Here is a 72,089-nt window from a genome sequence, read left to right as displayed (position 1 = left end):
CTGGCCCCACAGTTGTGCAGATATTTGTCCCAGGAGGCCACTTTTTTTTTTAACTGAAAAGACTATTTATTGTTACTAATGTTAGTAGTACATTAGTTGTGACATTTACACACATGCAAACAATGTATCCTGATCAACATCTTCCTCACTTATTCTCCTACCTGCTCTCTCAAAGCCATTTCAATGAGTACATTGTATTTTCATATGTGCAAGTAAACTTTATGAACAATATTCTTTGTTAGCTCTCTACTCTGGTTGCTGCTCACGACACAATCTGAGCCTGTTTTAAGAGTTCTTTTTAAAAAATGGATTTATATTTACAAGGCTTTTATCCTGTTTGGGTTCTCCAGTGCAAACTGAGTTTTCTTCCAGGTGAAAGACATTCCACATCTATTACATTCCTAACGTTTCTCACATGTGTGAATTCTCTTAGGTCTGCTAAAGTGTGAATTTTGGTTGAAAGACTTTCTATGTTTACAAGGTTTCTCACCTGTGTGAATTCTACTATCCATGCCAAGGTTTGTCCACATTCGTTGTACTCATAAGGTTTCTCTCCTGTGTGTTCTCTAATGAACATGAAGGTCTGTCCAACTTCTGGGTGAAAGAATTTCCTCATTTGTTACATTTAAACTTGCCGCTCTTTGCAGCAGCGTGGAAAATCTGAACTGTCTGGTCCGTCGTTCCTCCTCCAGGCTGGGAATCGGCTGAAATGATCCCAGGGTATCGCAGACACTGGAAATCTAGGCCAAACGGGTAATGATAATATGCTCCCATGAGCTCCGCATGCACCTTGGACACGCCATAGATGGTGCTGTGTCTCTGAATACAGAGGTCTGGGGTTGGGTTCCGGGGAGAGGTAGGTCCAAACGCCCCAATTGTACTAGGCACAAATAATCGTAGATTGTGTTCTGCTGCCACATCTAGAATGTTATGCAATCCAGTTATATTCACAGCCCTGGCCAGGGACACGTTGGCTTCTCCCACAGCGCTGAGCAAGGTGCTTCAGTGCAACAGCCAGGTGATGCGGTTGTTGACCACTATCTCATGGAGGTGCTTGTAGTTCAAGATGTTGGCGTAGACAAATGGGCCACTGTGGAAGACCTGAGCAGGGGATTTCTTTATGTCTGATAAAATCACATTGTCCTTCCCACATCGTCTCCTGAGGAGGTTGGCGATTCCCCACTCCCAGCTGGCCGAGACCCCCTGTAATCAAGATCCATGGAAGGTCCGCTTCAGAGAAAGAGGTGCAGTGGAAGCTGGCACCTGCTGGAATTTGCCAGGGGGAGATACCCAGAAACCAGGAAGGCAGGACAGTGCTCAGGCCTGGGCAGGCGGGGGGCAGACGCAACATCCTCAAGACCTGCATTTGCTCCTCAGATGACCTGTGGACACAGCCGCCCGGGACACGGGAGCCTGGGTGCAGAGGGGCGGGGGGAGGAGCCCGGGTGCGGGAGCCAGGGCGCAGAGCCGGGCCATGAGGTTTGTTTTCATGAGTTCCAGTCATAGGTTTGAACTTGAGGTGTTTTTCTAATGGCTACAACTCTATTACTTTCGGCTTACTGATGGTTAATTAGAGATAAGAGTCTCATGGACTTTCCTGCCCAGGCTAGTTTGCACCAGGATCCTCAGATTTCAAGCCTTTGTGTAGTACTCTCGGTTTCCCATGGGACACTTATCTCCTGGATTGAATAGATAGGCCATTACAAGGCAGAGGATCTGAACTGGAAAAAAAAGAGAGAGGAGAGAGGAGAGAGGCCTTTTTAGCCTTTTTTTTTCCATGTTATGGAAACAAGTGATATATCACAGTTGTAACTACTTTCAACGTCCTATGTGTATGTGTAGTTTCTATTATTGATAATGTTTTGTATCACCTTCCTATGTTTGTACCTACACTATCTCTGTAATCTTATCTGAGTATATTGGAAACCGTGTTTACTGGTATTGGAAGTAGGAAATTCAAAGGGAATACCAAATTCGAGAGACACAGGGTAAAAAAAGAGAAATAACTACAAAAGCAATACTTGCAAAACTCTTTGGTGTAAGTGAACTGAACAACTGGGGGGGGGGAGGGAAAGGGGGGGAGGGAGGGGGGCATGAGGGACAAGGCAACAAACAGTACAAGAAATGTATCCAATGCCCAATGTATGATACTGTAACCTCTCTGTACGTCAGTTTGATAATAAAAATTTGAGAAAAAAAAAAGAATAAACCTATGTAAACTGAAACTATTAAAGTTAAAACAAATATGCTTTAACTCTTTACATACCAATAACCATTTTGGGGGAGAACTGAAAATTTGTCACTTTCATGTTTAATGGATACTTTATTGCAACAATCTGAGACTATTTTATGACACAACTTTATTGAGATATGCTTTGTATAGTGTGTAATAAACCCCTTGAAAATGTACAACTCAATTTTTAGTATATCCACAAAACTGAGCAACTATCACCACCGCAATAAATCTCAGACCATTTTTATCACTTTTATAACAGTCCCTATTATAATAATTAGGTATTGTACCACATTTTCTCCAAACCCTTCTTTACAGACAAGTTTTTGTGAGAACTAATCTGTTTTCTGTCTCTAGATACATGAAAGCCTTGGCATTTCTTCTTTTAATAGGGCTTGAACTCAAGGTCTCATATATTCATTTGGCTTTTTCACTCAAGGCTGGTGCCATACAACTTGAGTGAGCCACACTTCCACTTCCAGCTTTTTGGTGGTTAACTAGAGATAAGAGTCTCACAGACTTTTCTGACCTAGCTAGCTTTGACCCCTGATCTTCAGTCTTGGCCTCCTGAGTAGCTAGAATTACAGGCCTGAGCCACTGGCACTTGGCTTTGTTGTTGTTGTTGTTGTTGTTTAACTGGTGCTGAGGACTGAAACCTGGGTCTTGCACTCTCCAAGTATTTTAAATGTACATGTTTGTAGTTGAGACATTGGTGAATCATGTCATTATCCCAAAAGCCAGCAGATCTAGGGAAATCAGAGGCTTCTGCACCCTTTGCTAGACTAACTCGCAATATTTGACTTTTTCAGTTTTATTATAGAGCAGATATACCCAGAACAAATTCTATACAGTGTTTTCATGTCCAAATCTATTTAAGCTGGGTATGGTGGTGCATGCCTGTAATACCAGTAATTTGGTAGGCCATGGGATCTTGAGTTGAGGCCTGACTGGTCAAAGTTAGTAAGATCCTATCTCAAAAACAAAAATTAGCCAGGCACTGCTGGCTCACACATGTAATCCTAGCTACTCAGGAGGCTGAGATTTGAAGATCATGGTTCAAAGCCAGCCCAGGAAGTCTGGAAGACTCTTTTCTTTTGGGGCTTGAACTCAGAGCCTAGGCACTGTCCCTGAGCTCTTTTACTCAAGGCTAGCACTCTTACCACTTGAGTCACAGTGCCATTTCTAGTTTTCTGGTGGTTAATTGGAAATGAGACTCTCACGGACTTCATGTCCAGGCTGGTTTAAAACAACAATCCTCAGAGCTCTGCATCCTGAGCAGCTAGAATTACAGTTGTGAGCCACCTGCACTCCGCCTGCTGTGAGACTTTTTTTTCTCCAAAGTAACCATCCAAACGCTGGAATTGGAGCTGTGGCTCAAATGCTAGCCCGGAGGTGGGGTGGGGGGGGGGAAACAACCTCAGGGACATCACCCAGGCCCTGAGTTCAAGCGCCAGGACTGGCACAAAAAAATTTACAACCTAGCCAGGCTCTAGTGGCTTATGCCTGTAATTCTAGCTACTCAGGAGGCTGAGATCTGAGCGTTGAAGTTTAAAGCCAGCCAGGACAAGTAAGTTCATGAGACTCTTACGTCTAATTAACCACAAGAAAACTGGAAGTAGAGCTGTGGCTCAAAGTTTTAGAGTGTTAGCCCTGAGCAGAAAAGCTCAGGGACAATAACCAGGCCCTGAGTTTAAGCCCCATGACTGACAAAAAATAAATTACAACCTAAATGACTGGAGACATAGCTCAACTGGTAGAGCACTCAACTAGCATGCATAAGTAAGGCCTTGGGTTCAAGAAAGGAGAAAGAGAAGGAAAAGTCTAGATGACAGTGTGGTCAAAGTGGGGAATAGGAGTGTGTAGTACACTGCTGTTTGCTCTGTGTGTAATATTAATGACAATCCAACTGCATATGTTTTGTTTGCTTTTCTGTATGTGCACTTTTCAGATGAATTTATCCAAGACAAATATTGACCTCACAAGTTCTATGTTTTTTGTTCTTTCTGTTGACTGAGCAAAGGAATTCTTCCTCAGTGGCTCTTTAGTGGTTATAAAGCAGGAGGACATGGGTGCTAAGCAAGGTAGTAAATTAGAATAACAGGCAGAAGGAACAACCAAAATAGGGGAAGGAAAAAATCCTGGCTGGCTATCTTCATCTGGTCTGCTCCTCAGCTCCCTTCCTTTTGTTAAGTTTGGCAATACTGGGTTTATACTTAGGGCCTTGCACTTCCTAGGCAGGTACTATAGTATTTAAGCCATGCTCCCAGATAGTTTTGCTTTTGTTTTTTTAGAGGGTCTTGCTGTTTGTCCAGAGTGGACTGGACTTTGATCTTACTATTTATGCATTCTGTGTAGCTGGGATGATGTGTACTCACTACTACACCCAGGTTTTTATTAGTTGAGATATGGTATGGTGAACACTTTTTCCCCCACGCTAGCCTGATCTCAGTGTCTCATGTAGCTAGGATTATAAGCATGAGCCTCTGCCTTTGGCCTGGAGAAGTGTGTGTGTGTGTGTGTGTGTGTGTGTGTGTGTGTGTGTGTGTGTGTGTCCATCTGTCTTTCTGTCTTTGTGCTAGTACTGGAGTTTGAACTCAGGGCCTTGGTACTTTTCTTCACAGTGCTTCACCACTTGAGTCACAGCTTTACTTATGGCTTTTAGTAGTTAATTGGAGACGAGAGTCTGTCACATTTGTCTGCCAGAGCTGGCTTTGAACTGTGATCTTCAGATCAAAGCATCCTAAGTAGTTAGGATTACAAATGTGAGCCACCAGCAATTGGTAGAATTTTTGTTGTTGTACTAGGGTTTGAATTCAGGGTCTACTGCTCACTAGTTCTGCATTCTGCTATTCCTATGAATATTTTTTTGAGATTGGTATCAGTATGTAGGCCAGGCTGTCCTTCAACGTGTGATCCTCCTGCCTCAATATCCCAATGCCAGGATCCCAAATATATGCTACCACATCTGGCTTCAATTGTGAATATTAGTGACTAACACTTAATTCATTGAAATGATCAAAATTATTATTATGTGCTAGTAGCTCACACCTGTAATCCTAGCTATTCAGGAGGTTGAGATCTAAGGATGGAAGCCAGCCTGGGCAGAAAAGTTCTTGTGAGACTCTTATTTCCAGTTAACCACTAAAAAACTGGAAGTGGAATTATGGAGCCATGGCTCAAGTGATAGAGCACTAGCCTTGAGCAAAAGAGCACAGGGACAGAGCTTAGGCCTTGATTATGAGCCCCATGACCAATAAAATAAATTATTACTTGAAAGATGATGGAAAAAGACACCAGCAGAGCAATGTGACAAAAATCACACAATTTAACTAATGATGAAATGGAACTTCAAGCCCAGATATTCTGACTTCAGTGTTTATGAGCTTATTCACTTCCTTCAGCTACTTTGGCTTTATTATTGTTATTATCACTATTATTATTAATTATAAAGATGATGTAAAGAGGGGTTACCATTTCATGTCAGGTAATGAGTGCATTTTTTGAGCCCATCAGCTCAAGGACAGCACTCTAGCACTTTGAGCCACAATGCACTTCTGGTTTTCTGGTGGTTAATCAGAGATAAAAGTCTCATGGAGGGCTGGGAATGTGGCTTAGTGGTACAGTGCTTGCCTAGTATACATGAAGCCCTGGGTTCAGTTCCTCAGTACCACATATACAGAAAAAGCCGGAAGTAGTGCTGTGACTCAACTGGTAGAGTGCTAGCCTTAAACAAAAAGAAGCCAGGGACAGTGTTCAGGCCCTGAATTCAAGCCCTAGAACTGGAAAAAAAAAAGTCTTATAGACTTTCCTGCCCTGACTGGCTTTGAACTGTGATCCTCAGTTCTCAGTCTCCTGAGTAGCTAGGATTATAGCCATGAGCCAGTAGCACCGGGTGAGTTCATTTCTTTTTGGACAGTACCCCTTCCCTCACTATCTGCTAATATTTCCCTACCATCCCCATATACCGGATTTGTAGTTCATTTTCAGCATAGTGTCTAGTGAGTACCACTGTTGCATTTGTTTAACCTTTGTCCCTCCATTTCTGTGCCCTCCTCCTTTTATTATAGTAAATTCAAAAAGTCAAGTGGAGCTAGGGTTTTTGGCTCAGTGGAAGAGTACTTTCCTAGCATGAATGAGAACTGACCTTGACACTCTGCACCACAAACTGTAGGTAAAATAGGTGGGATAAATTCTTGCATTCTGTAGGGCAATAGGGTATCTATAGTTCACAGTCTTTTTTTTTGCCAGTCCTGGGGCTTGAACTCAGGGCCTGAGCACTGTCCCTGGCTTCTTTGTGCTTAAGGCTAGCACTCTACCACTTGAGCCACAGCACCACTTCTGGCATTTCCTATATATGTGGTGCTGAGGAATCAAACCAAGGGCTTCATGTATGCGAGGCAAGCACTCTACCACTAGGCCATATTCCCAGCACCTTCAGAGTCATTTTTTAAAAATGATTTTAATAGAATATATTTGTTGTACAAGGTTGCATTGATACATTCATAGAATGCACCCCAATCACCCTCACCCCTTCCATTTCTCTTCCTCATCCCACTTCTCTTTCTTAAAACACTTACAACAAGGTTCATTTTTCTGGTTTTATAAAGGCATTTAAGGTCCTTTGATTGTATTCACCTTCATTCACCCTCTGTGCTGCCATTCCCACCAGAAATCTGTTCTACTCTTCTATCATTTGTTTTTGCCAATATATATTAAATGAAAAAAGGGGTTTCATTGCAGTAATTCACAAATGCTCTCTTTTCCCATATCCCACTCCTCTATTGTTCAATAGCTTTCAGCAAGTTTCCTTATGCTATCTTCATACTTAGACACCACATATTTCAATATTATTCATCTTCTCTTCTCTTTTCCCCCTCTAATTGACCCAAACAGTAGTTACAAATATTGTAGTTATATTTATATATGCGATTGCACATATAATATACACATATTCATGTTATATATAACATGGATATTACATATAATATATAAGGTGTGTGTATTATTTTAAATCTAGATTCCACAAATCTTTGATTTTCAAAATTTGGCTGTGAGTGTTTGACTTATGTACCTCAACATAATAATCTCCAGCTCCACCCATTTTCCTGCAAATGATATGATTTTATTTTTCTTCATTACTAAGCAAATATTCTGTGGTATATATGCATCATACTTTATGCATTCATCTGCTGTTGTACACGACACTGCAATAAATATAGGTAAGCAGATACCTTCCTTGTATATTGATTTACACTACTTTGCATAGATGCCTCAAATCATGAGGTAGAATCATAAAGTAAATCGATTTTAGTTTCTTGTGGAATCTCCATATTGATTTCCATGGTGATATAATGGTTGCACTAGTTTACATTCCCATAAATAGTGGATAAGAGACGTTTTCCCTGTGTCATCACCAGCATTTGTAATTGGTGTGTTTGTGTGTGTGTGTGTGTGTGTGTGTGTGTGTGTGTGTGTGTAATCCCCTGGAACTGAGGCTTGAACTCAAGATTTGGGCACTGTCCATTAGCATTTTATTTTTTTGGTCCTGGGGCTTAAACTCAGGGCTTGGACGCTATCCCTGAGCTTCTTTTGCTCAAGGCCAGCACTCTACCACTTGAGCCACAGCACTACTTCAGGCTTTTTCTGTTTATGCAGTACTGAGGACCAGAACCCAGGGCTTCATACGTGCTAGGCAAGCACTCTACCACTAAGCCACATTCCCAGCTCCTCACTTAGCATTTTTACTCAAGGGTTGTGCTTTACCACTTGAGCCACACTTCTAGTTGTGTGTGGTGGTTAATTGGAGAAAAGAGTCTCTCAGATTTGTCTGTCTGGACTGCTTTTGAACTGTGATCCTAGCATCTCAACCTCATGAATAGCTAGGGTTACAGATATATTCTTCATGATGACCATTCTGACAAGAATATCAATAGTTTTTCTTTTCTTATTTATTGTCAAAGTTATGTACAGAGAGGTTACAGTTTCATACGTTAGGCCTTGAATAGTTTTTATTTTCATTTATGGATAAGTATATTGAACATTTCACATATTCAGAAATACTTTTATGGTGAACTTGGGTGTGCCAACATGTATGTACCATTTTGTGATTATTTATTCCTCTTGACTCATTTTCCCTTTATAAACAAGAAATAACTTTTGTCTCTTCTTATAATTTTGTCTTATAATTTATTTTTTATAAGATACAAGTGTTGCTACTCCTGATTGCTCTTGGGGTCGATTTGCTTAGAGAAGATCACTTTCCATCCTTTCATGCTAAGCATGTCTTTGTGAGTGTGAGGTTTCCTTATAGACAATAAATGGTGGGTCTTATATTTTAATCAAACTTCCCTTCAAAGTCTTTTTACTAGAGAGCTGAGATCCGTAACTTTCAGTGCCAATATTGAAAAGTATATCTTATCCCTGTCATTTTGTTATTTTATGGTGTTTTTCTCCTATTCATCTTTTGTTACTTTACTCAGTTTGTAAGGTTTATTCTTTCCTGTTCTCATTTGTCTTCCTGTTCTATGTGTAATATTTCTTTAAGTATTTTCTGTAGTGCTGGTTTGTAGTCATGAATTACTTATAGTTTTAAATTCTACCTAAGTAATGAATGATAACTTTGCTGAATACAGTCATCTAAGTTGGCAATTATTAGCTTTCAGGGCTTGAATTAGATATGTTTATTCACACCTTTTATTTTGAGTTTGTATTCAGAAATTTGATGTTTTGGGTTTTTTTTTGGGGGGGGGGTTGCCAGTCCTGGGGCTTGAACTCAGAGCCTGAGCACTCTCCCTGGGTTCTTTTTGGTCAAGGCTAGCACTCTACCACTTGAGCCACAGCTCCACTTCCGGCCTTTTCTGTTTATGTGTTGCTGAGGAATCGAACCCAGGGCTTCATGCATACAAGGTGACCACGCTACCCCTAAGACATATTCCCAGCCCAGAAATTGGCTGTTATTCTTATGGGCTTGGTGTTCTATTTGTTTGTTTGTTGCTGGTACTGGGACGTGCTTGAACTCAGTGCAATAATCTCTCATTTGGCTTTTTCATTCAAAACTGACACTTTACCACTTGAGCCACACCTCTAGTTTTTGTCTTTTGATGATTAGCTGGATATTATAGTCTCATGGGCTTTTCTGAGCTGAGCTGGCTTTGAACTGCATTTCTCAGATCTCAGCCTGTTATGTAGCCAGGATTATAGGTGTGGGCCACTGGCACATAGCACTTTATATGTGGCTTGTCACTTCTCCTTGCAGATTTCAGTATTTTTACTTATCTTGTGTATTTAATGTTTTAACTATATGTCTGAGAGTGCTCAAGATGACACTGTTGGTGTTCCATTCTGCTAGTGTTCACACTGCCTATACAGTTCCCTACAGCTTAAACTTCTCTGCAGGGAACTATAAGACCTTCTTGCTCTCATCAACTAACTCTTGTGACTGTCACATACCCAGATTCTATATGTCCTAAATGTCCTTGAGGTATAGTTGTTCCTTGTGCTCCCCACCCCCAGAGTAACTGCGCCTCCAACAATAGGCACTATCTCAAGATGACGTCTTACTCTAGTACTCTATCTAGGTATGGGAAACCACACACAGAATCAATTTCTTCACCAAAGTTGTCTTTCCATACCAGAATAGTCACTGTCTCACAAATCCTTTTATGGGATTAAGGCTTGTGGGATGTCCGGGCTGATCCTGCAACTAAAGTTTATAGTCTATTGCCAGGGCTCTTTCGTTTACCCTGTAATGGAGTCCTCAGCTTCTTCCCCACCCCCCAGAGAGTCAAGAATGAGCTTGCAACTCATTGCTTTTTTTTTTTTTTTTTTTGCCAGTTCTGAGGTTTGAACTCAGGGCCTCGTCACTGTCCATGAGCTTCTTTTGCTCAAGGGTAGCACTCTATGTCTTGAGCAACAGCACTATTTCTGGCTTTTTCTGTTTATGTGGTACTGAGGAATGAAACCCAAGGCTTCATGCATGCAAGGCAAGCACTCTACCTCTAACCCACATTCCCAGCCCTTACTTACTGCTTTTCATCTGTGGGCTTGGTTTCTCTGTCCTTTCCTTGCCACTCTCTCCATCATGGTTCCTGATTCTCCCTTTCTCTTTCTCTCTTCAGCATCCAGTCTCATTTGTCTTACCATAAACTTCTCACTCATGGAGTCAAAATAATAGAGGATACTAATATATCATCCCCTGTCTCAGTGAAATTTGGCACAATAACCTTTTATGGTTTATAAAAAACAACTTGTTAGCCAGTTTTCTATTCCTGTACCAAAATACCTGAGGAAATTAATTATTTTTGTAATTTATTTATTAATTAAACACAAATTTTTTGACAAGGTGTTGTGCAAAAAGAGTACAGTTACATAGTAGGGCAGTGTGTACATTTCTTGTGATATCTTACACCCTGTTTTTCTTTCCCTTCCCTAGGTCAGGTAGACATATATACAATAGACAATGTATCAAGAACATATACAGTAGCCACATGGCCTACGCCCAAGAAAATTCGCCTAGGGCTTTTAATGTAATGTCGACATTAGACAATATGTCAACAGTAGTCTTATATGAACGTACATACATAGCTTTTGAGCTATTGTATTACACTGAGAGGTCAATTTTTGACCTTTATATGTTGAGTAGTTGTTTGGTTTTACTTACATAATGTTGGGTCGCTGACCCAATCCTGTGGGAAATACCACTTCACAAGCAGTTTTTGGTTTCATAGACCTGGTCTCTACTGTCTCTCTGTCACCCCATCTTAACAGTCATATATCAGGGAGATCATGCCCTTTTGTTTTCTGTGTTCTAGGCTTGTCTCGCTCAACATTATTTGTTCAAGTTCTGACCATTTCCCTGCGAATAACAATATTTCACCATTCCTAATCGCTATGTAGTATTCCATTGTGTATAGGTACCATATTTTTTGGATCCATTCATCTGTGGAGGGGCATCTGGTTTGTTTCCATATTTTGGCGATTGTGAATTGTGCCCCAATAAACATGGAAGTACAAATGTCTTTTTGATATCTTGGGGTTTGCTGTTACGGATAGATGCCTAGGAGTGGTATGGCTGGGTCATAGGGTAGGTCTATATTGAGCTTTTTGAGAAACCTCCATACTGTTCTCCAAAGTGGTTGTACTAATTTGCACTCCCACCAACAATGGAGAATGGTTCCTCTTTCCCCGCACCCCCTCCAGCATTTGTTGTTGCCTGAGTTCAGAGTATAGGCCATTCTAACTGGAGTGAGGTGGTATCTCAGGGTTGTTTTTATTTGCATTTCCTTTACGACAAGGGATGTTGAACATTTCCTCATATGTTTCTTTGCCATTTTTATCTCTTCTCTTGTGAAGTCTCTCTTGAGCTCCTTTGCCCATTTCCTAAATGGTTTATTGGGCTTGGGGGGGGGGGCTTAGTTTTTTTGAGTTCTCTGTAGATGACAGATATTAGGCCTTTGTCTGTTGCTGTGCTGGTAAAGATCCTTTCCCATATGGTTGGCTGTCTTTCTATTTTGGTGGCTATGTCCTTAGCTGTGCAGAAATTTTTTAATTGGTAGTAGTCCCATTTGTCGAGTCTCTCCCCTATTTGTTGTGCCCCTGGGACTCTATTCAGGAAGTTCCTTCCTGTGCCTATAAGTTCTAGCGTATTTCCTACTCTGTCCTTCAGTAGTTTCAAGGACTCAGGTCTGATATTGAGGTCTTTGATCCATTTTGAGTTGCTCTTGGTGCATGGTGATAGGCTTGGGTCTACTTTGAGTTTTCTGCATATGGCTGCCCAGTTCTCCCAGCACCAGTAATTGAAGAGGCTATGTTTATTCCATTGTATGTCTTTAGCTCCTTTGTTGAATATCAGCCGACTGTAAGAGTGCAGTTTTATTTCTGGATCTTCAATTCTGATCCATTGGTCTTCCGGTCTGTTTTTATACCAATACCAGTCTGTTTTTGTTATGATGGCCCTATAGTAGAGCTTGAAGTCTGGTATTGTGATACCTCCTGCACTGCTTTTTTTTTTTTTGCCTAGAATTGCTTTGGCTATTCAGGCCCTGTGCGCACGTGCACACACATACACACACACAATAAAAAAAAGAAAGAGGTTCCGGAGGAAGACAGCGGAGGAGCGGCTGAGCCCTTGCAGAGCTCCCTCCGATATCGTAGTTTTCTCACCCCATAGAAACTGTTTCTCCGAGAAAGACAGCCAAAGTAAGTTCTAACAGTACAGGGATTCTGAACAGGAAGGAAAAATCGACTTTGCTGGTCTGAAAACACAGATTTGAGCTCCGGGCGGCGTCCCGCTGCCGCGCCAGCGCCGGCTCCGGCACAGTGCCGGGCACAGCTCCCCCCACAGCTAAAGCGTTAAATACTCCAGACGGCAGCCGAGCACGGAGGACCTGACATCGCAGAGACAGCGTGAGTACCCCACAAAGAATTATTTTCGCTTGTGCCCACAGTCCAGCTTCTGGAAGGCATCCCTGTCCCCACCGCCAGAGCAAAGCGCCATCTTTGCCACTGGCATAGGGTAAGACCAGACTGGAACTGAAGCGGGCCGGGGGAAAGCGAGGTCAAAAAAGCCATCTTTGAAAAGGGCAGGAGGGGCGGAATCAGTGAGAACCAGCTCCGCCCAGAAGAACGCCCCCTGCCCTGGCGGGAGGCGAGTCCGGAGATTAGCCAGAGATGCCCCGCCCTGCCCGCCGGAATTTCTAAACTTAAAGCAAAAGCTGCGAGCAGCTACCAGGGGCACGGAAACAACAGACAGAGGAACAAACAGTTCCGGGGACAGCTAAACGGTCCTGTCACAGAGGAAGCTAATTCCCAGCCCAAAACGGAGCTGCATTCCATACCCACCTATGCCAAGGAGGCTGCCTCCCGCAGGCAAGCAACTCTCAGCGGAGCAAAACAGGCCAGAGGCGCCCCACCCTGCTGAGTTCACAGCCTAGTCAAGACCAGGCATCAAAGGCAGCGGCCCCACAGCAGAGGAGCCACAGTTCCTGAGACTGCTCACGTCCCCATCGACAGAGGACGCCCAAGGCCTGCCTGCAAGCTGTGCGAACCTCAGAGACCCACAATTGCACCAACGGGGGAGAAGGTCAGAACAGAACCACCCCTTGCCAACTGAAATCAAGTCAAACCAGCCAATCAGGAAAATAGACTGCAGTCCATTGCAGGGAAACCAGAGACTGGTTTCTTTTTCTTTTCAAATATTTTTTTAAACTTTTTTTTTAATTTTCTTTTTAATTTTTTCACACCTGAAACATCATTGGTTTTTTTTTTTTTTGGTTTGTTTGTTTTCCATTTTTACTGGTTTGTTTTATCAAGTTTTTTTTGTGTTTGTTTATTTGTTTGGGTTGTCCCTTTTCTGTTATTTTCCTTTTTATTTACTTATGCTTCCTTTTTAAATAATTTTTCTCTGTTTTGTGTATCTGTCTTCCAGTATTTTTACTTCATTTCTCTCGTTGCGTCCTCTTCCTTTAAAAATTACTTTCCGATAAATAACACCTCCACCCGTTTCTGCTAACTCTCCAGTGTCTGTCATTTTAACATTGTTTAACATTGTTCTTTCTACACTTTCTACTATTCTCCACATTTCAACGTCACTGAAATTAAACCAAAATCACCACCTCCCCCAATACATTTTACTCTATTCTCTTTACTACCTCCAACTTACCCTCCTGACTTACTGCCTGGACCTCCAGGTTCCATTGACTCCTGGTTATTGGATAGAGGGTATCCCAGCTTAATACGAGTTAATCGAAGGGGTTCATAGAGAAAGCCAGTCCTAAAAGAACTTAATATAAAAACAAGAATTGCATATAGGGTTGTAACAGTAACTAAGTAACTACTGAATACAGGGCCCAGGATCGGTTGTTATATTGAAATTGTATTCTTTAGGAACACCAAATCTAACTTTATAGACAGGTATACAAGTTATCTGTATATAATTGTGAAATTGTAAGATTTACTCAACAGTGCTTGGAAAGGGCTGCTTTGGGTCTTAAACGGTGCTCACAGGTGCTGGTAGACTGGCATTCCCAATTCAAATGGGCAGAAGAAACACAAGAAAGATGGCAAACAATGAAGTCTAATCCCCCACTCAAAACAAGCAGGAAGCAGAGCAGTCAATCAAAAACATAGACGAAAACCCCCAAAATGCTCTACAAAGTCTACTGATAAACATGATAAATGAAAAGTTTGAATCTCTTCAGTCACTTATGTTAGAGCATGAGGAGGCAAAGCAAAAATTAATGGAGAATTTCATGGCATCCACAAATAGAAAGATAAATGAGCTTCAAGAATCAAATGAAAAGATAGCTACCCAGTTTAAAGATTTGAGAGACAACACTCAAAACCAAAGTAATGAAGTTAATGAAGTAAAGAAGTCCATACAGGACCTAAGAAATGACATGGAAATCACCAGGAAAGACCAGTCAGAAGGAAAAGAGATTCGAAATCAAGTAGCTAGCCTACAGTCCCGACTAACTGAAGCAGAGGATCGAATCTCAGGAGCTGAAGATTCCTTAGATTCTATGGAGAAAGATCAAAAATCAATACAAATCCAGTCCAAGCAACAAAACAGATCGCTACAGGAGATTCAAGACATGATCAGGAAGCCCAATTTAAGGATAATAGGTATTGAGGAAAACTTGGAGAAAGAGGTTAATGGGATAGGCAACCTATTTAACAGAATATTAGCTGAGAACTTCCCAAACATCCAGAAGGAAAGGCCTATACACATACAAGAAGCATTTAGAACCCCAAATCGACCAGACCAGAATAGGACTTCCCACCGACACATTGTGATCAAAACAGCTTCAGCAGAGTGCAAGGAAAAAATACTCAAAGCTGTTAGGGCAAAGAAAACAATCACATATAAAGGAAAAGCAATCAGAATTACTCCAGACTTCTCAGCAGAGACCATGAAAGCAAGGAGAGCCTGGAATGAAGTATACCAAACTCTAAATAAAAATAACTACCAACCAAGAATTCTGTACCCAGCCAAACTCTCCTTCATAGCCGAAGGTCAAATAAAAGTCTTCCACAATAAGGAAAAACTGAAACAATATATCTCCACCAAACCAGCTTTACACAAAATCCTTAAAGATGTACTATACAGGGAAAATAATCCAGATCCCAACACAGACAGAGAAATGAACCCTAATTAGTAAACATTAGACCAAGAAATGGGAAGACACAGCTTTTAACAAGATAGTGATAATGAAAGGAACAAACGATCACCTCTCAATCCTAACTGTCAACATTAATGGACTTAATTCTCCAATCAAACGACATAGGCTCATAAGTTGGATCAAAAATCAAGATCCATCTTTCTGCTGCCCCCAAGAGACACATCTATCCAGCAAAAGTAAACATCTTCTAAAAGTGAAAGGCTGGAAACAAATCTATCAAGCAAATGGCCCCCATAAGCAGGCTGGAGTTGCAATCCTAGTATCAGACAAAATTGACTTCAAATTAAAAAAGGTAAGAAGAGACAAAGAAGGTTACTACATACTAGTAAAAGGATCTCTCCAACAGGAAGAAATAACCATCCTAAATATCTACACACCAAATGCAGGAGCACCCAACTTCATCAACCAAACACTACTGGCTCTAAAAACATTCATAGACCCAAACACAATGATAGTGGGGGACTTTAACACTCCACTATCATCTCTGGACAGATCAACACGCCAAAAACTAAACAAAGAAACCACAGAACTAAACAAGTGCATAGACCAACTAGACTTAATCGACATCTACAGAATATTCCACCCAGCAAGGACAGAATACACATTCTTTTCGGCAGCACATGGAACATTCTCCAAAATAGATCACATCTTAGGGCACAAAGAAAATCTGTACAAATTCAGAAGTATCAAAATCATTCCCTGCATTCTTTCAGACCACAATGGAATAAAATTAGAGCTCAACTCATTCAGCCACCACAGAAAATCCCACAATTCATGGAGACTAAAGAACACACTGCTGAACCATCAGTGGATCATTGAAGAAATTAAAACAGAAATTCAAATGTTTATGGACTTCAACCAAGTTGAGGACACAAAGTACCAGCTCCTTTGGGACACAGCAAAGGCAGTACTCAGAGGAAAATTTATATCTCTGAGTACATACATCAACAAACTGGAGAAACAGCAACTCAGTAATTTAAGGAAGCACCTTAATTTTCTGGAGAGAGAACAGCAAGCCAAACCCCAAGTCAATAGACGGAAGCAAATAATTAAAATCAAATCAGAATAAAATCAATTAGAGACGAAAAAAACCATCGAAAGAATCAACAAAACAAAGAGTTGGTTCTTTGAAAAAATCAACAAGATAGACAGACCCCTGGCAAACCTGACCAAAAAACGTAGGCAGCTCACTCAAATAAACAAGATAAGAGATGAAACAGGTAGCATCACCACAGAAATAACCGAAATTCAGAAAATAATAAGGGACTATTTTGCAAACCTTTATGCCAACAAATTCGAGAACTTGGAAGAAATGGATGATTTCCTAGAAAAAATTGATACCCCCAAACTCAACTATGAAGACTTAAACCTTCTAAACAGACCCATATCCAGTATTGAAATAGAAACAGCAATAAATAATCTCCCATCTAAGAAAAGCCCAGGTCCAGACGGATTCACCGCAGAATTCTACAAGGCCTTCAAAACAGAACTCACTCCAATATTTCTCAAAATCTTCAATGAAATTGAAAGAGAACATTCACTACCAGACTCATTTTATGAAGCCAGTATAACCCTCATCCCAAAACCAGGCAGAGACTCATCACGGAAAGAGGACTACAGACCAATCTCCCTGATGAACATAGATGCAAAAATTCTCAATAAAATTCTGGCCAATCGACTTCAACAGGTCATCAAAAAAATCATACACCACGATCAAACTGGATTCATCCCAGGGATGCAAAGCTGGTTTAATATACGCAAGTCAATTAATGTAATCCACCACATCAACCGGAGCAAGGTAAAGAACCACATGGTTTTATCGCTGGATGCGGAAAAAGCGATCGATAAAATCCAGCACCCATTTATGCTAAAAGCCCTGGAAAAACTGGGATTCCAGGGAACATTCCTGAATATAATCAAGGCAGTTTATGACAAACCAACAGCAAGCATAACTCTAAATGGTGAAAAACTAAAGCCATTCCCTTTAAAATCAGGAACAAGGCAGGGATGTCCACTCTCTCCCCTGCTCTTCAACATAGTACTAGAATTCCTAGCCAGAGCAATTAGGCAAGAAGAGAATGTAAAGGGGATCAAAATAGGAAAAGATGAAGTTAAACTTTCTCTCTTCGCAGATGACATGATCCTATACCTAAAGAATCCCATAGTCTCTACCCCCAAGCTACTAGAGCTGATACAAAACTTTGGCAAAGTTGCAGGATATAAAATAAACCTTCAAAAATCAACGGCCTTTCTCTATGCTAACAACCCGAAGACCGAGGCTGAAATCAGGAAAGCAACTCCTTTTGCAATAGCCCCCAAAAACATAAAATACCTAGGAATAACCTTAACCAAAGAAGTGAAAGACCTCTTTGAAGAGAACTTTAAAAGCTTGAAAAATGAAATTAAGTCAGAACTAAGAAAATGGAAAAACCTCCCATGCTCCTGGATTGGGAGGATTAATATAATCAAAATGGCAATATTGCCAAAGGCTATCTACAAATTCAATGCAATACCCATTAATATCCCAACACCATTCTTTAATGAAATAGAGGAAGCAATCCAGAAATTCATATGGAACAATAAAAGACCTAGAATAGCAAAAACACTCCTAAGCAGAAAAAACATTGCTGGAGGAATTACAATACCCAACTTCACGCTGTATTATAAAGCTATAGTAATAAAAACAGCTTGGTATTGGCACCGGAACAGGCCTGAAGACCAATGGAACAGAATTGAAGACCCAGAATTGAACCCACAGAACTACGCCTACTTAATCTTTGATAAAGGAGCTAAAACAATAGTATGGAAGAAAGATAGCCTCTTTAACAAGTGGTGCTGGCAAAACTGGCTCAACACATGCAACAAACTAAAACTAGATCCTTATATATCACCCTGCACCAAAATCAATTCCAAATGGATTAAAGACCTTGAAATCAAAACAGGCACCCTGAAGACACTAAAGGAAGGAGTAGGAGAAACACTTGGGCTCCTTGGCACAGGACAGAACTTCCTTAACAAAGACCCTGAAAGGCTACAAATCAAAGAAAGGTTGGACAAATGGGACTGCATCAAACTGCAGAGCTTCTGCACGGCAAAGGACATAGCTCTCAAGATAAACAGAAAGCCCACAGACTGGGAGAAGATCTTTACCGGACATTCAACAGACAAAGGCCTCATCTCTAAAATATATGCAGAACTAAAAAAATTACCTTCTTCCAAAACAAAACCGCAACGAGCCAATAGCCCCCTCATCAAGTGGGCTAAAGACTTACAAAGAAACTTCTCTGATGAGGAAATGAGAATGGCAAATAGACATATGAAAAAATGCTCTACATCACTGGCCATAAAGGAAATGCAAATCAAAACAACATTGAGATTCCATCTCACCCCAGCAAGAATGTCATATATCAAAAAAACTAATAATAACAATTGTTGGAGGGGATGTGGCCAAAAGGGAACCCTACTTCATTGTTGGTGGGAATGTAAACTGGTTCAGCCACTCTGGCAAGCAGTATGGAGATTCCTCAGAAGGCTCAATATAGAACTCCCCTATGACCCAGCAGCCCCACTGTTGGGTATCTATCCAAAAGCCCACAAACAAAATCACAGTAATGCCACCAGCACAACAATGTTCATCGCAGCACAATTTGTCATAGCGAGAATCTGGAACCAACCCAGATGCCCCTCCATAGATGAATGGATCAGGAAAATGTGGTACATATACACAATGGAATTTTATGCCTCTATCAGAAAGAATGACATTGTTCCATTTGTAAGGAAATGGAAGGACTTGGAAAAAGTTATACTAAGTGAAGTGAGCCAGACCCAAAGAAACATGGACTCTATGGCCTCCCTTATTGGGAATAATTAGTACAGGTTTAGGCAAGCCATAGCAGAGCATCACAAGGCCCAATAGCTATACCCTTATGAACACATAAGATGATGCTAAGTGAAATGAACTCCATGTTATGGAAACAATTGATATATCACAGTTGTAACTACTTTCAACGTCCTATGTGTATGTGTAGTTTCTATTATTGATGATGTTTTTGTATCACCTTCCTATGGTTGTACCTACACTATCTCTGTAATCTTATCTGAGTATATTGGAAACTGTGTTTACTGGTATTAGAAGTAGGAAATTCAAAGGGAATACCAAATTTGAGAGACACAGGGTAAAAAAAGAGAAATAACTACAAAAGCAATACTTGCAAAACTGTTTGGTGTAAGTGAACTGAACACCTGGGGGGGGAGGGAAAGGGGGGGAGGGAGGGGGGCATGAGGGACAAGGTAACAAACAGTACAAGAAATGTATCCAATGCCCAAGGTATGAAACTGTAACCTCTCTGTACATCAGTTTGATAATAAAAATTTGAGAAAAAAATAAAAATAAAAAAAGAAAGATAAGAAAAAATGCTTAGAAAAATACTTAGCTCAGGAAAAGAAGAATATGTTAGTATCCATCCTTTATCTGGAGACAAGTCCAGCTATCCATGACTCAAGTTTGGAGAAAAATTCAAACTATATAAGTTTAGCAGGCTAATCTTTAGGTCTCTATGTCCAGTTGATAAAATAGTGTAAGAGAAAGAGTAATGAAATATGCTGGGTGTTAGAACAGAAGGAAGCATTTATACCTTATGGTGATTTTGACCCAAACCACAACCTACTTTTCTACCACAAATACCCATGATGTCGAAATATTCCTTGCACCTGTCATCAGATGTAGCTGCATCCTGCTTTGGGGTGTGTATCTTTCTAACTTTCCTTTACTAACAAATTTTCTTGGTTTCTAACTCAATGTGTTCTTAAATTCGTTTTTTAGAAAAACATCAAGAACTTGCTACCCATGTGCCATTAAGAGGTCTCTTCCCTTTTGTGGGCTACGTCCTAGATCATCCTCAGTTAGGTTGATTGGGTAACAAAACCAAGGTAATCTTCAGTAAAAAGCCCATCCACTGCTTTATGCCACACCTTAGGTTTCTTTCCCCAGAGGCAATCAGTTACTAATATCTTGTGTAGCCTCCTGCAGTAGTTCATAAATATTCAAGTTTATGGAAAGGATATACATATACATATATACAAACATATCTCCACTGCAATTACTTTTTCACCCAGGTAAAAGCACGCTATACAAATTGTTCTGCATCTTGCTTCCTATATAAAATCTTCTTCCAATTTTTTTTCTTGGTTGTGGAGTTTGAACTCAGTGCCTGAGTGCTGTCCCTGAGCCTTTTCACTCTAGTTGAGCGCTCTACCACTTGGAGCCACAGTGCCATTTCTGGTTTTCTGATGGTTAATTGGAGATTAATTGGAGGTTAATTGGAGTCTTGAGGACTTTCCTGACCAGAGTGGCTTGTAACCATGATCCTCAGATCTCAGCATCCTGAGTACTAGGATTAAAGGCATTAGCCAATGGCACCTGGCCCAAATTTTTATTTTAATGAAATTTCCTACCTTTCTGAGTCAATTTTGACTATTTTTAGGAAACATTTATCTTTGATTTTTCCAGTTATTTTAATTGTATTGTGCATTACATTGTGTTGAAATATGGAACCAAGAACATTTTCTTTTAGCTTAAATATTAATCAGACTTGGATCACTTACAAAGTTTGTAAGCAATTTTGAGTACTTCCCACAGGTCCTATAGATGTGCATGTTCTTGCAGAACATAATGTGTGTTAAAAGATGGCCAAGTTTGTTTGGCAATGAAAAACAGACTAATTCCTATTTCAGGAATCTGTCCTTATGCCATGCCCTTCTTTTATCTCCCTAGTTTCTTCCATATTTCCCAACCTGTAACATGTTAGTTAAATGAAGATAATGGGCATTCAGCCTGAAATCATGTCAAAGTGGCTTGTTTCATGACCAACTGGCTTGTTTTATGGCCTGTCCCCCTCCCAACTAGCATCAAAGCTATTTTGAAAGAGTGGGTAGGAAGTTGAAAGACAAGGTCAAGGACAGAATTTGGGAGCCTGGTGGGTAAGGAGAGATAACTAATTTTGGAGGCGTGGAAGGAAATAGAAATTATCAGTGGCTTCAGAAAAGTGGGAGGGTAGTTGGTGGTGGGAAAAGTGTAGGAAGTCAGGGAGTTGTGGGCTGGAGAAGGAAGTGGAGTGGGAGACCCGGATGCCAGTCAAAGCTGAAGATGATAGTCTCTTGACATTTTAAATAAGGTTCCATATATATATTGCCCTTACTATTTTGTGTGTGTGTGTGTGTGTGTGTGTGTGTGTGTGTGTGTGTGTGTGTGTTTGTGTGCCAGGTCTGGCGCTTGAACTCAGGGTCTGGATGTAGTCCCTGGATTTCTTTTTGTTCAAGGCTAGCACTCTACCACTTGAGCCGCAGCTCCACTTCTGGCTTTTGTGGGGGGTCAGTTTATTAGAGATAAGTGTGTCACAGACTTTCCTACCTGGGCTGCCTTCGAACTTCGATCCTCAGATCTCAGCCTCCTGAGTGGCCTTACTTTTAGTACCAGTTTCTCAAAGGAAGTACTAGAAAATGTGTATGGTCTGAAGAACTATACTAACAATATTTAAACCAAACAAAGAGTACAGTCTCCTGAAAAAGCTCCATTGTTTTGAGAATTTTATTCCTCTGCATTCCACATTCTTATGTTTACCACTTGGGTACTTGTAGTTTGTCTGTCCAAAACTATTAAGTACTTCATTTCATCCCCATTTCCTAGCCTGTTGGTTACTTGACAGCCCCAAAGGGCATTCATGGAACAACAGCGTCAACAATGGCTCTCTTGTTGACATCATTTTAGAAGGGTGGGTCTGAATAAGAGAATAAGAACCACTGAGAAAGCCCCACCACGATGAGGTAGGGGGAAAGCGGTTGGGCCATGTGGACTTTCATTTACACCCCTCCCCTTTTGGTGGGGGGGTTGTTAGAAAATTGATTCTTAGAGTAACCACGCCATAAAATCCCTTGAACACTTCCAGTTTTGGCCCCAATTAGCCATTTTACTTTTGTTTTTGTTTGTTTGGGTGTAGATTTTTTGTTTTGTTGGGGGGGGGCAGTCCTGGGGCTTGAATTCAGGGCCTGGGCACTGTCCTTGGCTTCTTTTTGCTCAAGGTTAGCACTCTACCACTTGAGCCACAGAGCCTCTTCTGGCTTTTTCTGTTTATGTGGTGTTAAGGAATCGAACCCAGGGCTTCATGCATGCTAGGCAAGCACTCTACCCGCTAAGCCACGTTCCCAGCCCCTGCTTAGCTATTTTAGATGTCATGGGATTAGATGTCTGGCTCCCAAAGCCCCATCTGTCTTCTTCGGGGCTGAAAGGTGAATCCCTCGAGAGGAGGGGTGCCAAACAGCCGCGGGCTCCTTAGAAACGTTACGGGTGTGGGATGGGGGAGTCAGAAGCCAAGGGGCCCCCGGGGGGGGGGGCGCTGTGGATCTGAGGCAGACTGGAGACCGAAGGGTTCTTTCCCGAGAGGGCAGGGCTGCGGGCCGCCCCGCGGAACTTACTCCTGGCACGCGGAACGAATGCGTCGGGGGAGTCGGCGGATTGGAAAAGAACCCGGAGCCTGACCCGGGTTGCACCAGGGCTGCGTGGGAAAAGGCGAGCGAGTGACATGCAAGCCGCGGAGCGAGGAAGGGAGACAACGTGGAGGTCCAGCCCACGCTCAAAACACCAATCCTAGCACGGCGCCGGGACTGAGGGTTGGGACCGGAGCCATCAGCAGCGGCTGGGCGCTTTTTGGTGACGTACAGTCGGCGCGATGACGCGATGACCTCCTGCGACCTCCACGTCTCAGGTTCCGCAAAGAGCTGTGGGAGCGACCCAGATCTTGGAGAAGGAACGCCAAGATGGCGGAGGCGACGGAGTCTCCCGGAGACCAGGAGACAGCATCGCCCAGGCCCCTGGTGAGCTTGGGAACTGCGACCAAAGGGACCGAGGGTGAGGCAGAGTGCCCCCTAAAAAAAGTTGGGGGATGGGCTCATGGCCTGAACAAGCCTGAGTCCTCCTGCCCGGAGGGCTTGTGCTGTACCCAGTGCTAGCACCAGTCCCAACATTGCACCTGTGCTCTGTGAGAGCTAAGTGCATTCCCTGCCCTGCTTGCTCCTTCCAGCCTCCTGGTGAAAGTCTTCTCCACTTCCCCTTCCCACGTCCTTGGGGCGCCTCCCCGGTTGTGCCCAACTCCTACTATCTCTTCTTCCACTGTTCCCTACCCAGATTATCTCAAGACCTGTCATTAACCCATGGAGTCGCAGTGTTTTCCATAGAAGGAGAAATTACATCCGTGGACAATAGCTTGTGCTGCTTGTAATTAAAGGCTTTCCTTCTGGAATGAACCCCATCCCCACCCGGTGGCATAGTAGTTGCTCAATAAATGATACTTGCATTTTTCTTTGTTGGAGATTAAGCAGAGTGGAGGATTGAGCTCAGCATCAAGTAAACTTGTTTGTAGTCCTAAATTATGTTCATCTCCATTCAGCAAGTATTTATTGAGCACCTTCTGTGTTCTAGGCACCTCAGTAAGGCACCTGGGACAGAGCAATGAGAGAGTGAATTTTTAGGGTTTGGAATGGAGTTCACTGGTAGAAGAATGCTTTCTCAGCACTTCCAATGCTCTGAGTTCCATATCTAGCACAGAGATAGGAAAGAGTGATTTATTTGAGCCACGTTTCCAAGTTTTTATGGAGCACTTGTGACCTTGAGTAAAATCACCGTGCACCCTAGTTTCATCATTTAGAAAGTGTAGAAACTCATCACCAGAATAATGAAAGGAAGGACTGAATGAGCTAACATATCCATGATGCCTATTTTGTCCGAGTCACAAATGTTTAGCTATTTAGCTCATTGTAGTTAGTATTTTCCATCCAAACTGGCCCTCCCCATTCCATGAAGGTTTTTTCCCCCTTAAACTCTCAAATAGCTCAACAGGCTGGACTCAAGTGAGACCTGCCTGCCTCTATCTCCAGAGTGCTGGGATTACAAGTATTAAGTACCATTCCCAACTTCAGTAAAGTTTATGTTAATGTAAGTGGTTCCAGTCACCCATAATTCTATATCCAATCTCCTATTCAACAAATGTTGATTTAACTCTTGCAACATGTAAGACATTATACTAGTTACCTCTGGAAATGCAAAGGGCCTAACCCTATGGTGCCTAGAGTCAGGTTTGCAGGGATGATACAAGTAGCACTGCTAAAATAAGGCAGTACAGAAGTTATTATTTTTTGCCAGGCCTGGGGCTTGGACTCAGGGCCTGAGCACTGTCCCTAGCTTCTTTTTGCTCAAGGCTAGCACTCAACCACTTGAGCCACAGCCCCACTTCTGGCTTTTTCCATATGTAGTGCTGAGGAATCGAACCCAGGGCTTCATGTATGTGAGGTGAGCACTTTACCACTAGGCCATATTCATAGCCCTAGGGGAATTTAAAAGAAGATGTTCTGTTGGTTCATGCCTGTAATCCTTAGTAACTCAAGAGGCTGAGATCTGAGCATCATACAAAGTGAGCCTGGGTAGGAAAGTCCATCATACTTTATTTTTTGCCAGTCCTGGGGCTTGAACTCAGGGCCTGAGCACTGTCCTTGGCTTCCTTTTTCTCAAGACTAGCACACTTGGGCCACAGCACCACTTCCAGCTTTTTCTGTTTATGTGGTGCTGAGGAATCGAACCCAGGGCTTCATGCATGCTAGGCAGGCACTCTACTGCTAAGCCACATCCCCAGCCCCAGACTCTTTTTTAAAAATCTTTATTGAGAATGTGATGAGCGGGGAGGTGTTACAGTTATGCAATAAGGTAATGATTACCACCAGACTATCTCCAGTTAACCACCAAAAAGCCAGAAGTGGAGTTGTGTCATAAGTGGTAGAGTGCCAGCCTTTAGCAAAAAAGCCAAGTGAGTGCAAGAGTTCAAGCCCCAGTACACACACACACACACATACACACACACACACACACAAATATGATAACTGTGTTCACTTGTGGTGATCAAGCAAGCTATAGGAAAGAAGTTATGTTTGAGAGGCCTCCAAGGATAAGGAGTATTTCAAATTTCAGGTGAGTGTAAGAGTTCTCAGATACTGAACACTTGCTGTGTACTGGGACATTGTGTTATACATTCTCTACCTATTTCCTACTTCAGTTACCTGCCTTTTAATTGAAAAAATGCAGGCTGAGAAAATGAGAGGCAAAGAGGTTTGATTTTTTTCCCCCTAAGGTCCATGTCTAGTTAGTGGCCAGGCATAGCATATATCAGGCCTTGGATTTCATCCTCAGCACCACAAACAGAAAAGCAACCATCTGCTGGGCACTGGTGGCTCACGCCTGTAATCTTAGCTACTCAGAAGGCTGAGATCTGAGGATGACAATTCAAAGCTGGCCCCAGGCAGAAAAGTCCCCAGGAGCCTCTTCTCCAGTTAAGCACCAGAAAACCAGAAGTGGCGCTGTGGCTTAAAGTGATAGAGCACTAGCCTTGAGCAGAAGAGCCTAGGGATAGTGCCCAGGCCCCAAGTTCAAGCCCCAGAACTGATAGAGAGAGGGGGAGGGGGAGGGAGAGAGGAAGTGAGAGAGGGAGAGGAGAAGAGAGAAACAAGGGTCTTTGTGGTGTTGGAGATTGAACTCGGGATCTCACAGATGGCACAGAGCTATATTCCCATCCCTCAAGCACTCCTTTTTGAACTCATATTTTCTTTGTACTGTTATGACATTCTTCTTCCAAACTCTAGAATTGCATGTTTTGTGTTTCTTTGCTGCCTGCTACAGCTAGCAGATTCAGAGCAGTATAGTAGAAGGAACAACCTCTGAAGCCAAAAGGAGGTCTGTTCCCATTGGAAACAATTCTCCTGTAAGACTTAAGTGAAGAAAACAAAGAATTAAGTGACCCTGGTGAAGTGGTTCACACCTGTACTCCAGCTACCTGGGAGGCAGAGATCTGGAGGATTATGGGTTGAGGCCAGCCCAGGCAAGACGCTAGTGAGACTCTATCTTGGACAACAATGTAGGAGTAGTGTCTTATAAATGCAATTCCAGCTATGTTGGAAGCCATAGGTAAGAGTATCATAGTCAAAGGCCAGTCCTGAGTAAAATCTTGACACCCTGTTCTAGAAATAACAAAAGCAAAAATAAAAATTAAATAGGGTGGTGTGTGGCTCAATTAGAGGAGCATTAGCCTAGCAAGTCTGGCACCACCAAAAAATTTTAGTGACATTCACATATAGCACACATTCAGTATTCAACATGTGAATTCCATCTACTAGAGCCAAATACCTTTGGCTCAATTGCCATCTCCATCATTTATTACTGGTGTAACTTTTTTGTGCACTGGTACTAGGTCTTGATCTTATGATTTTGAGCTCTCATTCAGCATTTTTGCTTACAATTGGCACTCTGCCACTGGAGCCACACCTCCAATTCTGGCTTCTTGCTTTGGAGATAAAAGTCTTGAATTTGTTTCCCCAGGCTGGCTTTGAACTTTGATTCTCACATGTCAGCCTGCTGAGTAGCTAGGAGTAGAGACGTGAGCCACCAGTGCCTGTCATCTATGTCACTTTTGAGCAGATGACTTGACATATCTTGACTTCATTTTCTTCTGGGCAAAATTACAATAAAGGTACTAACATGGCAAAGTTGCTGTAAGGAAGAAATGTGTTAACACGTATAAGACACATAGCAGGAGCAGGAGAGTCAGTTCTGCTTCTGTCACTGTGGCACAGTAAAGACCTTGACTGCTCTTTGCCCTTGTTCCTGGGAGGTGGCCTCTAGATGCTTAGAACTTCCTGAGTGATGGGATTTTCAGTATTCATTGTGAGCCCTGGTAGTCTCTAACAGGCTCCTTAGATGGTTTGTTATCTTTTGATTAGTTAAGAAATGTTTACATATTTATTGTAGTGTTCGCTCAGCTTATTCATTTCTGAAAAAAAAGTTTATTTTCCCACAGTGTTGGACAACTCTCTTTGCCAGTTCAGAATACTGTTTATCCTTCAGCACTCTCAAAGTGGCTGGTGTGATTTTAGTGAGATATTTGTGATTTTAGTGAGACATCTGTGATACTGTGATTCTTATTTCTGTCCCAATGCCTTCTTTGAATGCTTTCAGGATTTTCTCTTAATCCTTGGTGTCTAGTAGTTTGAAAGTTTAGCTTTGTGGATTTCTTTTTTCATTTTGGCTTTGAGTGTTTATCTTCCTTTGTGGGTATGCCAGTCCCAGGGCTTGAACTCTAGGCCTGGGTACTGTCCCTGAGCTTTTATGCTCAAGACTAGCACTCTATCACTTGAACCACAGCTCCACTTCTGGCTTTTTTTGGTCATTAATTGGAAATAAGCCCAGACTGGATTTGAACTGAGATCATCATATCTCCATTTCCTGAGTAGCTAGGATTATAGCCATGGAGTTGCTGGTACCGGGCATTGGATGTTTGTCCTGACTGTAGCTCTCTAGGCTTAGATATGTCATTAAATTTTTTTTTCAGGACTGGGGATGTGGCTTAATGGTAGAGTACTTGCCTAGCATGCATGAAACCCTGAGTTTAATTCCTCAGTACCACATAAATAGAAAAAGCCATAAGTGGTTCTGTGGCTCTAAGTGGTAGAGTGCTTGCCTGGAGCAGAAGAGCTCAGGGACAGTGCCCAGGCCCGGAGCTCAAGCTCCATGACAGACAAAAAAAATTCAACCATTATCATTTTAAACATTTCTGTTACATCTGTCTTCTCATTCTAGAATTCTGAGTTTATAAGTTGATAGGTGTTAGATGCTCTATTCTACCCCCCACCCCCAGAGAGTCTATCAGTGTTGCCCAGTAGACTTCAAACTTACCATCTGTTACTATGTTCATTTTTTTCTAGTGCTACTCTGTCTGTGTATATGTGCATGTGCGCACGTGCATGCATGCTGCTTCTAGGGTCTGAACTCGGGCTCTGGGCACAATCTCAACTTTTTCACTCTAGGTTGGCTCACTACCACTTGAGCATCTCCAGTCAGCTCCAGATTTTTCCTGGTTAATTGGAGATAATAGTCTCCTGGACATTCTTACCCAGTCTGCCTTCAAACAGGGATTTTCAAATCTTACCCTTCTAGGTCTGTAGGATCAGAGGCATGTACCACCAGCTCTGGTTAGTGCTGCATTCTGATTCTTAGGCTTTTCATCTTCTTGTATTCACCAACATTCCTGCATTTGTTTTCCCTCTGAAGCCCCTTGCACATTCATTATAATCATCTTATTTTTTTTTCTGATCACTCCAACGTGTGGGTCATATCAAAGCCTGTTTTTGGTGGGGAGGATTTGGTAGAGCTCTCTATTTTTCTCAGAGTAGGAGTTGCTCCCTTTTCTATACCTGCAACCACACTGTCCTCCCTCAGATTTTTCTGTGGGGAGCCTGCAAGTGGCTGCAAGTAAATATTCCTTCAGAAAGTTGTTGCCAGGAGTTTGATTCTTTCCTGCTAGCTATACTTGGCCTTTAGCAATTAATTTAATACCATAACTGAATTCTTTCTCATCCATGTGATGCCTGGTATTGCTGTTTTTTTTTTTCCTTGTCCTGATGGGGAGGATACCCTTCTAAGCCTTCTAGATTGTAGAAATCAAAATACAGTATTACCATGACCTAGTCACTTGTAGTTCTTGCCTGGACGCTGATGGCTCATGCCTGTCATCTTAGCTACTTGGAAGGTTGAGAATGGTAGGATCACGGTTTGAGGCTAATGTTGCTGAACAATTTGCAAAACCTCTTCTCAAACCATGGCTGAGTACAGTGATGCATACCTGTTACCCTAAACTATGTGGGAAGCTGAAATTGGTTGGATCATAGTTCAAGGCCAGCCTGGACATAAAAGTCTGTGAGACTCCAACTCAGTGGAGAGAACCTGGATCAGATGGCACTGCCTGTCATCCCAACAATGATACGAAGCCGAAAGTAGGTGGATCATGGGCCAGGTGCATGCTCAGATAGGAAGCAAGATCCTACCTCAAAAAATAAGAGTGAAAAACAGAGCTGGGGGTATGGCTCAGTTGTAGAGTGCTTAACCATCAGGTGAATAAACTGTGAGTTCAAACCCAGTACTACCAAAAAGATAATTACTCTCATGGTTTTGTATTTAATCCAATATACAGAAAATGCATTTGTTCATTTTTACTGTTTTCTTTCATATTTGAACTAGTGAAGTACTTTAAAACAGTATACAGAGAAAAACATATTTGAGAAAGGCTAGCTTCTGTCCCAGTGTGCTCTATCACCCAATTCTCTCCTTTCCTCTGGGAAAACATCATAAATCATACAGCCTGTTTCTTGTTCATACAAAATAGAGTAGTTAAGTTTTTCATCAGTTGTCTGAACAATCTCATTCTTCATAAAGTTTCATTATGCTGCCTTTTGTTTCATTTATCTTCAACTGTGGCCTACTAGCCTGAAATTGTATGAGAAGGGCTTCCTTCTGTTTTCATAGGAATGCATAGATTCCAGAGTTTTAGGTCACAATAATCAAGTTTAGCAAATGAACATAAGAATTTCAAACTGCTGCGTGCCAGTGCATCACACCTGTAATCCTAGCTACTCAGGAGGCTAAGATCTGAGGATCACAGTTCAGAGGCAAAGAAGGAAAGTCCATGAGACTCACCACCAATTAACCATCAGAAAACTAGAAGTGAGACTGTGGCCTAAAGTGGTAGAATGCTAGCCTTGAGCAAAAGAGCTTCAGGGACAGTGCCCAGGCCCTGAGTTCAAGCCCCACGGCCTACCAAAAACATTTCAGACTGTATTCTTTATTCATTTGGAGAGTCTGATCTAATCTGTAATGTCCTGGTAACTTGGTAAAAAGAAGGCAGCATGAGATTTTGCAATCTCCCTGTTCCTCCCATTTCCCATTACATCTCATGCAATGCTTTCTCTCAGCCAGCAGAGGGCACTGCCACCAACTAAGAAGTGGGACTGTTTTAAAGATCACTTTTTTGTTGAACTGTGAGCCTTTCTAAGGAATTACATCATTTGAGTTCTCCCTCACTCTACCATATTTAGGTTAATACATTTAGGTATGCTTGGATACCACCCTGAAGTGTATATATATTTATAGATTAATTCTAGCTTCCATATATGGGGGAAAACATAGATTCTTTGTTTCTCTAGGCCTGAATTATTTCACTTAACCGTTTTTTTCCAAGTCTTTCCATTTCTTTACAAATGGTACAATATTATTCTTTCTAGTGGAAGAATAATATATACATATGTGGTACAATATTCTAATGGATGAGTATACACACACATATACATATCACATTTTCTTGATCCATTCGTCCATTGAGGGGCATCTGGATTGATTCCATACTCGGGCTATGGTGAATAGTACTGCAATGAACATGATTGTACTGATAGCTTTACTGTATCCTGGTTTGTAATTTTTGGGATAAGAGTGGAATTTCTGGATCATAGGATAGGAATTGGGTACTCAGAAGTCGGGGGCAAGATAAAGGGGAGGGGGATAGACAAATAAAGGAAGAGGGGGGAAATGCAACCCTAAAATTCAGTGCAAGTTCAAAATTAAGAAAATTGAGGGGAAAAACAGGTTGGGAGAGATGAGAGAGAATGATGAAAAAGGGTAGCATGGATTAAGATTCATTATATTCATTCATATACTACTTTGTTGACTAGCAACTCTCTTGTACAACTAAAGATAAAAATAAAATCTTAAAAAGATTACTTTTTATTTAATAGCTGCAGCTGTTATTTCAGTGCTGCTAATTTGTGTCATGTAGATGTTTAGTCCTTGAAAGAAAGGAAATATTGAGAGAAAGAAAGTATTGGGGGCTGGGAATGTGGCTTAGTGGTAAAGTGTTTGCCTAGCATGCTTGAAGCCCTGGGTTTAATCCTCAGCACCACATAAACAAAAAGTGCTAGCCTTGAGCCAAAAAAAAGAAAGAAAAAAGAAACCAAGTACAGAGCCAGGCCCTGAGTTCAAGCCCCAGGACTGGCATTTACTCTTAGTATTTTTTTTTTATTACGTTCCAATTCCTTAAATTGAAAAAAGTGCTAGAAAATTATAGTTCAGCTTTATTGCTTAATGCCTATTGACCTAACATGTACTTTCACCCCAGAAATATCTGGTACCTACTCTAGGAAATGATGTCTTTGAGGAATGCTACAGTTGATTGTAGGCTTAATTTTTTTCCTAATTCTTCTTAGTTTGCAGGACTTTCAGATATATCCATCTCACAAGACATCCCAATAGAGGGAGAAATCACCATTCCTATGAAATCTCGAATCAGAGAACGTGACAGTTCCACCTTAAATGAGTCTGTGCAGAATACTATTGTAAGTTCAACAGATTGACAGAACTTCTCTTCAGCACTATGGAAATAAATACCTAATATGACTTTTGGGGCAGTAGTATTTTTGGTTCACTGAATTTCAGTATATTTTATTTATTGAAATTTAATAATTTCTCCTGATAGTCTTTCTAGGAGAGCAGTTTGGCTACAACTGATACTAAGCTGGGCGCTGGTGGCTGATGCCTATAATCCTAGCTACTAGGAGCCTGATAGTCTGAGGATTGCAGTTTGAAGGCAGACTGGGCAGGAAAGCCCGGTTCACTTAAATACCAAAAAGTCAAAAGTGGAGCTGTGGCTTACATGATAGAGTACTTGCCTTGAGCAGAAAAGCTCAGGGACAATAACCAGACTCTTGAGTTGAAGCCCTAGGACTGGTGTGCACACAGATATATAGACACACACACACAAACACACATACACACACACACACACCAGCTTTTAAATGTTCAGAATACTTTTGCTTCTCTAAATGTAACATACTGACAAAACAAATTTAAAGATTTCAACACATAAATTCAGTATACAAAGTTGTTCATTATAACATTTTTTTGTAAAAGAGGAAAGTTGAAAACAAATGAACAACACAAAAATTCCAGTTGAGTAAATCATATTTACAAGTGGTGAAATGTCAACAAATTACCACAATTAAAAATTTGAGTTGGGGCTGGGGATATGGCCTAGTGGCAAGAGTGCTTGACTTGTACACATGAGGCCCTGGGTTCAATTCCCCAGCACCACATATACAGAAAATGGCCAGAAGTGGCGCTGTGGCCCAAGTGGCAGAGTGCTAGCCTTGAGCAAAAAGAAGCCAGGGACAGTGCTCAAGCCCCAAGTTCAAGCCCCAGGACTGGCCAAAAAAAAAAAAAAAAATTGAGTTGGGCACAGTGTAATCCCAGCACTTACGAGGGTCAATCAGGAGAATAGCAAGTTTGAGGCCAGCCTAATCTATATGAGATCTTGTTTCAAAAAAAAAGTAGGCTAGGGCTGGGAATGTGGCTTAGCGGTACAGTGCTTGCCTAGCATGCATGAAGCCCTGGGTTTGATTCCTCAGCACCACATAAACAGAAAAGGCCAGAAGTGGCGCTGTGGCTCAAGTGGTAGAGTGCTAGCCTTGAGCAAAAGAAGCCAGGGACCATGCTCAGGCCCTGAGTCCAAGCCCCAGGACTGGCAAAAAAGTAGGATAGAATTATCTCTACTCTATTTTGAGAAGTTATATTTGCCTACAGCAGTGTATTGATTAATTTGCCAGATAAACTGTAAATACTGGAAGCCAGTTTATTTTACCTGTTACAAAGAACACCATGTTGCCAGGCTCCAGTGGCTCATGTCTATAATCCTAGTTACTCAGGAGGCTGAGATCTGAGTATGATAGTTCAAAGCCATCCATCCTAAGCAGGAAAATCTGAGAATCTATCTCCAGTTAATCACACACACACAAAAGAGCCAAAAATGGAGGTGTGGCTCAAGTTGTAGAGCACTAGTCTTGAGTAAAAAACCTCAGGGACAGTGCTATGTTTGGCTAAGGAGCTTTTCTTAGAGGTATATATTTGATTTCTCTAAATAAAATATAGGAATGGCCATGATTCTCTTACAGAGTTTTCAAATTTGGAGCAGAACTGGTAGATGGGTCTAGAGGCATAGTTCATTTGGTCTGGTGCTTGAGGACTGGCCTTCACTTCAAGCCCTGTTGGTGAACAAAAAAGGAAATGAAAGTGTTAGATGTTGGCTTAAGGAGTTACTAGAGAAAATAACCCCTTCCTTTCTGGTTTTCGAGAATTAGCCCTGAAATTCAATGAAGAGCTCCCAGGAGATTATAAAATAAATTTTGGCAAAGTAAGTTGAAGGGATTGCCTTGCAGCCTTGGCTATAACAATACAAGTTGTTTATATCTTTCAGATGCGTGATCTGAAAGCTGTTGGGAAAAAATTCATGCATGTGTTGTATCCAAGGAAAAGTAACACTCTTCTGCGGGACTGTAAGTATATGTAGTTTGTGAGAGTTTGCTGCCTAACATTGTACATTATCATTAGTATTTTAGAAGGCAAAGGTGGTAATATTAACACAGAGGTAATTTTGTCCATGTAAGAAATATGTACATGGAAGTTTTGGAAGAAATTTACAAAGGAATATCTGAGGTTGAAAGGGTTTGCTCATTTTATCAACCAGTATAGATCATCTTCCCTTACCCAAAAAATGCCATAGCAGATACTGCAAAACAATACTGCTGTAGGCTACTAACACATCACAAAACTGAATGTGTCCAAGAGAAGGCAGGTGTAATAATGCTCACTTAGGATACCAGCAAATAGCTGTGCACCAGTGGGCTCACACCTGTAATCCTACCTACTCAGGAGATTAAGATCTGAAGATCCTCAGAGCCAGCAAGGCAGAAAGATCTGTGAGACTTATCTCCAAATAACCAGCAAAAAAGAGTAGAGCTGTGGCTTAAGTAGTAGAGCACCAGTCTTGAGAAAAAAAGGAAAGATACAGCACACAGACCCTGAGTTCAAGCCCCAATACCAGCACAAAAGAAAAAGAATACCAGTAAAATACCCAGTAATAATGCCTGAGTTTATGGTACCTTTATTTGCATTTCTGTCATTTCATTTGATGACTGCTTTCTTTGTTAAAAAATAATCTGAAGAGTCCAATGATTATGGTCTTACATTTTGTTTTCTAAAAATTGTTAGGCCATTCACTTTTCTTTTTAAGCAATCTTAATTTTCTTACTATGTTGTTGTTTGTTTTGTTTTGAGACAGAGTCTCTCCATATAGCCCATGTTGACTCAAACTCACAGTCTATTAAAGAAATCAAATCACAGCCAGCTGGAGTGGTCTGTGCCTTTAATTCCTTCCCTACTTGGGAGGAAAATATTGGGAGGATCACAATTCAAGGCCAGCCTGAACAAATTTAGCATGACCCCAACTCAACACAATAAGCTGGACAAAGTGGTACGAACTTATAATTTGAACTGTGCAAAACACCATTAGGTCATAGTTGGAAGCTGACCCAGGGCAAAGATATTGGGCCCTATCCAAAAAAATAACTATAGCAGAAAACTGTCATGTAAGGATACAAGTATCTTTTTTGGGGTGGGGGCAGCCCTGGGGCTTGGACTCAGGGCCTGAGCACTGTCCCTGGCTTCTTTTTTTGCTCAAGGCTAGTACTCTGCCACTTGAGCCACAGCGCCACTTCTGGCCGTTTTCTGTATATGTGGTGCTTGGGGAATTGAACCCAGGGCTTCATGTATACGAGGCAAGCACTCTTGCCACTAGGCCATATCCCCAGCCCGAGGATACAATTATCTTTTGAGAGAAGAAATAAGAATCTTCTGGTTACTTAGCCTGGGCCCAAAACTAGTATTTGAATTTTCTTGCTTTGCAAACACCATATAATTTCCTAATAAATAAGGACTTATTCTATTAAAAGAAGAAACATCAGAGCAGTCTTACGTTGGTCACTGGTTGCATCATCAGGATCATGGGGTACTGGGAGTTGCAGCTAACAAAGGTCACAGACTTTCCCCCTTGTTGTAGAGTGATCAGTGTGGGTAAATGTGGACTTCCATAGCAGTTCTCTCAGCAGAGTGTGATCTTGTATAATACAGTTAACTTTTCTAGGGCTCTAGGTTCTTCATTTTACAGTGGAGACAATAGCACAGTGTAGATTAGAGACACTGATGCTGTAGATCATGTGGCACAGCACCTGGCACTTAGTAGACATGCCACCAGTGGTAGTTATTTTTCTAGCATGCCCCCATATACGTATGGACACATTACTTTTTGTGTGCTGGTCCTGGGGCTTGTGCTGTGCCTGAGCTTCTTTTGCTCAAGGCTAGCACTCAGTACTACTTGAGCCACAGCTACACTTTCAGCATGTTTTGGTGGTTAATTGGAAATTAATTGGAGTGTCTCACAGACTTGCCTGCCTGGACTGGCCTCAAATCGAGATCCTCAAATATCAGCCTTCTGAGTAGCTAGGATTATAAGATGAGCCATCAGCTGCTGGACACATTGTTTTCTCTAATCCTATGGGGCTTATTGTTGTTTCTTTTTTTTTCAGACAGCATCTCAGTTTGTAGCTCAGGCCAGTCTTGAACTCCCCATCCTCCTGCCTTGGCTTCTTGAGTGCTAGAATTGTAGGCCTATACATTCAGAATTGGGAGTCAGGGTGGGGCACAGTGGGAGGCAGCAGAAGTGGAAGCCTTGCCATCTGAATTCCAAGAGCAGTAATTAGAGGGGAGACAGTAGAATAAAGGTGGAAAATGCCACCAGCATATGACTGCTAGAGTACTCCTAGGCAGGATGGCAAGAGGAGTGTATGTCAGCATACAGTAGAAATCTGCTCATCCATGTTTATGTTTATAGCAGCAGAAGTGGAGTTGTGGAATCAACCTAGGGGCCCAGCAGCCCATGAAGGATAAAAAAATACAATTTTAGAGAACAATTAAATGTGTCACTTGCAGGAAAATGTACAGAACTGGAGATAAGCATGTTAAAATAAGCTGGAATGACATGAGTATAAAAGAGATACTATTTGCAGGGAACTATCAGGAGTGTAGAGGAAGGGGAGGCTTATGGTGACGGAGTGTGTGAATGTGATTGGAGAACTCATTATGATCATGTATAATAAAATCACCATGAAACCACTCAAACCTCTCACTTTGTTCAATGACTGTACACTAACAAAACACCAGGGAAAACATTTTTTCCATCAGCATATTTAGGTTGCTGTCTTTTATATGTTTTGCAGTGATTGTTTATGTTCACTGGTATAAGTTTTCCATAGAGTAAACTATAGAAACAGTATCCTTTATACTGTAAAAAAAGGAAAGATTTTATAATGTACCGTTTATGAATACAGTGCCTCTTGATCAATGTAACCCCTTTGAACATTCTTACCCACCACTCCCACCCTACCACTTTCCTCACTTTCCTTAATTTTTAGGTTATGTATTGAATTTTTGCCATTTAACAAAGCAATTTATGTATACAATGCATTTGTTACTCAAGCAGTCATAAATAACTGAAGTATAATAGACTCTATAAGAGCACGAATAGTCCAATTTTTTAGAAAGGCTAAGTCAAAGCCCAACAAAATAAGTACCAGGAAACTTGCAAGGGAGTGGGATGGGGAAAGATAAAGAAGAATGAATGGGAGAAATGGATATAGAATGCAGGCAAAAATGCATTGTATATGTCACAGAACTAAGAAAAATCAGGGAAGGGGTGGATCAAAAGGGGTAGTGGTGAAGATATTGAAGGGATGATAGTTTTGTCACAATGATTTCTTTTTTTTTCTCAAACTGATGTACAGAGAGGTTACAGTTTCATACGTTAGGCATTGGATACATTTCTTTTACTGTTTGTTACCTCCTCCCTCATTCCCCCCTCCCCCTTTCCCTTCCCCCCCAAGAGTTGTTCAGTTCATTTACACCAAACAGTTTTGCAAATACTGCTTTTGTAGTTGTTTGTGTTTTTTACCCTGTGTCTTTCGATTTTAGTATTCCCTTTCAGTTTCCTAGTTCTAATACTAATATACACGGTTTCCAATGTACTCAGATAAGATACAGAGATAGGGCAGGTACAACCACAGGAAGGGGATACAAGAACATCATCAATAATAGAAGCTACAGATACACATGGGACGTTGAAAGTAGTTACATCTGTGATATAACAATCGTTTCCATAACATGGAGTTCATTTCACTTAGCATCGTCTTATGTCTTTTGATCCTCTGCTGTGTCACAATGATTTCTTACACAGTCTTTTGTCCTTGCTTCCTTGCAGGGGATCTGTGGGGCCCTTTGATCCTCTGTGTGACACTAGCACTGTAAGTACCACATATCCTTTCTTTCACATGTGAGCTATGCTACGCATTTATGTGCAGTTTTAGAATTGAAGGTAAAACTGGGAGAGAGAGAGGGAAGGGATGACATTGTCCAAAAAGAAATGTACTTTTTACCTGATTTATATAACTGTAACCCTTCTTTACATTACCACAATAATAACAATACAAAAAATTTTAAATAGAATTGAGGATAGGGCTGGGAATGTGGCTTAGCAGTAGAGTGCTTGCCTAGCATGCATTAAGTCCTGGGTTCGATTACTCAGCACCACATCAACAGAAAAGGCTGGAAGTGGCGCTGTTGCTCAAGAGGTAAAGTGCTAACTTTGACCAAAAAGAAGCCAGGGACAGTGCTCAAGCCCTGAGTTCAAGCCCCAGGACTGGCAAAAAAAAAAAAAATAAAGAATTGAGGGTAAGTTTGACAATATATCCTTTATGACATCTTCTTGTTTTTCTCTTTGAGTTAGGATCTTATTATATAGCCCAAGCGAGCCTAGAATTCATGGTTTCCCTCTCTTAGCCTCCCAAATGCTGGACTTACAGGTGTACACTACCACACTGGCCTCATTGAGGACTTTGATGGCTTCTCTACAACTAACTTTTTTTGTGTTTTTTGTGGAGCTGAGGATGGAATCCAGGGCCATCTGTATGCCAGGCAAGTACTCTGCCACTGTGCTTTATCACCAAAACCTCTTCTCATTTGTTTTGAGTGCTGCTGGTGATTGAATCCAGAGTCTTACACATCCTAGGCAAGTGCTGTACCAACTGAATTATGCTCCTAGATTGAGAATGTGCACATTCACATCATAATGTAGTTATTCTGTATAACGTTACAGACATATTAATAGAAGATTAACCTTAAATAGCTGAACCCTACTTTGTTGCAGAGAAGATGAGTCCTAACACATGACATGACATATTTAGTGACTAAACTTGGATGAGCGTGTGGGTGTTCTGCTTTCCAGACTAGGCAGGACTATTCTCCATCCATGCACAAGCAGCAGGACATGCAGAAAACAAACCTCATGTGCATCTGATTGTCAGAACTAGAGCTGCAGCATGTACAGCCTAGACATGAAAGCTCCCATATTCTGACAAGCACTATTACTAGGCAAGACCTACTTGTGCCTCCTGTGCACTCTGTAGGAGGAATGGGTTATGAGCTTGCTGTTACTATTTTTTTCCTAGATAATGTAATACCAAATCCAAATAGTATAAGTCCAGTATTTGAAACTTTTGACAGAAAATATTTATGTTAACTATCTCATTCCATTACAAAGCAATCTCTTAGTAAGGAAAACATGTGTATATATATATGCATACACATGTGTATATATACATACATGTGTATATATGTACACACATGTACAATAACTTATTAGGTATACAGACTGTTTCCATTTTTAAGCATCTGAACTAAATCCAAATGTACCTAATAGCTAGAGAGTAACTTAGTGCACCAAGTAGTCTCCTAGTTACTCATGAAGCCCTCAATTCTCTGTCACTTGCACATGACTGCGGGCCACAGTGTGACATATTTTGGCTTTTCAAAAAATCCAGCCAGGGCTGGGGATATAGCCTAGTGGCAAGAGTGCCTGCCTCGGATACACGAGGCCCTAGGTTCGATTCCCCAGCACCACATATACAGAAAACGGCCAGAAGCGGCGCCGCTGTGGCTTAAGTGGCGGAGTGCTAGCCTTGAGCGGGAAGAAGCCAGGGACAGTGCTCAGGCCCTGAGTCCAAGGCCCAGGACTGGCAAAAAAAAAAAAAAAAAAAAATCCAGCCAGGTAGCATGCCAGTGGCTCATGTCTATGATCTTAGTTACTCAGGAGGCAGAGATCTGGAAGTGGAGCTGTGGCTCAAGTGGTACAGTGCTGTCCTTGAGTATAAAAGTTCAGGGACAGTACCCAGGCCTTGAGTTCAAGCTTCAGGGGACACACACACACACACACACACACACACACACACACACACACGTTTCGCTACACTGGTTGTGGGACAGCCCTACGCGCTTCTCCCGCCCAAGGGAGGCCAGAGCGTGTCCCGGTTGGGGCTAAACTGAGATGGAGTAGGGCCGTCGAAACCCCCCCTCCCCCGTCCCAAGCCCCCCTTACGTTTAAGAGCAGACACTGGACACGGAGATTTCGGGGAGCCATCTGATGGACTACCGACTTCCGAAAGTTTTATTCAGGGGAGGGGTTTATATAACAGTAATGATGAGGGAGGGGGAGGACTGACCAGGTGCTAACGATAGGCTGGTGAGCATGCCCATCATGGTGATGTCATGGGAACTTCCCGCAGAGGGGGAGACCACAGTCCCCCCAGGACCGGTCCTCTGGGCTCAGGCCGGTGCCATTATGAGACGTGCTTACAGACAGAGGGCGGGGGAGGTTCCACACCCGGGGGCGGGGGGAAGGTGGGAGTGGATAACAGCCAGCAGTCCCAGGTCTTAAAGGTATAGCCATCTCCGACACACACACACACACACACACACACACACACACACGAAAACCCAGGCAATAGTGGCCTTACATGCCTGTAATTTCAACACTCAGGAGTCTGAGATAGGAGAGCTGCATTCTAGAAATTCTAAACCATTTTCGACTACATGGCAGGTGCTAGGCCAGCTTGGTGTATATATTGAGAGCTCCACCCATCACCCGCCAAACAAAAATGAGAGCCAACTATGATGGCACACACCTGTTATCCTAGCTATTTTAGTAGCAAAATGGAGAGAATCTTGGTTCAAGGCTAGCCTAGGCAAAAAGATAGTAGAAAAAGATTCCCTTTCAACAAACAGTCTGGATATGATGGTGCATATCTCTAATTCCAGCATTTTGGGAGATATAGGTAGGAAGAGCATGATCCTGGTCCTTCCTGGAGTAAAATGCAAGACCCTATCTAAAAAGTAAATAAAGCCAAGAAAAGAGGGGGACTGGGGTATAAGAAAATCCAGAGATACTTTAGTTATTGTTTGTGGTGCTAGGAATTGAACCCAGGTCCTCATGCATGCTAGGTAAGTGCTCTCCCATTAAGATAAGTCTCTGACCCCAACAGTACATGCTATCTCTCTCTCCCTCTCCCTCTTCCTCCCCCCCTCTCTGTCTGTCCATCCATCCATCCATCTGGTGGTACTGCAATGTAAACTCAGCATGCTTGCTAGTTAGACATTCTACCATTTGAGCCATGACCTCTTTTTTAAATTATTAAATTAGGTGTGTGTGTGTGTGTGTGTGTGTGTGTTTGTGTGTTGCTCCTAGGATTTGAACTCAAGGCTTGGACACTGTCCCTGAGCTTTTGCTCAAAGATAGCATCCTACCACTTGAGTCATAGCTCCACTTCCAACTTTTTTGTAAGTGGTTTGTTGGAGTCTCACACTTTTCTGCCCAGGCTGGCTTCAACTTCATTCTCAGATCTTATCTTTCCAGTAGCTAGGATTATAGGCATGAACTACTGGTGCCCAGCTGTCTTTTTTTAAAAAATTAGGATCATACTCTGTAGTCTAGGCTGGCATCAATTTCCCAATCCAGCCTCTGCCTCCCGAGTACTAGAACTACATTACTATTAGGTGAAATTATCCAATTTTAAAATAATGTCAAAATATATTTAAAATGGCTTTAAGTTATTGTATGGACCCAAAGTCTCATGTCTGTGAACCACATTCAGCCCTTTATAACCTGTGCTAAAATGGAAAGGACAATCAATTTAAACATAGTAACAAGCTCAAATACTGTCTTGAGGCATTTGTTATTTGAAGAAAGGAAGCCTTGCCAAATACTTATGGCATCTTCTTTCCATCAAGATCTATACATTCCAAATACCATACCTCCAGATGAGATATGGCAACAACATGTGGTTCAGTCTTTGAGAATCCGTGCTTTAACTTTGTTCCTCCATGTAAAACATTAGTTCTCATGCTGTGCCATTGTTTCAGAATGCTGCAAAGAAGCTCTTTGGATGGCGAAGAAGATGGAGGGCCCCAGTTTGCCGAAGTATTTGTCATTGTTTGGTTTGGAGCAGTTATTATTACCCTTAACTCAAAACTTCTTGGAGGAAACATGTGAGTACCATACCTTCGATTTTAACCTTGAATTTTAAGGAAGCCATGCTATTTAGATCTCTCTTAAGGAAAATCAAGAAGTGAGAACCAAACAAAAACTTCACTTGAAAGCATTGAATAACTAGGCACAGATGCTCAAGTCTGTAATCTTAGCTGCTTTGTAGGTGAAGATTCAAGGATCATAGTTGTAGGCCATCCTGGGAAAGACTGGTTGGGACTTTATCTCAATCAATCAGTGATTGCATGGGGTGGCACAAACCTTCCAAGCTGGCCTGTGTATAAAGTGAGAATATGTCTCAAAAAATAACCAATGCAAAAAGGGCTGGGAGACTGGCTCAAATGGTAAAGCATCTGCCTAGCAAGTGTGAGGCCCTGAGTTCAAACCCCAGTACCATGAAGAAAACAATTAACCAGAAAATAATAATAACTACTGAATAGAGAGATAACTTAGTAGAATTAAAGTATATTATTTTGGGACCCTTTAATAAAATTCAGATCTTTTGTCTAGCCCTTATAGTCAGTCACATTTGGGGGATTGGTGGTGCATAGCTTTAAACAAATTCTCAAATAGTTACCTAAGTTGAAAAGGATAAGGAGCACCATGTAAAAAGTTCAGGGGAAGAAGGAGGTGTTGAGAGGGGGGGAGATGGAGAGGGAGAGAGAGAGAGAGAGAGAGGAGAGAGAGGAGAGAGAGGAGAGAGAGAGAGAGAGAGAGAGAGAATATGTATGTGACAGTCCTGGAGCTGGGCACTATCCCTGAGCTTCTTTTTGCTGAAGGCTAGTGATTTACCACTTGAGCAAGCCACTGCTCTACTTCCAGCTTTTTTTTTAGGCTACTGGAGATAAGACTCTCATGGCCTTTCGTGGCTAGGTTGGCTTTGAACCATGATCCTCAGATCTCAGTCTTCTGCATAGCTAGGATTATGGACATCAGCCACTGCTGCCCAGCTAAAGTCATCTCTCTTTTTTTTTTAATTTAATTTTATCGTCAAGGTGATGTACAGATGGGTTACAGTTACATACATAAGGTAGTGAGTACATTTCTTTTCATATTTGTTACCCCCTCACTCATTTTTCTCCCACCTCCCCCCCCAATTCAACTCTTAAGAGCATGGGGAGAGAAAGTACATGCTTAACCCATGGGAGGCCAATGTTAGGGTGTAGCTATAATTATGCAGGGAGACAAGAGTCTATGGTGTGAAAATGCTATGCCACAACCAACTATACTAACGATCTTTGTGGATGCCTGTTGTTTGTAGATCTTTTTTTCAGAGCCTCTGTGTCCTGGGTTACTGCATACTTCCCTTAACAGTAGCAATGGTAATTTGTCGCCTGGTACTTCTAACAGAACCTGGACCAGTAAACTTCATGATTCGACTTTTTGTAGTGACTCTGATGTTTGCTTGGTCTGTAGTCGGTAAGTATGTACTTAGTTCTGTAGACCAGATTAGGAGCAATGAGATTCCAATGTCTGACATGAGTGTTGTAAAATGGATTCTGATTGCATTGGGGTCCAATGTGTCTCAGTCATGTATCTGCATTTATAAAATATGGAAAATCATTGAGTGTGGTGGTCTGTGCCCATAATCCCAGTTCCTTGGAAAGCTGAGGTAGGAGGATTGTGAGTTCAAGGGCAATTTAGTAATACTGTTACAAGATAATATCTTTTAAAAAAGATATAGAGGGCTGGGAATGTGGCTTGGTGGTAGAGTGCTTTCTTATCATGCATGAAGCCCTGGGTTCAATTCCTCAATACCACAGAAAAGGCGAGAAGTGGTGCTGTGGCTCAAGTGGTAGAGTGCTAGCCTTGAGCAAAAGAAGCTCAGGGCGCAGTGCCCAGGCCCTGAGTTCAAGCCCCAGGACTGGCAAATCCAAACCAAACCAAACAGAAAGGTCTGGCCCCGAGTTCTCCAGTGCACAAAAAAAAAGAAAAGAAAAAATGAGATAATGAGTCACAATTTTTTTTCTTTTGAGACAGTCTTGCTATAAAGTCTATGCTAGTCTTGAATTTGCTATCCTTCTGGCTCAGCCTACTGAGTGCTGGGATTATAGATATGTTTCACCAAGCCCAGCCAAGAATCACATCTTTCCTTAAATAATGGGCAGGATTATTAAAATAGGTTGCACTAGATTCTACTCAATCCTGGTATATACAAAGCATAAGTTACTTGTCAAATTGCCTTGGACTTTTTCCTGACAAAATCAGTCATAATGAAAGTAATGCCATCTACAGATTGTTTATTATGGTGCAGGCACAAATTATCTATAGCTTTCACAACAAATGCTAGTCCCATTTTATGGGCAAGGCTGCTTTCCCTAGGTCATATGCATCAAGTTCCAAACCCAAACAGCACTACATCACTTCCTGCTGTAGGTTGTGAGTGTCTTTGCAGGCAGGATGAGTACTCCTTGCCCAAGTAGTTTACATTTTGGATCTTTTTGGAGTTGGGGTATATTTGCAATACACTTAATACAATTTCTTGATCATGGGATTTAAGTCTAAACCTAAACATCATTGATATTTTATATACACTCTTTTTAAAGACCAAGATCAATTTTTTGGCAGTCTTAGGTCTTGAACTCAGGGCTTAGGGCCTGGGCACTGTGCTGAGTACTGTTGCCGAGCCACCGTGCCACTTCCGGATTTTTCTGTTTATGTGGTACTGAGAAACTGACCCCAGGGCTTCATGCATGCTAGGCAAGCATTCCACCACTAAGCCACATTCCCAGCCCAAGGTCAAATTTTTCAGTTCCTTTTTTTTTTTAGTTTTTATTAGTTGTACAAAGGGGTTTCATTGTGACATTTCCATACATATATAATGTATCCCTCTGTCACTTCCCTCCCCCCCCCCCATCCTCCTTAGAGGACATAGCCTAAAAGTTACTTTTTTTCTTGCCAGTCCTGGGGCTTAAACTCAGGGTCTGGGTACTGTCACTCAGCTTTTGCCTCCAGGCTTTTATGCTCTACCACTTGAGCCACAGTGCCACTTCTGGCCTTTTCTGAGTAGTTTATTTGAGATAAGTCTCACAGACTCTTCTGCCCAGATTGGCTTTGAACTGTGATCCTTAGATCTCAGCCTCCTGAGTAACTAGGATTACAGGCATGTGCCCAGTTCTAAAAGTAATTTTTATACATTTTTTAAGTATACCTCAGTTTTTACATCAGCCTGTCATATAAGGTGAATTTTCCACTTGTGGTATCTTGCTGACATGGTTTGGATTTTGGAGCATTTCAGATTGGGAATGTGCAGAAAGCCTTATAAGTACACTTCTAATTTAGTAGACAGTTTTTTGTTTTTTTTTGTAATTTGCCAGCATCACTGTTTATTAACAGATCCAATTACAAAAATAGCATGGCAGACACCTCAGTTCATCCTTCTAATCAGCCTATTGATCTGATCCTCCCTGTTGCCAGCATCTCCACTTTCTACAAAATGGGTGGTCTTCCTCATTCCACTTCATTTGTTAAGGTGAATTGCCTTAACAAATAACATGTGATTGCTTGATCCTTTGGTAAATATGGCATCATCTGTACGGAGGATCTGATTTATGACATCTATTCTCTTGGAAAACACTTCAAGGAAGCATATAACTTCCTGTAGAAAGTTTTTTTGTGTGTGATATTAGGGTTTGAACTTAGGGCCTTGTACTCTCGCTTGGCTTTCTTCACTTAAGGCTAGCCCTCTATCATTTGAGCCATAACTACACTTTCAGCTCTTTGCGGGTTAATTGGAGATAAGGGATCCAAGGACTTTTCTACCAGGGCTGGCTTCAAACTGTGAACCTTAGATCTCAGCCTCCTAAATAGCTAGAATCAAACACACGAGCCACTGTATAAAGTATAGCAATGAGGGGCTGGGGATATGGCCTAGTGGCAAGAGTGCCTGCCTCATATACATGAGGCCCTGGGTTTGATTCCCCAGCACCACATATACAGAAAATGGCCAGAAGTGGCGCTGTGGCTCAAGTGGCAGAGTGCTAGCCTTGAGCAAAAAAGAAGCCAGGGACAGTGCTTAGGCCCTGAGTCCAAGCGCCAGGACTGGCCAAAAAAAAAAAGTATAGCAATGAATGCCATATACTCATTGTTTTTACATTTCAAAAATTCTCTTTACTATTTTGGGGGGAAGGGGACTTTGCTGAGGTTCGAACACAAGACCTTGCCCTTGGTAGGCAAGTTCTCTACCACTTGAGCTATGCTACCAGCCCCTAACATTCTCTTTAAATTGCAGCTTAACGTAGAAGTTCATTGGCTTATTCAGTAGTTTTAATATTTAATATTTTTCAGTGAAGTTATATGTCATTACTCTGAAACATGGATTAAAAACTAAGAAGTAATCTAAAAAAAGACCTGGAAGATTGATTTTTATCAAAGATTATTAAGCTTGGGTGCTTCCCCCTTTATTCCTTCATTTAGAGTCTGTTAATTGTATATTATTATATATACTGTACATATTTAATAGTTCTCTCTATATTACATATTTGTTATTTTATATAATTTTATATTAGCCTATTAAATGTATTTTTATTAGCTCTGTTATTTGGTGTCCAGGCCCACAGATCAGAAACCAGTATCTTAAGCCAGAGGTGTATGGTGTTACGCAATGTACAATCCCAGCACTTGGGAAGCTAAAGATGGAGGGAAGCATGTATGAGGTCAGCCTAGTGTACAGAGAGACACCATGTCTCAAAATTTGTAGAATCATAGGAGAGAGAGGCTTTAACTCACCACATAATTATTAACTCTAAGCCATGTGCAGGTACTGTGCTGGAGCATGCTCCTTAGAGTTCACAGTGATGATACAGCCATGAAGACATGTAGAACCATAATTAGTGTTGAGGTATGAGCTTGAAGTCTGTGCCAGTCACAGGAAGGACACAGAAGACAGAAGTGGGCACTGCTACCTGGAATGAAGGAAGCTAGGTGGTTGTCCATGGACGATTTCCTAGAGGTGGTACTCTTTTTTTTTTTTGGCCAGTCCTGGGGCTTGGACTCAAGGCCTGAGCACTGTCCCTGGCTTCTTTTTGCTCAAGGCCAGCACTCTACCACTTGAGCCACTGTGCCACCTCTGGCCTTTTCTATATATGTGGTGCTGAGGAATCGAACCCAGGGCTTCATGTATACGAGGCAAGCACTCTTGCCACCAGGCCATATTCCCAGCCCCCTGAGGTAGTACTGTTAATGAGTAAACAAATGAGTGGGCTTTTCATGGATGGATGGGGATACCATTCAGAAAAGCATATGATTTCAGAAAAGAGATGAAAAATGCCATAGTAACATAGAAAGAAAGAAAATTACCTATCTTATACATCTGTGTATTACAGCCCAGTTTCTTTATACAAAAGAGTAAGAAATGTCTTCTCCAGGAAATTGAAAACTTTTAAAGCCTTAGTATTTGAAACCACGAGACCTCAGCTGTGGAGAGATCACAATATCTAAGTGGACTTTTTTTACATTTTGATTTTTATGGTGCTGGGGATGGACCCTAGGGCCCTCTGTGCATGCTAGACAAGTGCTCTACCTCCAGCCCTCTCAGTGAAGTTTTACTGTGATTCTTTGAGGGTTATAAATACAAGAGAACCTTGCTGTAATTCTGTATTCCAAATTTTGTAACCAGCCTATTGAAGTTTAGTCAGTGTTAGTGGTATTGTATTATATTAAGTATTGCTTTTGGTTTTGCCTTTGTCTTGTTTAGCCTCTACAGCTTTCCTAGCTGATAGCCAGCCTCCAAACCGCAAAGCCCTCGCTGTGTACCCTGTCTTCCTCTTCTATTTTGTCATCAGTTGGATGATCCTCACCTTCATCCCTTAGGAAAGGAGGACAGAGTTGAAAGCAGTGGACTGAAGGCTTGTTGGAATGATCCAGTTTACCATGGAGCTTTGACTCTAGACCTTTCTTATTTGAATTGGAGGTATGAAGAGGGAGCCATACAGCATGCGGCACTGCCATCACTTGTGGAAGGAACTGATGTTTGCAAGGCTGTCCTTTTCCCCTTACTGTTATTCCTTTCCAATATACGTAATATGATACCTCCTTCTGGCAGGGTGTTGTCAATGTGATCCATTCAGGTGACAAGCAGTGACTCAAGAAGCACATGGAAACACCTTACAAGTTGAATCAAGTTGAAAACTATTGTCAGCTTTGGGAATGCCAATTTAGGTGCAGCTCTTAAACACATTGCCTTATGACTATTAGAATATGCCTATCTTTTCCTAAATAAGAATGGATAGTCTGTATCCATTTTCTTTTTCTCTCAAGCTAAAAAAGGCAATGAAACTTTGGGGAAGGGTTTGTAGATGTGGGAGGAGCAACCATGCACTAACCAATATTCAGATTGTCATCTGAGGCAATCTGGTACCTGTTGCTTTAAAAACAACAACAACAAGAGCATAGGACATGTAAGTAAACTGGTCTTTTTGCAGTGACCTTTCTGTCGTGCTTACCAGCACCTAAGGTGGCATTGTAGATTTCAGTCTTGCTCCCCCTATTTCTGAATATACAATATTAACAGTCGATGTGTAATTTTCCTTTGTCTGAAATGCCCAGTGGTCTAGTGCCGGGGTTTATCCACATAGCTGTCTCAGAAGTTTTGCTTGGTAGGAGCTTAAATGCATGTGATCGTATGGCTACCCTCTGCTAGGTGCAGTTTCCATGTAGCACAGCTATAAGGACCTCTTTATTTTATACATTCCAGCCAGTGGCTAGGAAGAAATACTGAATGGCCAGTCTATTTAGGCAAGTGGATGAACAGAGGATTAAGCATCCTGATAGCTACTAAAAAAAGAGTAGATGCTACAGCTTGACGCGTGACGTTATGTTGTAGCTGCTTTCCATTGGCGGCCTATCAGATTTTTCATTAGATGTGGCTTCTAGGCTGGGGACAAGCAATTTCTTTTCTGGGTTTTCACCTTTCTTTGGCAAAAGCCAGTTAGCTCCTCTTTTAGACAAGTACGTTTTGCACACGTGTGCCTCCTTGTACTTTGAGATATTTGTGCACACAGTGCAAAGGTTTTTCAGGGAGCAGAGCATCTGAGACAGGCTGGTCTCAGCTCACAGGGCTCCATTAAGGTAGCTCTTGCCTTCTTGCACATTGAGGAACTTGAGTAGACAAAGATGAGGAGACAGGCAGGAAATTTCCATTGTAAATATGCTGTTAACATATAAAAGTTAGGAATTTCTTATTCCACATGTTTCCTGATCATAGTAGAATTTAAGTATTTATTCGTTTTGTATTTAAAGACTACTTACATAGATACATGATTTTAAAAACATAATTTCTTCATCCTCAGATTAAATAATGAACAATCAGGCTAAATGGTTTCTTGGAATGATAGTGAATTACAGAACATTACAGAGCTGGTCCCCTCTGTCCCATTTCCAGTGTTTGGGGCTATGTGTTTCTATTCATAAAAATTTTTTTTTTTTTTTTTTTTTTGGCCAGTCCTGGGCCTTGGACTCAGGGCCTGAGCACTGTCCCTGGCTTCCTTTTGCTCAAGGCTAGCACTCTGCCACTTGAGCCACAGCGCCACTTCTGGCCGTTTTCTGTATATGTGGTGCTGGGGAATCGAACCCAGGGCCTCATGTATACGAGGCAAGCTCTCTTGCCACTAGGCCATATCCCCAGCCCCAAAATTTTTCTTTTAAATTGTAATGCAAAACCCTTGTGACAACAGACCCATTGTTTCATTCTTAAGTTGATAAAATAGTTGGAAATTAGTCTTAAATTACCATCCATTTTCCTTATCTGAAAAAAAATCCTAACTTGCCACTAAAATGTCTCCCTCTTACAGTTATTTTGTAAGATGTCCCAGTGGTTATAATGTAAAATTAAAGGATTAACTATACTTCTCAAAGGAAGTCTACTGGATTTTACTCAGGTGAAACATTTGGTCAGAAATTCCTAAGGCCATATTTGGCAGGGTGTGTGCATGGGGGTTATATATATTGGGTATTGAGGCGGCTTGGTCTATTATTCTATTGCTCTTGGGCAACTTGGTAAATATTTTTATATGGTTAAAATGAAGGTGTGGGGTTTAATTGTTTTTTCCTGGAATTAAATGATCAGTTAAAAGGTATAAATATTTTAATATATGCAAAAACAATGCAGTGCTTCCTGTGACAGAAATTAAGACCCAGGTGTCTGGAAATTCTCAGCACAGCTTTTCCTCATTTGCTGCAAAGACATGGCTAAGAATAGAAATAAGGATGAGAAGGACGGGGCTTCCAGTACAGGAAATGTGTTTCATGCCTCAGCTAAGATTCAAGCACTTGAGCATCTGTGGAAGAACATGGGGCCTCATCTTCACTTGCTGAGCCCATGTGTGACACCAAGACTATGCTGATATTCTTTAGCAATAGGAAGCATGAAAACTTGATTCAATTATTGTTCAGATGATAAAGACTTAATTGATGACAACATAGTTGAGTGTGTGGTAGTATGGTCTTAAGAGTAATCATGAATCATTAAGTGTTCTGCCTCTTAAGTTGTTTATGGCTTGAGCCAATTTGCTCTTTTCAGTGGGATTTTTCTTTCATTGGGCAAAGGGTATAGAGAAGAAACTGGTAAGCATCTCTCTGTCTTTTATAAACACTGTCCCCCAAAATGTGATTAGAAGCTAGCAAGCCTGTGCTTGGAGAGGTCATTGTATTCTGAAATGTGCAAACTTGCTGTATATGAACTGCCTATTGATTCCTGGAGATGAAAATGAAAATCTGCCAGCTGACATTCTTGAGCAATATCAAGTCATTAGCATTTATTGAAAGCATATTATGATTAAATAAGACATCCATTTGCATGCAACTATTTTAGTCTAGTTTAAAGCACTGAAATTTTTATTCTTGACTTAGTTTCTGAGACATTTAGAAGAAAATAAATGTATGAATGTTAATTAATCCATATATGTAAGTTAGAAATACTTTTCTAGATTCTGTGGGCTTTTATTAAAAATACAGAATTTGTAGGGATTCACAGGCTATAGAATGGCCAAAATAATAATGACAGTAATACTACTATGAATAATAGCTAACATTTATTGGGCACGTACTGTGTGCCAGGCACTATTCTATTTTTTTAAGAATTTTTTATAACAGCTTTGTTAAGATACACTTTACCATGGAAGTCACTGTTATTCAAGTGTACAAGTCAGTGGTTTTAAGTAGAGTCACAAAGTCACACCTCTGTCACCGCTAAAGAAACCTGGTATCCTTTAGCAGTCAAATTCTCCCTTGGCCCCAGTCTGCTTTCGATCTCTGCTCACCTGACCACATGGCTGCTTTTCCATGCCTGGAGTGTCACCTCTATTCCATCACAGAAAATGCTATAATTCTCATTTCATAAAGTAGAAAATTAGCCAGCCACCTGTAATCCTAGCTACTCAGGAGGCTGAGATCTGAGGGTCACGGTTCAAAGCAGAAAAGTCCCTGTGAGACTCTTAACTCCAATTAACCACCAAAAAACCAGAAGCAGCACTGTGGCTCAAGTGGCAGAGCACTAGCCTTGAGGGAAAAGCTCAAGGACAAGGCCCAGGCCCCAAGTTCAAGTCCCACAACTAACAAAAAGTGGAAAATGGAAATACAGAAGGGTTAAGTCAATTGATTTGTGGTAGACAAGAGCAGATAGGACTCAGTTATGAATTGTGCGGTTGCATACGTGAAAGAAATAGACTGCTTTCTGGGCTCCTTCCTGGTACTCGCCTTTATCCCCACATCTGACTACACTTCCATGATTGGTTCTTTTCTCTGCCACATAGCGTCTGACAACACAGCTGTACTTGCAGCTGTACATGTGAAGAGGTCTGGGCCCAAACCCCTTCTCCAGCCCCTTTGTTCTCCCTTCCCCTTCCACCACCACCATCCACATACATCCCTGTTTCTCAAAGTCCTCAGAATGGAATTCTGCCAGAGGCATGGTTAATGCCTCAAAATGTTCTCATATCTGCCAGTGTTCCAAGACAGGGCATGCATTGGGTAACTCACAATAGCAGTTAAGTTCCGAAGACCTGAGCACAGTGCTGGCAACGCTGCGTCTTTTGGTTTTAGCTCAACTAGGTGAGACCGAGGAATGACAGCGAAGGCAGCCTCGCTGGTGTCTGTCTCCTGCTAGGAGACATGGTTGTCCTGTTTGTAGCCTTTGTACTTCATCAGCAATGCTGCTAACCCCAGGTTTGTCCATATGCCATTTTCATCCTGATCTTTGCTAGAAATGGAAACCTGTGCAATGACGAGACCTGGTAAATGGTTTGTGAATGTGAAGTGTATAAATAAAAACACTGGAAAAGGAGAATGTGTGTGCCTGTCCTTGTGCAAAGAGTACTGTTTGCAGATCCATGCATTCTCATGAGGTAGTTTTACTGAGAGCTGAGTAGGGTTGCACAGAGCACAGTAGAAAGCAAAGACCTATTTATTGAGCAAATACTATATGCCAGGACCTTCCCTAGGACTTTGAAAATAGTCTCTCTCACAACAGAAGTCTTTTTGAAACCAAAATGCAATGTATAACCAGGAAATTAAAGAGTGGACAAGTTTCTTATTTGCAGCTAGTAAGGAGAATGACCGGGATAATTCCCAAAGCAGTGTCTCAGCAAAGAATTATAGTTTTGTTGGGGAATCTCATACATATTTATAAAGGAAATGAGCATGCTTAGTTCTCAGACATGTTTATTTGTATAGAAAGTGTTCAAAAATGGCAGATGATTGCCTCATACATGAAGCCCTGGGTTCGATTCCTCAGCACTACATATATAGAAAACGTCCAGAAGTGGCGCTGTGGCTCAAGTGGCAGAGTGCTATGCTTGAGCAAACGGAAGCCAGGGACAGTGCTCAGGCCCTGAGTTCAAGGCCCATGGCTGGCAAAAAAAAAAGAATGAAAAGAAACAAAAATGGCAGATGAGAGCACCTCTGAAGGGAGAATTCATATTATGAGCAAAATTTACTCCATGTCACCTAAAAGGGGTGGGTCAGAGTGACAGATTTTGGCATTCTTTATCCTCCTCTCCCTTTTTCCTGCCCTCCATCTCTTTGTTTGGTGCTGGAGCTTGAACTCACCCTCAATTGCTAGACAGGCAGTCTACCACTTGAGCCACATTTCCAGCCCTTTCTTCAGTTATTTTTGATAGAATCTTGAATTTTGCTTGGGGCTGACCTTTGCAGTGGTCCTCCTATCTATAACTCACATGTTGCTGATTACAGATGGACACAACTATGGCTAGCTTGTGGTGATGGGATGGGTCCCACTAATGTTTTGCCTGGATTGGTTTAGAAGCACAATTCTTCCTGTCTCCACCTCCAGGGTAGCTGGGATTAAGGGCATGCACTATCGTACTCAGCACTTAATTTAAAGAGGCACTATTAGCTGGCCATGGTGGTTTCTACCTGTAATTCCAGCCCTCAAGAGACCTTAGGCAAGGGAAACTGTCTAAAAACAGCGATAAATCCCCCAGCCCATATGCATACATGATTGTCAAAAAAATAGCTACTTAGAGTGAGAAATGCCATCTTACCTGTTTTAAAAAATAAGTTAATTTTATAACCAATGAGCCCAGGGCTACAAAGCTAAAGAATGGGTCTGGGAGGCGGATGGAGAGAAGGTGCCAGTTTACTTATTGGTGGTTTGTTTTTTTAAATTCAGATAGCTGTACAAGGGGGTTTCAGTTTGATTTGTGAGTATAATGCGTCCTTTAAAACAAAGATTGAAAACCTCTTGTTTCCATTTCCTGGAGAGAGAGAGAGAATGTGTGTGTGTGTGTGTGTGTGTGTGTGTGTGTGTGTGTGTGTGTATACATACAATTTATCTATTTATTGCCAGTCATGGGGCTTGATGGGCCTGGGTGCTGTCCCTGAGCTGCTTTTTTGCTCAAGGTAAGTGCTCTACCACTTGAGCTACATCACCTCTTCTGGCTTTTATGGGTTTTTTTTTCTGTTGATTGTGGGGCTTGAACGTAGGGCCTGAGCCCTGTCCCTGAGCCTCCTTGTGCTCAAGGCTAGCACTCTACCACTTGAGCCACAGCACCACTTCTGGCTTTTGAGTGGTTAATGGGAGATACGAGCCTCATGGGGGCTTTTCTGCCTGGGCTGGCTTCCAACCATAATCTTAAGATCTCAGCCTCCTGAGTAGCTAGAATCACAGGCATGAGCCACCAGTGCCCATCTACAATATGTATTTTTTATTTTGTGATCAGATGTACATAGCATTGCGCTTTTGTGTCGAGTATAATGTATCTTACTCAATGTCTGTTGCAAACTGCCGTGAATGCCTTGTCTCACTGAGGCCGGGAGCAAAGCAATGATGGAGACTGGCCATGGAACCGATTTCGGGGTACTAGGATACCTGCTGCATGCCTTCAGCAACAGATACAGAGGGTCCTGTGAACAGGGTTTTTATTCATTATAAAACAGGAGAGTACATGCAGAAAACAAGGTAGCCATCTTTTAGAGATAAGGGCACCAGAGGGTGGGGCACAATCCTAGGATTAGTGAGTTCCTGTAAAGGAGGAGAAAGTGACCAGTAAACAACCAATTTGCATAGGCCCTCTGCCAGCTCCAGGGTCTCGGGATGATCAGGAGCTGAATAGATTACATCTAGGGTAGCAACTGTGGCCACTGTAATGCTAACAGCAATAGCTCTTACTAGAGCTACTCTGCCTTCAGAGAGCCTCATGGCCCTGCATTTATGGGTTCCCACAAATGTCACCCCTTCCCATCACTCTCCTCCATCTCTCCCAACCCCACCCACAAATTCTTGGTTCCATTTTCACATATGTGCATTGAGTATTACGACTATTCGCCCACCTTTCTTTGCATTTGTCTTTCTCTATCCTCTTAGTTTGCACTTACGTCAGACAATGTTTCAGCTTCTTGATATCCAGTTTGTTCAACTGTTAATTGCTCATGTATATGACATTCTTTAGTCAGTTTGATTGTGAATATATGCATAGTGCCAGTCCACTTGTCATTTGTAAGCCAGAAGCCTGGTAGAGTGATTGCTTCTGGGAAGAGCTGGATAGGCCTTGGCCATGGCCAGCAAAGTGGACCACTGAAGTAAGAGTCTAGTTTACATATCATGGTATCCCGGATAGCCTGGATGACAGCATTATGATGCATGCTGAGCAAGCTCTCCATCACTGATCTTTATCCTCAGCAATTGGTTTCTTGAGACAGCCCAGGGTGTCCTCTGACTCCCGATCCTTCTACCTTAGTCTCCAGGGTGCTAGGATTACAAGTGTGTGCCACCATTCCTGCCTCTGTTATTGTCATTTTACTTTTCAGAGGAGGAACTTGGGATTCAAATCTATGGCTCACAGTAAGTGACAGAGGAAGTGTGGGAACACAGACGGGCTTTTTTTTTTTTTTCCTCCTGAGCCTATAAGATTACATCAGAAGCCCAGCAGAGTGCTTCTGCTATGTCTCATTGCTAGGGAGCTTGGTCACATGAGTGTCTTCAGCTGCAGCAAGAGCCTGAGAAATGGGATCTTGGTGATTGCCATTGCTGCCTTGAATAAACTGGAGTAAACATGAAGGGGAACTGGATGTTGAATGCAGAGGGCACTTTCCACAGTGCTTTCTTTAAATCAGTTTGTGTGTGTGTGTGTGTGTGTGTGTGTGCTAGTCCTAGGGCTTGAATTCAGTCTGAGTGTTGTCCCTTAGCTTTTTTGCTCAAGGTTGGCACTCTACCACTTGAGTCACAGCTCCATTTCTGGCATTTTGCTGGTTAATTGGAGATAAGTCTAATGAATTTTCCTGCCTAGCTGACTTGAAACTGCAATCTTCAAATCTCAGCCTCCGGAATAGCTAGGTTTACAGATGTGAGCCACCAGTATGTGGCTAGAGCTCTACGACTTGAGTCACAGCTCTCTCCAGCTTTTGTTCTGGTTATTTGGAGATAGAGTCTCATAGACTTTCCTTTCCTGGGTTGGTTTCAAACTGCGATCCTCAGATCACAGCCTCTTGAGTAGCAAAGATTACAGATGTGAGCAAACAGCTCTGCGCTGTTTTAATTTCTGCCAGATATTTTCAACACCTCTGTTACCTCAAGGTATATCTCTGTTAGATTTTTGTTCCTTGTAAATTGGGGTTCTCCTGGTTCTTCATATGCTCAGTAACCTTGGAATGTATTCCAGATATTTTAAATGATGAAAGTTGATAATGATTCTTTTTGGTTGGCAATTGCCAGGTGGCTTCTGACCAACAACCTTTTGTTTTATTGCAGAGTGGTGATTGAATCTATGGCCTTGCACGTGCAAGGCAAGCACTCTGCCACTGAGCTACATCCCCAGAAACAGACTTTTGTGGTTTGCAGTTATCCTGTGCAGTTATCAGTTTTTGCAATGCTCTTCAGATCTGTGCATGTGTGTGCCACCCAGTGGCCAACCTGGGACATCGCAGTGTTGTCTGCTTTCCACTCTCAAGCCATACACAGCAAGATATGTTTTTCCTCCTTACATGAAAACCAAAATTAATAAATGAATGAATGAATGAATGAGCCGGCACCAGTGGCCATCCAGGCTCTGGTGTCTCACAGCTGGAATCTTAGCTACATAGGAGGCTGAGATCTGAGGATCATGGTTCGAAGCCAGCATGGGTAGGAAACCCCATGAGATTCTTATCTCAGCCAGCAAAAAAGCTGGAAGTGGAGCTGTGGCTCAAATGATAGCATCCTAGCCCTGAGCAAAAAGAACTCAGAGACGGCACCCAGGCCTTGAGTTCAACCCAGGTCTGACACAAAAAATTTAAAAATTAAATCAAATTAAATTTTAAAAACCATCATGGAAAGTAGAGTACTGATTGCTATGAGTTGGAAAGGGTGTAGAGTCAAGGATGATGTGGGGAAAAAGATTTGATTTCTTTACTGCAAGCCTGCATGCATGTGTGGAAACATCATCTGGAACCCCACTGATGTGTGCAATAAATATCTGTGCATTAAAAAAATCCAAATGATGAAAATCTGTCTGTGTTCATGTGAATCAGATTCATCATATACAGCTTGAGGTTTAAGCTAGGAGCTCAGAAAAGTTAGCAGAAACTTCTTGCAACTCTCCTCGCCTTTGCACTAAGCTGAAAGATGACCAAGAGAGACAAAATGCAAAGGAGATCTGTCCAATCTGCTGGGCACCATCACAGCTCACAGCAAGATTGCACCAGCGTTCCCATCTTTTGGTGATCTAGGGCTGCAGGAGCCCATGGGGCCTGGGGAATCCTGGAAATGGGAAAGAGAAAAGTAAAGGAAAGCAATTGAATTAAAGCATTCTTGCACTGCTTCTGAACTCTTAAGAGACCTCATTTCAGCTCTCTACACCAGAACTAGGGACCTTCTCCAGGACTTCTTTCTCCAACCTGCCCACCTCTGCTTGTGAGGCTGAACTGCATCCAGGCTGGGGGCTCTGGGGGGGGAAGAAAATGAGCTCGGTGCAGGTGCCAGCCATACTGTAAACTCCAGATACCTTGCCTACATGCCTGAAAAGACTTTGCTTTCTAGTCTTCACTTTGGCCAGTGTTCAGAGCTACATTTAGCTGAAGAGCATCAGAATTCTGAATTCTTATTACTTTTCTTTTGTGGTATTCTGGTACTGGGGCTTGAACTCAGGGCCTAGATGCCATCCTGTAGCTATTTTTATCTGCCCCTTGAGCCACAGCTCCACTTCCAGCTATTTTCTGGTTAATTGAAGATAAGAGTCTCATGGACTTTCTTGCCTGGTCTGGATTTGAACTGTGATCCTATGATCTCAGCCCCATGAGTAGCTAGGATTACAGGTGTGAGCCACTGGATGTCTGGCTTATTAGTTTTGCCTGGAAGAATGGTGTGTGTGTGTGTGTGTGTGTGTGTGTGTGTGTGTGTGTGTGAGAGAGAGAGAGAGAGAGAGAGAGAGAGAATTATCTGAGAAGCCACATATTGAAAAATGGAATCTTGGAATTTTTATTAGAGCATTAGCAGTCTGCAGGCAGCCAGTTGTTACAAAGGCCTGAAACCCACAACTACACTTAACACTATCAGAAAACAGGCCAGAGAGGGAAGAAAGAACAAAACCTGTTCCAACAAACCAATCCAGCTCCAATGGAGAGCTGTCTTGGGATGCCATGGTGACCGGAGACAAGCCAGGACACAGGACACAGGACACAACACGGAGACGTGGCATGGCATAATTGCGCTTGAGCTTCCCTGACCCTAAGGGAGAGAGGGTCATAGGAAGCTCCCAGTCCCAAGCACTTGACTGACAGGTTCAGTAACCTATAGGCCATGTGCCCACCCATACCTCTTGGGATTCAGGAATACCCACCACCAGGGGATAGGGCTTCCCTTTCTCTAGGAATCCAGGCACACCTATCAAGACAAGATGCCAGATAGTACAACTCGCCATGAGGCCAATGATAGCACTAGCCAGATCTGACCTCCATATTACAAGAAAGGATCACTAAAAGTGATTAATATTGTCATGTCAGGAAGAAACATGACAATTGTCATTATTCAAGTGTTCTAAACACAGACTAAGTTTTTCAGTTAGGGATAAAATACCATCTGGATTGTTCCCCGAAGCCCCCGACCTCCTGATGCTTATACTTCCCTTCCTTTGGAAACTTCTGAGACAGTTCTACCTGAAAGGCAGCTGGCTGCCATCATCAGACCTATAACCTTAACTACTCATGAGGCTGGGGTCTGTAGGTGTTAGTTCAAAGCTAGCCCTGACAGAGAAGTCCATGAGGCAAAAGCTTGAGCTGTGGCTCAAGAGGTACAGTGAGCCAAGAGTAAAAACACCAAGGGAAGCGCAAGGCTCCATTCAAGTTCAAGTGCCAGCATCAAACAAAAACTGAAATATACTTCCATAAGCTCTTCTGTCCAAAGTCGAATCCACATCCCCATCCTCTTAAGGCTTGCTCCTAAAAAGCAGAAGTGAGTCATTTCAGTCAGTAGGTCATTACAGGTAGTGTGGCATCTGCTGAGCTTCTCTCCTAGCTATCATTTGTTTGCCCAAGGTGCTGGGGATTGAACTAGCATGAGTCTTATACATGTAAAGCAGGCTCTCTACTATTTGAGCTGTGCCTCCAGTCCTTCCTCCATGACTTGCATGGTCTTGCTAACTTTCCTTAGGTGGACCCTGGGACTGCAGGTGTACACTGTACCACCAAACCACACTTTCTCTTCTAGATAAGTCACTCTGGAGGAATTTAGTTAACGTGTCATGAGGAGACTCCAACTGCCTGAGGAGGGGTCTATGTGGTGAGCAATTGAGTCCTCTTACCATCAGCCATGCGAAGCATGATCTATCACCATCCAAGCCTTTTGATGACAGCAACCTGGCTCTGAATTTCCATATGTGTCACCCTCAAATAAAAAAAATGAAGACAATGTTTTTTTGGGTGACTAGGAGAATAGCTCAATGGTGCAGCACTGTCTTAGCATGAACCAGGTCTTGGGTTTGACTCCCAATACTACACATACACGCACACTCTGTCTCTTGCTCTCTCACGCACACACATGCACATGCACATGCACACACATACACAAATGCTTGTTTTACACCATTGAGTTTTAGAATAATTTGTTACTCAGTAATGGATAGAAAATAGCAATTATGGCAGCTAGAAGTGGGATGCTATCACAATAAATACCTAAACATCTGAGAGTACCTTAGGCCTTCAAAGACTGTTCATGAAAGCTTAAAAATTATTTTTGAGACAGTTTTGTTATGTAGCCAAGGCTAGCTCCATCCTGCCTCAGTCTCCTGAGTGCTCGGATTACAGGTTTATCTCAAAGCTATTTTTGAACAAAACGTCTTTCTAATAGAGCAAACCTTAATAAGATTCATAGGGCTGGGAATATGGCCTAGTGGCAAGAGTGCTTGCCTCCTATACATGAAGCCCTGGGTTCAATTCCTCAGCACCACATATATAGAAAATGCCAGAAGTGGCGTTGTGGCTCAAGTGGCAGAGTGCTAGCCTTGAGCAAAGAGAAGCCAGGGACAGTGCTCAGGCCCTGAGTTCAAGCCCCAGGACTGGCAAAACAAAACAAAACAAAACAAAACACCAACCAAGAATCATAGAAGCCATGTGGCAGTGGGTCACACCTATAATCTTAGCTACTTAGGAGGCTACGATCTGGCAGATCATAGTTTTAATGCCACCCAGGGCAGAAAAGTCAGAGAGACTCTGTCTTTAACTAACAAAAAGCCACCACACTGGAGGCGTGGTTCAAATGGAAGAGTGCCAGTGAGGCAAAATGAAAAGAAAAGCTGAGCAAGCTCCAGGTCCTGAGTTCAAACTCCAATAGTGGTAAGACAAAAAGAAAAAAGAAAACTACTCAGAAGCCAGATGCTGGTGGCTCACATCTGTAGTCCCAGCTACTCAGGAGGTTGAAATCTGAGGATCATGGTTTGAAGCCATCTGGGACAGGAAAGTCCATGAGACTCTTATCTCCAATTAATCACAGAAAAATCTTCAAGTAGCACTGTGACTCAGACATGTACAGTGCTATCCTTGAGCAAAAGGAGTTTAAGGATAGCACCTAGGACCTGAATTCAAGGCCAGGGACTGGCAAAAAAATAAGATTCACAGAAGAGTTGCAAAGTTTTAAATGAATTCCATGTACATCCACCTTGCATGGAAAGGGGCATGAACTGTAGAAAACTTGGAAAAACTGTTGGGCCTACAAAACTCGACTGGCTGCAAAAGACAAGAAAACCAAACAAAACCAAACAATCCCATGCAGCTGTAAGTGCTGGTTAGCTTGATGGGAGAGGAGAGTTGAGCCATAGGTGCAACTAGGAACCTAGGGGGGCAGGGTCAACAGCTTGGAAATGTATTCCCAGACTCCAAAGAGATTTCAGCATCTCCCCAGATAATTTTCAGAACAGTTTATGAAAGTGACTCTTTTGTGTCTTGTCTTCTTCATTGCACAGTATCATTTGTAGAAGTCACCTACGCTTTCCAAACCTTGTGTATTGGTGTGGGGATGTGGCAAGTCAAGTGGCCCACAGATCAGGTTGAGAACATTACTCAAGGAGTTTTACTTATAAAATTGTGTCTGAGGAGCCTCCGGGATGTGTGCATGCACTTTATATGGATGATAAGAATCTACACTTTGGCTTGATGCAGTGGTACATACCTATAATCCCAGCTACTTGTGAGAGGAAGATGGCAGTTAAAAGATCCTCTAGGCAAAGCCGAGTAAAATCTTCCCATCTCAACAAATGATCCAGGTGGTTGATACCTGACATCCAACCTATATGTAAAGTATAGGTGGGAAGATCACTAAATGAAGCCAGCCCCTGGCAAAAAGTGTAGGGCCTTATCTGAAAAACACTGAAAGGAACCATGTCACTCCTGTAATTCTAGGTACTCAGAAGGCTGGGATCTGAGGATCACAGTTCAAAGTCAGCCTGAGTGGGAAAGTCTGTTAGAGTCTTTATCTCCAATAAACCACAAAAAAAGCCAGAAGTGGAGGGAGCTGTGGCTCAAGTGGTAGAGTGCTAGCCTTGAGCACCAAAGATTAGAGAAAGCACACATGCCCTAAATTCATTTCCCAGGACTGGCATAAGAAAAATACTAAAATGGGGGAAAAAAAAGAATCTGTCCTTGACACTGATACAGAGATGGGAGAAGACCTTGGGACTGGTGAATATATTTTATATGTTGGTGAGATATCAACCAATGTGGACAGAAGGACAGCTGTGGAAGTTTTTGTTTGTTTCACAGTGGGGCTACACCTCAGGCCTGGGCACTGTCCCTTGGCTTCTTTTAGACACAACTCCATTCCTATTTTTTTGGTAGTTAATAGACAAGAATCTCATAGACTTTCCTGCCCAACCTGGCTTTGAACTGCAAACCTCAGATCCCAGCCTCCTGAGTAGCTAGGATTACAACCATGAGCACTGGTGCCTGGCTACCTGTGGAAGTTTTTGAAAAACATCCACAAATTCATCACCATTTCACCTACCCAAAAGCAGACATAATTCCTCTATGCTGGAAAGAGAACACTTGTAGGCCTTACTTCTAATGCTTAATGGCTGGCTTGTAATAAATAGGAAAAAAAAAGGACTGAGTGTAGTCAGAGACCTAGGCACAAAGAAGGTGGCACAGCTCGCTGTGATGATATCTCTGGTTCCTGGTGAAGAACTAAGGTGCTAGACCATCATCCAAGCCTTACCCAACCCATACCCTCACTAACTATAGGGGCACCTGGGACCTAAATGCACCAAAAGTATGAGATAATATATTTTTTGGTGTTTGTGTGTTTGCTTGCCAGTACTGGTGAGTGAACTCAGGGTCTGGGTATTGTCCCTGAGCTTCTTTTGCTGAAGGCTAGTGCTCTACCACTTGAGCCACAGCTCCACTTCCCCGATTTTCTGGTAGGTGATTGGAGGTAAGAGTCTCACTGACTTTCCTGTTCAGACTGGCCTTGAACTTCAATCCTCAGATCTCAGCCTCCTGAGTAGCTAGGATTACAGGTGTACGCCACCAGTGCTCAGCTTGCATTGCTTTTCAAACATACTGTGAGTTAAGGAAAGGGGGGGGTGTCATTTGTTATACAGTGATACATAACTAATACAGGGACTGAGCTGAGATGAAATAGTGGGAAGTTTCAGTGAATATAGAAAAGCAGGAAGTGAATGGGGGAACCTCCTGCACAGCCTCATACAACTTGCAGAACTGCAGTTACTATACCTGGCTAAGATGGCATTAAGGGAGGATCCTGCTACCCTGTTGGGCTTCTATTTGCAAATCAGCGCCCCCCCCCCCCCCGCCGACACACACATTCCCTACAATACTATGCCCTTGTTGCTTCTGCTCAAATGGTTTGAGGTGAAGGAGGCTTCCTCATCCAGTTGTAAACTTTTGTTGAAAGCAGGCTTCACAGTTGCTCAGAGAAGAGAGACAAAGGCAATATTCCATAAGAGAGACAGGCTGACCATCTGTTCTAAAATGAGTCTGTGATTCCTGGCAGCTCTGTGTGTGTGGTGATTAGACCTTGGACAGAGTGGCCAGACATCTGCTGTCCTGGGCATAGGCTTCGATATCCCTAGATCTCCCCTCCCTCTTTTCCTCCCTTCTACTCCCTCCCTCCTTCTCTCCCTCCCTCCCTCCCTCCCTCCCTCCCTCCCTCCCTCCCTCCCTCCTTCCCTCCCTCTCCCTCCCTCCTTCCCTCCCTCTCCCTCCCTCCCTCCTTCCCTCCCTCTCCCTCCCTCCCTCCTTCCCTCCCTCTCCCTCCCTTCCTTCTTCCCAGTCTTTTTTTTTTTTTTTTGCCAGTCCTGGGGCTTGGACTCAGGGTCTGAGCACTGTCCCTGGCTTTTATTTGCTCATGGATAGCACTCTACCTCTTGAGTCACAGCACCACTTCCAGCTTTTTCTGTTTATGTGGTGCTGAGGAATGGAACCCAGGGCTTCGTGCATGTTAGACAAGCACTCTACCGCTAAGCCACATTCCTAGCCCTCTTTCCAGTCTTTTTCAGTGCTGAGATTGAACCCAGAGCCTTGTTCATGTTAGCCAAGTGCTCTACCACTGAGCTATATCTCCATTCCTCTAACCATCCCTCTTTTTGGGTGGAGACAGAGTCTTGCTGTGTAGCCCAGGCAGACTTGGAGTTCCTCATCCTCCTGACTGCTGGAATTACAGATGTGTGTCACTATACCTGGAAGCATTTCCCACCAGTGTGAACTAAACCTTGTTTCAAGAGATTCATCTAGGTAAGTTGTTTTTTTTGTTTTTTGGGTTTTTTTTTGTTTTTTTTTTGGCCAGTCCTGGGCTTGGACTCAGGGCCTGAGCACTGTCCCTGGCTTCTTCCCGCTCAAGGCTAGCACTCTGCCACCTGAGCCACAGCGCCCCTTCTGGCCGTTTTCCATATATGTTGTGCTGGGGAATCGAACCCAGAGCCTCATATGTAGGAGGCGAGCACTCTTGCCACTAGGCCATATTCCCAGCCCTCATCTAGGTAAGTTTTTTGAGACCACAGCAAGTCTGATTGGGTGAGAGTAGCAGACATCTGCTGCTAGAAAGAGCTGGGAAAGCCTTGCTTGCATTTGCAGGACAGGAACCATACAGAGCCATGGATGCTATACATCAGCAGGCATTCATGACACTGTACATCATCTGACACCAATAACATAGAAGAACCTTCACCTGTGGCAAAGTGTGAGCCTTATCTGTGTCTGTTATGCTGCATACTAGTAAATAAGCATCTTTGAAAAGAATTGAAAGAGGGTGGGAAGGAGCTGCTCCATCCAGTAACCACAGGCACACCATGAATCTCACTTGAGCTCTTACAAAAGAAGCTATAATGTCAAATAGCATGTTCACACATTCAGCCTTTACTGATTTCCTGGGTGAAAATCCCCCCACTAAAGCAGCTTTCAAACTAATATATATCACACGTGTTAGCCACTGACACCCTCTTCCAATCACTTTTTTAATGCCAGTCCAGGGTCTTGAACTCAGGGCCTAAGTGCTGTCCCTGAGGTTGTTTCTGAAGACTAGCATTCTACCACTTGAGCCACAGCTCCACTTTCAGCTTTTTTGGTGCTTAATTGGAGATTGGAGTCTCATGGACTTTCCTGCCTAGGTTGACTTGAACCATGATTCTCAGATTGTGGCTTACAGGCATGAGCCACTGGTGTCCACCAATGTGGTAAGCTTTTTTGTTTGTTTTTTGGATTTATTTTGCCGATCCTGGGGCTTGAACTCAGGGCCTGAGCTGTCCCTGAGCCTATGTGCTCAAGGCTAGCACTCTACTACTTTGAGTCACAATGCCACTTCCAGCTATTTCTGAATACTTTATTGGCAATAAGAGTCTCACAAACTTTCCTCCCTGGGCTGACTTTGAACCTCAACTCTCAGATCTCAGCCTCCTAAGTAGCTGGGACTACAGGTGTGAGCCATCAGCACCTGGCTTGGTGAAGTTTTTGAAGAGATTGTATATGACCCAGTATTCCAAAGAACACATAATCAAGTTGGACCCAGGATACAGACTAGGATAATCTTTGACATGCAGTAATCTGATGCTGTGTCTTTTCTATTCCTCCTCTCCTGGTAGGCTACATTTACTAGGAGGTAATAACCTGACTAAGATGGTCGACTTTGTGCACCATGACATCATTATCTGTTGCCCTGTTGTTCACTGCCTGAGACAGATGCTCCAGTTATTTGACTCACACAACCACGCAGATAGAGTAAGATACCCCAATTTGAGATTTTCCAATTCTCTCTATCTCCCTTCTTCCATTCCTCAGAAGGCTGTGGAGGCAGATCCCCAAATAGTAGTCCTGACATTTGGCCTGGCAGGATAGCAGGCCTCTCCAGCCCTCTGGCTTCCCAAATAGTCAAGGTTTTTTTAAAAAAAATTTAATTGTTATTATAAAGATGATGTACAGAGAGTTACAGATACATAAGTCAAGTGAGGAGTACATTTCTTTTTAGACAATATTACCCCTTCATTCACTCTCTCCCAATTCTACAAAACCAACTTTAATGTGTCCTACACTTTACCCAGAAGCTTGGATCATTTCTGACACATATGACACTGTCTGCTACTTATTTGCACCACCAGTATTCCAGGTTGATGCCTTTGAGAATTCCAGGCTGCAGGATACCATGCAGGATTCACCCCCTAGCAACAGATACTGGTCAACGGGACAGGGAAGGGGAAGGCCTGCTGTCTCCATGGGAATCTGACCTGGCTTTCGTCCATCTGACTCCTTACCTGCCCCACAGCAATCCTAATCCAACCTGAGGATGTGTTCCTGGCTCTGCCCATTCCAGGTCTCTGAAATCATGAGCTCCTCTACCCAGTCACAGCTCCTCCAGTGTCCAATGGCAACTGGATCCCTTTTGTCACAGGGCCACTGCAAGCTGCCAAGAGATTTTCACACAGAAGAGAGTTTAGTAAGAACTTCCCACTCAACAAATGTTTATTAGACCATATCAGTGTGGCACATACTGTGCTAGGTAATGCAATCACAGTGAGTAAAATACTCATATATCTAAACATACTCTCTAGCTCTGTATCTGGGAATCTAGTAAGCATATCAAACTACATTTAAAAAGAAAAAGCATCCCTACCCAGGCACTGGTGACTTATGCCTGTAATTCTAGCTATTCAGGAGGCTGAAATGCAAAGATTAAAATTCAAAGACAGGCAGAAAGCCTGTGAGAATCTTATCTTCAATTAATCAGCAAAAAGTCAGAAGTGGAGCTATAGCTCAAGTGGTAGAACACCAGCCTTGAGGGAAGAAACACCTAAGGGACAATGCCTAGGTCCTGAGTTCAAGCCCTAGTACTTCCACAATAAGAATAAAAGACATTTATCCTGGAATTAAGCTGTGATCATGATTGTACAAGTTTGGCATATACCACAATCCACTAAATGCTAACATTTACAAGCGTGAATGTTAGAGTGTGAATTATATCTCATTAATATTTTTTTCCACAAAAGGAGTGGCAACTGAGCACCAGTGGCTCATGCCTGTAATCCTAACCACTCAGGAAACTGAGATCTGAGGACCATGGTTCGAAGCCAAACCAGGCAGAAATGTCCTCATGAGACTCTTAGCTCCAATAAACTACTCAAAAAAAGCCAAAAGTGGTGCTGCGGTTCAAGTGGTAAAGTGCTAGCCTTGAGCACAAAGAGGTTCAGGGACAGGGCCGCCAAAAAAAAAAAAAAAAAAATGAGGGACTAGAGTAGCTGGATAGCATAGATTACTATGGTGACTACAGATGATAGATTTGGAATGGCATCAAAATTAGAAGAAGGAAAACTGGTTAGAACACCAGACTCCTATCCAGGTGAAAGAGAATTGTTGCCTAAGTGGGGATTGCAAAATATGGATGCCGTAAAGATTTTTTAAGAAGTAGCATCAACAGGATATGAGGACACATGCTTCAGGCAAATGTTGTAAGAACCATCTGGCACTATGCATTACTCACATCAAGTGTGTTTCAATAAAGGCTTTATTACCAATATCTTCCCTTTCTCCTTCCTCCTCCTCTCCTACCTCTTTTCTCCTACCTGACACCTTTGTGAACCAGGTGCCTGGACTGTAGTTCTCGACTACCCCCTACTGGCCACTATGTATTGACAGAAGAGATGGACATGAGCATATAATTGGATGTTATTAAAATTCAACTCAATAGTCTTCTGCTTGCAGACAAGACATAGTTATATGTTTTCATCCATAGTTCTTCCATTAGAGCAGGGCCCAAACATGGACACTTACACAAAACAAACATAAGAAAAATCCAGGATTAGCATTATTGGCCTAGAGGGTGCTGGAAAGGTAACATTTTTTACATTTAACTAATTATTGCATGGCTCTAGGAGAGAGAAGAGAAAGTGTCTCCTCCTTGGCATTGTGGGGGCCTTTGTTACACAATTAAACCCTCAAAGAGAACAGATCTGCTAGGCCAGTGACACAGTAGAAATCACAGTTGTGTGTGTGCATGTGTGTGTGTGTATGCAAGCACATGTGCATGTACACTGCAGCTTGAACTTGGAGCCTAGGCACTGTCCTTCAGGGTTTTTTTTCCATTCAAGGCTGAGCTACCACATCTCCACATCTCCATTTCGGCTTTTTCCTGATTGATTGGAGATAAGAGTCTCATGGGCTTTCTTGCCAGGGCTGGCTTTGAACCGAAATCCTCAAATCTCAGCCTTCTGAGTAGCTAGGGACACAAGCGTAAGCCACAGCTCCAGGTACAGTTAGCTATTTGCTTTTGTGTTTTTTTCCACTTTATTGTTATTATAGAAGTGATGTTCAGAGGGAATGTAATTACATGAGTCAGATAATGAGTACATTTCCTTTCCTACAGTGTCTTCTGTTCCCTCCCTCTCTCCCAGTCCCTCCCTCTCATCTCTACCCATGAGTTGTGTAGTTCACTTTCATCGACGTCCAGTACACTCTACTGCTGCACTTTTCCACCCTTTTTCCCTCTAGTTCTGTGCCCTCTTCCCCACCCTTCCAAAGATATACATGTGATACACCACACATAAGATAAAGAAGACAGAACCAACAAATGTCTTTTGTTTTCATATCTTGGAGTTCATTTCAGCCTGCATATTATTTTATATAAATATGAAAAGGCACTTAGGCATTGCACCTTTGTGTTTCTTCCCTAAGAGTATCCTCTTTTGGTCTCACTATGTGTGAGTACCTAAAAGCCTGTGTAATTTGTCATATCCTAGTGTCTATTTGCTTTCTTTTGATTTGCTTTTACAGTGTGGGGGATGAACCCAGGGCCTGGTATATGCTAGCTAGACCAGCACTCTACCACTGAGCTATACCCAAAGCCCTAGTTGCTCCATTGACATCACTAACCAGAGAAGACAGGAAGGGAAAATTATGGCATCACTGATGTCCTGCTTTAATATGGGGTCTATGGTTCTCTACTAAGGGCATCATTGTAATCCCCACCCTGTAGCTCCAGATACTTGACAGGGTCTGGGGACATTTTTTAGCTCTTACAACCAGGAAGTACCTCAGGTCACTAGTGTACCGAGTCTGTGGATACTGTGGAATACCCCACAGTGTGACCCCTCTCCCCCCACAACAAAGTAACATCTACTCCAAAATGTCATCCATGAGAAGTTTTTTTCCTCAAGTAGATTAAGATTTCGGGTAGATCAAGAAGTTCAAGGTCGGGGCTGGGAATATGGCCTAGTGGCAAGAGAGCTTGTCTCACATACATGAAGCCCTGGGTTCGATTCCCCAGCACCACATATATAGAAAATGGCCAGAAGTGGAGCTGTGGCTCAAGTGGCAGAGTGCTAGCCTTGAGCAAAAAGAAGCCAGGGACAGTACTTAGGCCCTGAGTCCAAGCCCCAGGACTGGCCAAAAAAAAAAAAAAAGGGAATACAGCATATGAAAGTATATTTAGCTCCTCTATCCATTACAGAAATGCAGATAATACCATGATGAGATGTTACTACATACCTACTGAAATAGACAAAATAAAAAAATGACTCCATAACAACAACGAAAATAATCAATTGAAATAGGCAAAGGAGTAAGGGAAGGGGTGACATTGTCCAAAAGGAAATGTACTCACTACCTGACTTATGTAACTAACCATACCTCTGTATATCACCTCTACAATAACAATAATAACAATAAAGTTAAAACTTTAAAAAATTGAGTAAAGGAAGCCAGGTGCCAGTGGTTCATGCCTGTAACCCAAGTTACTTAGGAGGCTAAGATCTAAGGATCGAAGTTCAAAGCCAGCCAGAACAAGAAAGCCTGTGAGACTTTTTTTTTTGCCAGTCCTGAGGCTTGAACTCAGGGCCTGGGCACTATCCCTGAGTTTCTTTTGCTCAAGGCTAGCATTCTACCACTTGAGCCACAGCACCACATGCGGCTTTTTCTGTTTTTGTGGTACTGAAGAATCGAACCCAGGGCTTCATGTATGGTAGGCAAGCACTCTATACTAAGCCACATTCCCAGCTCTGTGAGACTCTTATCTCCAGTTAACCAGCAAAAAACTGAAAGTGGAGCTGTGGCTCAAGTGGTAGAGCACCAGACTTGAGCACAAAAGGTCAAGGACAGGGCCTGGACTATGAGTTCTAGCTCTAATACACACACACACACACACACACACACACACACACACACACACACGTGCTTGAATGTTTCCCTTGGTTTCCAGTTTTCAAAATGGTAAATTGATTTCATTGGCATTCTCTGATGGTATCTAACTACTGTCAGTCTATAATCTCCTGTATTTAAACAGATTTTAATAGGACTTCTATGTTCCTCCTTGCTTGGGCTTCCATTGCCCCTGTATATGCTGTGCCTCTGACTTCCACACAAGATGCCACCCAATTCCCACATTTCCCCATAACCTTGGCTGGGCCAGCCAACAGGTGATGTCTTCCTTTTTCCTGTCTCTTCCCCCAACCTTTTCTTCCACTCTTGCCTTCTGTCTGTCCTTTGAGCATGATTCACAAGCCATCAGCTCCTAAAATCATGACAGTACAAGAGCAAAGCCAGAGCTTCTGCTTTTCTTCAGTAAGAAAGGATAAAAAACTTGAATGAGTTATTGTCATCAACCTCCATCCCTGTTTGTTTACTGTGAAAAAAACAGGCAAATTGAAGTTTCTTGCAGTCTGATAATTAAAGCCCTTGGTGTCCATGCAAGAGCCTGAAACACAGAAGTGGAAATCATGGCTGGAGATCAAGTGCCAGTGGCTCATGTTTGTAATCCCAGCTGTTCAGGAGGCTGAGATCTGAGGATCACAGTTCAAATCCAGCCCAGGCAAGAAAATCGGTGAGACTCTTATCTCTGATTGACCACTAAAAAGCCAAAAGTAAAGGTATGCCTCATGTCGTACACAGCCAGCCTTGAAGAAAAGGCCAAATGAGAGCTGGAGGTCTTGAGTTCAAACTCCAGGACTGTCATTCATACACACACGTACACACATGCACGCACACATGTGTATGCATGTGCTGTATTATTGAACTCCTGAGTCCTTAGCAATGGTCTCAGTATTTTAGGGTGCTTAGGTCATTATTCAGTCCAGAAACTCTTTAAAAGGGATTGTAATTCATATCTCAGGGGTTGGAGGCATGGATCAGGTGGTAGAGTGCCAGCCAATAAGCAAAAAGCATCACATACCAAGTTTGAGTCCCAGTCATGGAAAAAAAAAACTTCTTATAAATGAAGATAGTTAAATTCCAGAGTTTCCCATAGATCCAAAAACTGAAAATAAAAGAGGTAGAAATGGTGTGTGTAGCAAGTTTGATACCATTGTCTATAAAGTAGAGTCTTGGGGCCAGGGGTTCAGCATGCAATGTGCAGGAGGGACATTCTGGCCAGGATATTCTCAAATTCTCGTGTGTGTGTGTGTGTGTGTGTGTGTGTGTGTGTGTGTGTGTGTGTGTGTGTTTGCTGATCCTAGGGTTTGAACTCAGGTCCTAGGGTGCTATCCCTGAGCTTTTTTTGCTCAATGCTAGTGCTCTACCATTTGTGCCACAGTTCTACTTCTGGCTTTTGGTTTTGGTTTTTGGTTTGTTTTTTTTTTGGCCAGTCCTGGGGCTTGGACTCAGGGCCTGAGCACTGTCCCTGTCTTCTTTTTGCTCCAGACTAGCACTCTAACTCTTGAGCCACAGCGCCACTTCCGGCTTTTTCTATATATATGGTGCTGAGGAATGGAACCCAGGGCTTCGTGTGTACGAGGCGAGCGCTTTACCACTAGGCCATATTCCCAGCCCCCACTTCTGGCTTTTGGCTGGTTAATTGGAGATAAGAGTCTCATGGACTTTCCTGCTAGAGCTGGGCTTGAACCACAATCCTCATATCTTAGTAGTTAAGACTATAGGCATGAGCCACTGGTGCCCTGCTTCAAATTCTTAATCTACAATTCAGAGCCAACTGCCATCCCTGCTTCCATCTACCCTCTCTGACACCTGTGGATTGCTTTCCTCCTCATCTGCAGCCAATATGAGGGCAGTCTCCCCCACACATCTATGCATTTGAAAAGGGCACTTTCTTCTACATCCAAGAGCAGACTTTCTCGGGGCCATGGGATGACCATGTGTTACCAGATCACAGAGTCACTGGAGTCCAGGAAAGTATTTGCTAAAGAAACCAGAGGCAATGCAGCAAAAACAGGTAACTACAGTCTAGAAGCATCTGTTACTTGACTAAGAAACACAAGTATGAAGCACAAGATGGTAATTCTTCTGAAAAGTTAGAAGAATCAGGAATGGGAGCATACAAGTACAGTCTATGGTATATCAAGATGTTTCCATGAACAATAGACTTTATGGTTCCATGAGATAAGAATAGAACTGAAAGTCCTATCATCTGGTGACTTCATCTCCATGGTCAAGACCAGGTGAAATGTGTCACTCACATGTTTGTGGTGTAAGCAATCCTACTACACTCCACAGTGTGGAAATGATAGTAGATGAGCACATTATTGGCTGTGTATTTAATATATTATACTTGGGATTGTTGTTTTAGAAAAGAAGGACAGTATAAACAGTATGCTGTGCTACACCTGCAGCACTACCAAGTATTTACAGCATTGCTTGCCCACATTACCAAGCCATGCCAAGGCATGAGTGGTGGCTCATGCCTGTAATCTCAGCACTCAGGAAGCTGAGGCAGGAAGACCATGTGTAGGCTATGTAGCAAGTCTGGGGCCAGCCTGGAGGTACATATAGAGATTCTGCTTCAAATAAGAAGAAGGAAGGAGGGAGGAATTAAAGGGAAGAAGGAAGGCAAGGAGGAAGGAGAAAGGGAAAGAAGGAGAAGGGAAGGAAGGAAGAAGGAAAGAAAGAAAAGAAAGAATGGAAGAAAAGAAGAAAAGAAAGGAAAAGAAAGAGTAGAGTTCTTTAAAGGAGCCAGCAGCTCAAATTCCTTCTGTAATGTTTTAGAATCTGGAAAATAAGTAGAGGCCACTTAAATTCACTAATTTCTGCATCTCCAGTAATAGCTGGTCAGAGCTGGTTTTAGCTTCTAGGCATGTGAGAGGCACTTGAGGGAGAAGCAGCCTCTTACAAGCATCCCTGGGGCCCATATGCCTCCCAAAG

At 42.3% G+C, this 72,089-nt stretch overlaps 1 protein-coding gene and 1 pseudogene across 1 annotated transcript; one reads left to right on the top strand and one right to left on the bottom strand.

Moving 5' to 3' along the window:
- Positions 1 to 612: 612 nt before the first annotated feature.
- LOC125343080 lies at positions 613 to 1,504 on the bottom strand (annotated as a pseudogene).
- A 21,392-nt stretch (positions 1,505 to 22,896) lies between these two features.
- Yipf6 (Yip1 domain family member 6) lies at positions 22,897 to 47,952 on the top strand. Its single transcript, XM_048335934.1, has 7 exons — positions 22,897 to 23,280; positions 31,534 to 31,662; positions 33,576 to 33,654; positions 37,470 to 37,512; positions 41,462 to 41,587; positions 42,847 to 43,004; positions 47,281 to 47,952. Exons 1-7 carry the CDS (start codon positions 23,224 to 23,226, stop codon positions 47,394 to 47,396), a joined length of 708 nt encoding a protein of 235 aa, XP_048191891.1. The 5' UTR covers positions 22,897 to 23,223; the 3' UTR covers positions 47,397 to 47,952.
- Positions 47,953 to 72,089: the final 24,137 nt, after the last annotated feature.

The sequence above is a fragment of the Perognathus longimembris genome, chromosome 28 (genome assembly GCF_023159225.1).
Source record: "Perognathus longimembris pacificus isolate PPM17 chromosome 28, ASM2315922v1, whole genome shotgun sequence".
Taxonomy (NCBI): Eukaryota; Metazoa; Chordata; class Mammalia; order Rodentia; family Heteromyidae; genus Perognathus; species Perognathus longimembris.
Note: the sequence above shows the minus strand (reverse complement) of the source record. Positions and strands in the feature narration are given on the sequence as shown.

Excerpts from the sequence above, each read along its gene's own strand:
- Yipf6 (XM_048335934.1), top strand. The coding sequence starts at position 23,224 with ATGGCGGAGGCGACGGAGTCTCCCGGAGACCAGGAGACAGCATCGCCC. Across the intron at positions 41,588-42,846 it reads AAACTTCTTGGAGGAAACAT|ATCTTTTTTTCAGAGCCTCT; the intron begins GTGAGTACCATA and ends TGTTGTTTGTAG. Across the intron at positions 43,005-47,280 it reads GTTTGCTTGGTCTGTAGTCG|CCTCTACAGCTTTCCTAGCT; the intron begins GTAAGTATGTAC and ends TGTCTTGTTTAG.